The sequence below is a fragment of the Anastrepha ludens genome, chromosome 5 (assembly GCF_028408465.1).
Source record: "Anastrepha ludens isolate Willacy chromosome 5, idAnaLude1.1, whole genome shotgun sequence".
In the NCBI taxonomy this organism is placed as follows: domain Eukaryota; kingdom Metazoa; phylum Arthropoda; class Insecta; order Diptera; family Tephritidae; genus Anastrepha; species Anastrepha ludens.
The window spans coordinates 95,467,774-95,528,721 of NC_071501.1; the positions used below are offsets into that span (position 1 = coordinate 95,467,774).

The following is a 60,948-nucleotide window of genomic DNA, read 5'->3' on the forward strand; positions in this document are numbered from 1 at the left end:
ATTGGCTGGCTGAATGGCATTCAATATTACAATCTTCAAATCTATCCTCTGGATACTGGCTGCTTCCGTCTCGGCACAATCGTACACGAATTCCTGCATACACTCGGCTTCTTCCACATGCAAAGCGCCGCAAATCGTGACGACTACGTACGCATTGAATTTGATAATATTCAGGAGGGCATGGAATTTAATTTCGAGAAATATGATGAGGACTATATCGATGATTACGATGAGGAATACGATTATGGTAGTGTATTGCATTATGGCGAGTATGCATTTTCGGTGAATGGCGAAAAGACTATTATACCACTGAAGGAGGAGGGCGCTGTAATAGGGCAGCGGCGTGGTATGAGCAAAAGTGATATCAATAAGTTGAATTTAATGTACCACTGCCCAATAAAGGTGTAGTTGCAATATTTTTTTTTTTCTTATCTAATTAATAAAACTACTGTGCGGGTATTTAAAAAGCGGAGCGTAGGTAAATGACTGAATGTTGAGTGATTTCGATTACGTGGAGTTAAAGCAGTTAAACAGGGGTTTACTGTTCGGTTGATAATGCGAGACCTTTTCACTGAAACATAACATTAATGGAGAGGCTTAAAAAGTTAACTTATAATATTTAAGTGGAATAAAATACAAAGTAAGCATAAAAGTCAAGACAAGCGCAGATACACAGGTACAAGAAAATTAAAAGAAATGTCAGCAAGATACACAAAAATACATGTAAAGAACGGAACTATTTCTGCACGGAGAAAATGAGAGACATTGTCAGCGGAAAGAATAAAAATAACGAGCCTGACACATTTCTGACCGATGCAACGACGATTAGACTAAATAATTTTTTACGGATTATATATTGAAAAAAGAGCTACAGTTTTTGAGCATTTTTATTATATTTAAATAATAAAGGGCATGAAAAAATTTTTGGAATTTTAGGGTTATTGGTTTTTTGTTTTAGTTTGAAGCTGAAAGATGCAAAAATCAAAAAACCTATTTGGGTATCTTGAAATTATAATTCATCGCAAATATATATTTTTTGCAGGACAAAAACAAATTCCTTACTGAGCACTCCTGAAAAATATATTCCTTCAATTAGATATCATATTAATAAGCCATTTTAGACTAAACATATGTAAAATTAACCCGTGAAAAAGAAAAATTTAAATTGATGATCCTTGAACATTCTAAACCCAATCTGGGCTATTCAAAAGTAATTTCTGAGCTAAATATGGGTGGAAAGTTAGGTTAAAAAATAATCCTCATGAAATTCTCCTATGAAAACTTTTGTTGGAAAGGCCTATCTGTCTCTGGGTCTCGGCCCTGCTTGGCTGTAGGAAAGTTAATGCGGTCGCAAGAGGAGCTAAATTCACTAGATTCGTTCACAGGAGGATGCCGCAGGGTTTCGTCCCTACTTTGCCTAGTTGTTATTGATAATGCTAAATAAGGGTGGCGTTGAAGTAGTAGCATACGCCGATGACTTGGCCCTGACGGTATCGGGACCATTTCCCTCAGTCATAGCTGAGATTTTGGAAAGGTCACTGTGGCTGTACTCAGTCGCTGGGCTGTCACTTGCGGCCTCCGAGTAAACTCTGACAAAACGGAGCTGGTGCTATTTACCAGAAAATATAAACCTCCACCCTTTCGACTTCCCAAATTAAACAACCATGTTCTCCCACTCTCATCGGAGTGATACTTGACTTCAAACACCTTACTGCTAGTGTTTTTCAAGCAGAAGTCTTTGCGATCCTGCAGGCATGCAATATGCTTAGGGAATGCGAGAGCGAGAAAGATATTAATATTTTCTCCGATAGTCAAGATACGATTAAAGCTTTGACGGCGCCATGGTGCGGAACGAAATTAGTAACCTCCTGTAAGGAGGAGATCAAATATCTTGGGTGTGCTGGTAACATTTCTCTAATCTGGATTCCAGGACATAGGAACATAGAGGAAAATGAAATTGCTGATGAGCTTGCCAGAAAGGGGACTGAATTGGCCTCAGAGACTTCCTACCCGGTCATTGGCATCCCCCTGGGAGTTGTTAAAGGGGAACAGCACAAATTCTTCATGTGATATTTCGAAAACCATTTGGCCCCAATACGGTATACGAAGGGCTCAGAAAGTCATTTGCACTCTTCGCCATTCAATTTCCAAACTCGTGGTTGTGTTTACCGATCACTCGACGGTCGGCACACGCGCGGAAAAGCTAAGGTTGCCATTGCAGAAGCTGTGAGGACCTTTCAGAAAAGGAGACTGTGGAGCATTTTCTCTGTAAATGTCCAGGTTTGGCAGTTAGACGACTAAGGTCACTGGGCGCTCCGTTTTTCGACAGCCTGGGGCACCCTCTCTACCTACCTACTTTTGTTTGTGAATGTTTAAGCCACCTCTTAAATTTGTTGTACGGCCAAAAAAATTAGTTAACTATGTATTTATATTTAAAAATATTGAAAAGATATATATTTATTTTAAGTTTGAATTAAAATACTGATTAATAATTTTTTTGGTTTTTGTGTTTCAGATAAATGCAAGAGCCAAAATGGACAACGCCGTCCATGTCCAATTTTTCGGGAGCGTCAACTTCAGCGTCATTATTAAAATTATTAAAATTAAAAAAATATATATATATATTTTTCATTTTTGTATGTAAAAGAAAAATTAAAAGCTTAAAAAATTTAAATTACGTTTTTCATTATTTTATTGTAAAAAAAATCCTGAAAATACCCTAGTTTTTGAGATCTAGACCACCGGCATCCCTTAAGCATAACCAATAGGACAATCCTTCAAGCTACTTACATAAATGCTGCTCTAGAAAAAATAACAAAAGTTAAGTTATAACGGTAATGTAAAATATCGAAGGTAGTGAAGTGAGCGACATAGGCTAATCAGAGGTATATTCCCAATATATTCGAGAAACCAATTAAAACAAATTGAGCTAAGATCATGTCTGCTATAAGAATAGTTTGGTTGCCAATTATTTTTACTTTAATTAGTTTTCGACAAATTTAAATTTTTTCATTGAAAATATACCCTATAATCAAAAGGTACCGGGAATGTTTAATTGACTGTTTTCTTCGATTGTCAAGGCTTAGTGCACCATGAGTAGAGTAGAATGGGGTAAGATAGGTCTTTTTTTTTTTGGAGAGCTCTTGCTACGGTGTTTTTGCATGGATTTTGAAAGATAAGCAAGATTTTGAAAGGTTATTTATCTGCTAACATTTTGGTTATACTGACTTATGTTTGGCTAAATATTTTGGAAGCTGCATTCAATAAGGCAAAGGTACTTTTTTCGATATTTTCAAAATATGTGAGGGGAAAAGAACAATGTACATGGCTTGGAAATTAACGTTTTAACTTTTATTTATAGAGTATGAACACTGAACATGTTATAAAAGTTAGGAATTTTTCTTTAATTCATCACGCAAGCACGTAATGTTTCGAACGGCCATCTCTTCGTCGGCCTACCAGGATGCATAGAGGACTGGGTTAAACGTTGGCACATGTGTGTTGCTTCAGACAGGTCATATTTTGAAGGAGATAAAATAAATTTGCCTGAAATTTGACTCTGTTCCCGGTATAGAATTATGGACCAAAGTAAAATTGTGTACAGGATTTTAATACCCAGAATACTACTTCTGTAACGATTTGTCCACAAAAATTTGAAAATACAGCATTATGGTCCAATGGAATTTAGACTGGTCAGAATTTGTTGCACATTTTTTCCAGAATTTGTTGTATATTTTTGTGGATCTATACTATAAAGGTGAATGTCTGTACGTTTTCCGCGTATCACTAGGAAACGACAACACCAAATGACGTAAAAATTTTGATACATTCATATTTTCACCCAATGAAGGTTATAGGCATGTTTTTATGATGTAACTCCCTTCCCACAGCCCCCAGGCCGCACCACCACTCTCATTCGTCACTAATAATCGAATATTTGCTTAAATTTAATCAAAAAAAATCTTAGTTTTTCCTATTTCCCACTATTTATAGCACTCTCTAGACTTCATAATCCGCATAAGCTGTTCAACTATGACCCAAATGCAAAGTTCAAAAACGGTTTGAGATAGAAAATTAATAAAAATAATTTTGCTTGATATTTTACTGATTGGTTGTTTTGATTTTATTCAACGAGGCATAGCAACGGTTGCCGGGTATTGTAATATTATGGTTATTAATAAAAAAATATTTTCTATGAAATTATTGTTTGAAATTTTTTTATATACATGTCCTAAATCCCTCAAAACTACTCCTACGACGGGGCCGTGGGTAAAGCTAGTTGTATATATTATTGTACTGCAGAATTCAAGGCATTTCCCACTAATAATAACAGCTACGATCTAGATTTGCTCAAAAGGGTCTTAAATTCTAACCATTTATGATTATGCCGTCGAAACCTATGGAAGTGATCAGAAGTTTTAATACCTAAGAAAGCCACGCCAAGTTCCGCCAAATGCGAATTCTTTGCCCACTAATTTCTTCGACTAAAATATGATGATGTGATGCAGCATATAAAAGACACTCTTGCCAGAAGGTCGTATGGTCAATAAGGAATATCATCCGGAATATCTGTTATTTGTGCAAAGCAATACAATTCTGGGAATTGCGAAACGATCAGTCGCAAATATTGCAGGACGATTATTCGCCAGCTCACACATTGTTGCCTCTGAATTTTTATGCAAAGCGACGCCATAATCATGCCGTGACAGAGTATTTCCTAGACTTGACTCGCTTTAATTTTTTCCTGTGTCTAAAAGACTCATACAAGTACGGAAAAGGTACAAGCCACAATTGAAAAAGTAAAATCCTTATCGCTGGAAGAGCTCGAGACGCACATCAGAAGTGCGTCGAAGATTGGTAAAGCCGCTGGCACACGTTTTCACATTACATCTGGATGAAGGATAGTTTGAAGTGGGTAAAATAAGAATTGATAAAGAAATAAATATATTTGGAAAAAACTAAAGAAGTAAATAGCTACAAAAATTGTTGAAAAATATACGCAACTAACAGCAACAACATGCAACAGTACAGAAATTTCTCTCGTTTGGCGGTAAAAAATTATTTATAACAGCAATATTTCCAAAAATGAGTATCATAAAGAAAAGACAGCATTCAATGAAAATTTAAGGCATTTATCATCGTTAGTGAAAGGACATTCATTGTCCGTAAACAGCGTAGAGAAATAAACGTACATAAATAATATACACTCGCGTTCAGAATAATAGCAGCACTGCATATTGCAAAGTGTTGATTATTCTTTTATTTTTAATTAATCAATTAATTTTTTTTTTTTAATTTTAAAAATAAAAGTTTAGCTCATCCTGCTTCAGAAGACTTTGAAGTTGAACCACACGTTCTTGCCCTGATAGAAGCAATACTCGTCATAAGGAAGGAAACGGCAAATATAGGCAGCACTACTCTAAGCAGACAGGTCTGCAGAGGCACACCTCAAGATGGCATCCTCTCCCCTCTCCTCTGGATTTTGGAGGTAAACTCGCTATTGCTGGCCCTGGAGAGAGGGGATTACCACGTCACTGCATACGCAGATGACCTAGCGATTGCTGTTAATGGCAGATATCCAAACACCCTCATTGACATTCTGCTCTCTAATATGGCCAAGCTTAGGAGCTGGACTGAGAGTAGGGAGCTCGCTATAAATCCCGCAAAAATTTAAATAATTCTCTTCACAAGGAAGCATAGGCTTCCTATAATCTCCCCGCTGGTTTTTAATGGAGTGGAGATTCCTTTGAGAGAGAATGTCAAGTACTTGAGACTAGGACTTAGGAAACCTAATATTGAGGAAAGAGTAAAAAAGGCCAACGTTACATTATATACATACTTGCAAAAGAGCGATCAGTATTAAATGGGGGTTAACAACTCGCATTACTCATCGGCTATATAGTACTTCGGTAGTTAGACCAATCTTAATATATGGAATACTTGTATGGCGGCCATCTGCTCTAAAGGTGAGTTACGCTAAAATCATGAGTAAGGTCCAAAGGACAGCTCTTTTATGCATCTCTGATGCTTTAAGGACTACCTCAAACAAAGCGCTAGAGGTGCTAATCAAATTGCCTGCACCAAATCTCGTAAGGAAAAACCTGGCCGCCGCCTCGTCGCTTAGACTCAAAAGTATGACGCTATGGAAAGAACGGCGGCTTAGCCACACCTGTATTTTGCACACTTTGAGCAGTCACAAACAAGAAATCGACTATTCTACTCCTATACTTACCTTCGATAAGCTCTTCAAGACAAGTATACCGTCAAGACGGGAGTAGCAGACACCAAGGCCATGGAGAAGAGGGGAATGCAATTTTTATACAGATGGTTCCAAGCTAGACGATAAAGTTGGCTATGGAGTATTTTCGAAAGAACTAGGACTGGAACTATCCGTTCGACTACCAGACTACTGTAGCGTCTGTCAGGCAGAGGTTCTAGCCATAAAAGAAGTGGCTACATACTTAAATATGCATGCCGTAACAAAAACGACTATAAATATATTATCGGATAGTCAAACGGCCATTAATTCAATGAATGCGGCTATACTAAGATCAAAGGTTGCACAGCAATGCCGAGCAGCCCCAAATGATATTAGCGTCGAATTCAAGGTCAGCCCTATTTGGGTTCCGGGACACGGAGATATTGGGGAAAACTGTAGAGCTGATGAGCTAGCCAGAAAAGGTACTGTTTTTAAACTGTTTCGTGATAGAAAAACCAATGGAATACCTTTGGCCACGAGTAAATTAATCACAAAAAACAACATTACCCAAGAGGCCAATAGGGCATGGGAAGATGAAGATACATGCGTAACAGCCAGTCTACTATGGCCACAAATAAACAAGAAAAGGACAAAGGAATTGCTTAGCCTCGCAAGAGAAGATATATCGAAGGTCGTGACTTGTGTCACCGGCCACTGGCTATTTGGAAGGCATTCCTTGAGACTAGGAGTATTCTCTCATGAATATTGTAGAAGCTGTAGAGATGAGGAGGAGGAAAAAACAGTAGAGCACTTCCTTTGCAATTGTCCATCCTTAGCTAAAACCAGAGCAGGTTGTCTAGGTAAGCACTTTTTCAATTCTCTTACAGAACTATCTGGCGCGGGGAGTAGACCAATCCTGCGCTTCATAAGAGCCTTAAAATGGTTTCATGAAACTAAATAAACAAGGTTCCCGTGTCGTACAGTGATATCACAATGGATCTGTAAGGTCTAAGTGAGTTGGTCATACGGACCGACTACCACCATAACCTAACCTAACCTTAGCTCATGCTACTACAAAAATTACACAAGCCAAAGTTTCAAATTGTTATCAAAATTTTAAGCTATTTAATCAAATTAAAAAAAAGAAACTGGATATGCACATCTGTAGCCCATTAATTTTCTGGTTGACGCATTTTCTTCCATATAATAAATGCTCAAAATTTCTTTGGGTCTCATTCATTAGCAAGTGGCGAATAGTTGATGCAACTGGTCAAAATAAATATATATTTGTAGCGCTGGAAAAGAGGTGCCAAAAATTACAATTGTTTAGAAGCACTTAAGAAGTATTAGTAAGACCGAGTTCATACAGGCAAGCATTTGTTGCTTCAACTCGTTTCTTGTGATTCACGCGCTCTACCAAAACCCTTTGTGTTCTCATTCTACTCATTGTTGTTGTTGACTGTAGACTAAACACTAACACATTCATAGTGATTGAACACGACGGGAACATCAAAAGGGAATTCGGAAAGTTAAAGCAACAAAAGCCTCCCTGTGTAAACGCGGTCTAATGAAAGGGTCTTAAGAGAGAATTGGCAGTATTGAAAATAGTGAGTTATACTCGTACCAGTTTTATGAGGTACAGCCATACTCGTTAGTGGCGATATAATGTGCCCAGTGGACCATTTTTGGAAAGCAGAACTGGCGCTGTAGGATGAACCAAACGTAATGTTACAGTTCCTAAATTTCACAAGCAAATTTTTCATCAAGTGAGCAGAGCCCAGAGATAGCGCCAGCAATAAAAAATTCTCAAAAATCAGCGCCATATTTAAGCCAACAAAACTCAATGGGCTACAAAACCTCAAACTCAAACTTTTTCGAAAAACACTTTGCTGAAACTTTGCCAAATGACGAACATTTTTGGAATTTTTGGAATTTTTTAAATTTTGTACAAAGTTTCAAACATTAAGGCCGGCGGGCCAATTAGATGTCCTAAATTCAGTAGTTTTCGCGAAGCGTTGTAGGATGAGAAAAAAAACAATTAGCCAAATGAAGTTTTGGGGATAGTTTAATATATATTTGAACTAAAAAAAAAAAATTTGTGCAATCCCCAACAACATATTGTAAGCCGAGTTATCAATAGATTCCCAGAGCGCCTGTATCCAACTTCTGTACAAAATACAACTTGCAATTTTCATCTGAAAACAAAAAAAAAAAAGATTATTAATTTTGATGTAATTATCTTCGATGTGAACTAAGAAAATTGGGAGAAACATGTAAAATTCGAATTTTTGGGGAAGGTAGAAAAAAACAGTGGTTTTTCAAGGAAAAAAAAACTCTTCAACTGGGTAAAAAAGTCGCTTAAAAAAGTTTTTGGATGTTTTTTTTTAGTTCACATAGAAGATAATTACATCAAAATTAATAATCTTTTTTTTTTGTTTTCAGATGAAAATTGCATGTTGTATCTTGTACAGAAGTTGGATACAGACGCTCTGGGAATCTATTGATAACTCGGCTTACAATATGTTGTTGGAGATTGTACAAATTTTTTTTTTTTTAGTTCAAATATATATTAAACTATCCCCAAAACTTCATTTGGCTAATTGTTTTTTTTCTCATCCTACAACGCTTCGCGAAAACTACTGAATTTAGGACATCTAATTGGCCCGCCGGCCTTAAGCTGTACAGTTTTCATTGTGGAATAAAGTATCATAAAGTTAATAAAAATTAAATAAAAAATGCATAAATAGTCTAAATAAATCAATTGCGCTGCTAATATTGTGAACACAATTGTACCTACAACTATAACGAATTGTCAGCACTCTACCAACTCTCACTCGCTCAGGCAGTTCATTTTGATGGTAAGTCCACGGCTGATGAAGGAAAACTCCAAAGCAGAGTATAAAAAGTATATTTATGTACATACATTTGATTTTGTGTACAAGTGTCATATTTTCCCACACACAAGTGAATGAGCGCCTATATGTAGACTTGCATTGCTTTATTTCGTCTTTGAACTTACCCTGCAGGGAAAAATACTAATTATCATCTAGAATATTTTCACTTTTTAGCGCAACCGGTTCGTATTTAATATTTCTTCGATTTTCGTAAGTGGTATTTTTGACACGGCTATGTCTTACGATACCAGTTAAAATATCATTTCATACTATATTAACTAAAAATATATTTAGGACCAGTTTTATACTATTTAAAACGTAAGCGTAAACGTAATTTTATTGAAGCGTTTTTAGATATTCTAATTCATATTGAAAGACTATACCGAATTATTTTTTTTAATTAAATGAAACTTTCAGGTAATAGGCAATAAATTCAAAAATTGGTCCAAGCTTACACTATATAAGGGCTTACACTGTGGGCAAAAAGTAAGATGAATTTGGTTGTAAAATGAAAAACCTTTATTTATTCTTGTAAATCAATATCATCCCCTTCAAAATAATCCCCTCTCGATGAAATACACTTATGCCAACGATTTTTCCAATCCCCGAAACATGCCAAATAGTCCATTTCCGATATAGCCATCAGCACCTTCTTCGATTCAGCTTTTATCTCCTCAATCGACTCGAAACGCGTTCCCCGGAGTAGTCTCTTGAGTTTTGGGAATAGCCAGAAGTCACACGGAGCCAAATCAGGCGAATACGGTGGTTGCGGCACGATATGCGTGGAATTTTTGGCGAAATGGTCACGAAGAACCTGTGCAGGGTGAGACGGTGCATTATCGTGATGCAAAAACCAAGAGTTGTTGGCCCATAATTCTGGTCTTTTTAGACGAATTGCTCCACGTAAACGACGCATAATGCTCAAATAATATTCCTTATTAACAGTTTGGCCAGGTGGAAGGAATTCATAGTGCACCACACCACGAAAATCGAAAAAAACTGTCATCATGACCTTTATTTTTGAATGACTTTGACGTGCTCTTTTCGGTCTGACCTCGCCTTTAGCACGATATTTGCTTGATTGATCGGTTGTTTCAGGGTCGTAAGAAGAAATCCAAGTGTCATCTCCCGTAATGATGCATTTGAACTTGTCCTGATAGTCTGAAAGCATTGTTTTACACACATCAACGCGACGACTTTTTTCCAAGAAATTGAGAGTTTTCGGTATCAAACGAGATTTAACTTTTCGAGATTTGACTTTGGATAGTCATCCGGAGCGCTCCAAGTCATCAACACGTTCTCGACCCTCTTTGAAGTCTTTGTACCACTTATAAACATTTTTCTGCGACATGGGCGAATCACCAAATGCCTTCTGCAACATGCTAAACGCTTCCGCAGCCGAAATTTCATTCCGCAAACAAAATTTGATGGCACTTCTCTGCTCAATCAAATCAGACATTGTAAAAATCGAAAAATTCACTCTTGGTCGCTTATATTAGTGATAATGACATTCAAGTGAAAGTTGGCCCAGATGTTATTAACAGTACTGCTAACTCATGAAAAAAATAACTAGAGCGAAATTTTAATCCCGCGAAGTTTGACAAATAAATTCACCTTACTTTTTGCCCACAGTAGTATATTCATGCTCGACGTATACACAAAAATATAAAATCGACAATACAGTTTGACTTCTTCAAATTCCTTTTGCCACATGGGTAGCAAGCGGAAGCTCAAAAGAAACTACAACAAGCCACATAAATAAAGCAAAACAAACTTTTAGCTCTCTTAAAGCTATCTGGAAATCCTCTGTGATCACTCGTACCGCCATAATTAAAATCTTCAACTCGAATGTCAAGCCCGCCCTACTGTTTGGTTGGAAACTTGCAGCGATAACAAGTTTTTCTTAACCGTTTCTTACACCACAATACTTTGCATTTTCCGGCACAACACCATATCCCAGAAGAAGAGAGCCGAACGGCATAACTCGTATTTCAATCGATTAGAGTCTGCTAATGAAGCCTGTGCTCTATGAACTTCGCAAACAGTTTTTTTTTTAAATTTGGATATAATTCATTCAAATCTGGTTTTCAAAACAGGTGGAAAATTTCTTCAATAATAGATTTAAACGAAACTAAACTAAAACTTCTTCCATTGTGATGCATATGTATTTCAATCAGTTGATGAATTAAGTTAAATTACACTTTAAATTACCTACAGATGGCAACCTTTTTTAACACCTAAAACATAAGCCATATGTAAGTCAGTTTTATAAGCGGTGCGTCTGCCGAATTTCATCTAAATACGACTAAACGTTACGGAGTGAAGACTCATTTCTCATGGTGCCGGTTTTTCATTTCAGAAAATTTCAACTCACCCTGTACCATTAAATAGAGTTCTAGCTTCCAGCAACTTTATTACACGCCTCTAGTCAAGCTTTTTAATTCGACACCTTTATATTATATTTGAACATCGAACAAACAAAGCAGGTCTGATGATATTCACAGATATTTTAGCGAGGCGGAAAGAGGCAAACAAAATATTACTTTGCCCTAGTAATAAAGAGTTCAAATTACCACAGTCATACATTGTGCATTACGCACGATTACTAATTTGCGGCTGTGTTAGCCGCTTTATGCTGCTGGCCTGCTATATCAGCAGGCGGAGGAAAGAAGTGAGAACCAAGATGTTTAAATCTTAGCTGCAGGTGCTGAGATGATTACACCTCACACTCCATATAGCTGACGCAAAAAGGATTCGAAGTAATCCCGAGTCTCAGGGCAGGTATTCCCCGCGGATAGAGCCCCATGATAACGCCCACAAATTTTGAGAGCTCTTTTGTCATCCTCAGAAAATCGCTCGAACGCCTGATCCACACGTCGCCAGAAGGATTTTGCGACCTTCCACGTTCGTGTACTTGCCCAGAGCTCGCTGAGTTGACGCATAGCTCATCTTTCCAGGAATAGAGTGCAGGTTGTCAAGGGGATCCCGATATTCTCCTTTCGCGGGCACATTGCCTCACAGGTCCCCTGTCTGGCCAGCTCGTCGGCTTCGCAGTTTCCTGCAATGTCACTGTGACCAGGTACTCAAATTATCTTTATGTCGAAGAATTCTGATGCAATCGAGAGTGAGACCAGGCATTCCCTGACCAGTTTCGAATACACCATAATAGAACCCATGGCTCTAATTTCCGCTTGGCTATCGGAGTAAATATTTAACTTCTTAACAATTATTACGCAAGTAAGAAGCCAGTCAGCTGCTTCTTTGTTTGCGGCCACCTTTGTTTGGATCACACTGCAGTGATCCGGTAATCTGAATTTGATGGGGAGCTCTTTGCAGAATACACCTCCTCCAAACCTACCGTTCAACTTCAAGCCATCCGTGAACAGGTTAATCAAGCCCTATCCCCAAAAGAAATTTCCGCTTGGACTTAGAGTGGGTACACACTGATCCGTTGTCGGGGGGATGAAACCAAAGTTTCTAAGGATATTTGAGTATCCCTAAGTAAGGTCGAGCGTGAAGCCCGAACCTCTAAGCCTGAATGCAGTATGTGCAGTTTTGTTCGCGATATCTAGAGGTACTACATTTACCATTGCATTAAGCACTAGAATGGGAGCAGTTCGAAATGCCACATTGAATCCAATTAGTGCGGACCTTTTACTTTTTACTTAATATTAAAATAAAACACAAATTTTTAAATTTTTTCATGAGTCATTTGTTTTTGTGTTCATCATGATTATCTTTATAAAAGTACAGTAGTACAACATTTTAAGAATAAAAATATGCCAGGCGTGGAGCTGAAATGGTGTGTACAAATTACTTGAAATTTGAACGGAAGTGTAAGGCTTAAGGCCTATTTTATCAGAAAATAGGTTTACCAGAACTGGAGTTTTAGCTTTCAAATGATACTAAAAAGTCCAATTCCCAAGACTTTTTTGTCCACATTTGAAGCACTATGCATCGCCAATATTACCGAGGTATTTCCCGCAGTCATAGTATCTACTTATACATAAATATGTACATTATTATGATATTATTAGGCTACTGCGCACTGCATTTATGCAAAACCTGCTGAGGTACCCTATATTTTAAAGCTTTTTAAAAAATTTTCCACATTCTGGATCTTATTGTTCCATAGTTTATAAGGAGGCACAGCATTACCACCAAGGGCTGTAGCTGTTTTCTGCCTAGTGCAGGACATTTACAAAGGATGTGTTCTGAATTTCCAGTATCCATTTCACAGAATCGGCAGACGATGGTCTCAGAGAGGCCAATTTTGATTAAGTTGTTTCTTCGTCTACAGTGGCCTGTGAAGGAGCCAGTTAAGAGTCTTAAGTTTATACTGCCGAGTGAAAGTAGCTTATCAGAAGTTTATCTGTCTGACGTTAGAATTGTTCCGAAACCGATAGAGTTTCGCCAGTATTCAACGAACTTCTTCACCACTCACCTCCTGAGAATTTCGTTGATGGGGCCCTTTGTGAGTACACAGAAAGGTTCAGGACCAATTAGGGGCATGTTTGTCTCTTTTTTCCATTTTCGAGGCCCTTGTAGTTGATAGAAGGGCTTTCAAAGCCGCCTGACTTTCTGAATGTATGTAAATCTCACAATCTCTAATTTTTCTATAGAGACATTCCCTCACAAATATCTCAATGGCATGCATTTCTGCCTGGAAGATAGTTGGGTAGATACCGATTGGAATAGACTTTTTGAATTCAGGCCTATTGATTCCCGCCCCAATTCTACCATCTTCTAATTTTGATCCATCAGTATACCATATCTGGGATCTGGGTTTGAAGGTGATAGAACTATTTTTCCAGGCCGCACGTTCATTAATGGGAACTCGGAAGTTCCTGAAGAGAATGAGTTTGGGAGATCATGCATCCGCCCTGTAAAGAATAGGAGTGTGTCGGAAGTCATCTAAGATCTTTAGATGCCCTCACTCCCCTTTTTTGGTCGAAGTTTCGTTTTAGTCTTAAGTAAACGCGCTTCTTTTGCAATTAAGATCAAGTTAAATATGTAAATACGTAACCGTCATTACAATGCATTGATGCAGCCAAATTTTCAAATATAAAAAAATCAACTATTTTGCATTTTACTTCCGGTATTATTCTCGTCAATGACGATCTTGTTTGATTTCCTTTCCATTAAATACCAGTATCTGAACTAAAATGTTTCCATTTTACTTTGGCTTTTCCCTGCAGGGTACATACGCGTCTATGTATGTTTATGTGTGCATATTTCCATATATTTTTATTAATGTCACACATTTATTGTAGCCACAGCCGTTTTTGTAGACATATTGTGGCTATGCAGATCCTTATGTTTTTACATACAAACACTTATACAACTACATTTTTGCTTGTCTGTTCTTATATGCTTGCATGCGCATGTGTGTCTCTTTTGATTGTTGCCTTCGCTTTTCGCATTTGTGTGAGATTAATTCAGTTGCATTAATTTTATTACGAATTGATTGCTTCTGTTCAAATTGCAATCAATCATTTCTGTGTCTACAATTATGTCTGCGCCACCTCACAGCTAACGTAGCGTTGCCACCGGCATTGAGTTTGTTCAAAGCATATTTTAAACGCATGAACTGCCTGTCACAATGACAAGGGCGCACACAAGCACAAACTAACTGCATGTAATATACTTAATAAGATTGTAAGCAAGTTTTCATACACACAGCGGTTCTCGACATGACCAGAAAAATATGACATCTGACAGGTATTTGATAATCATACATATAAACATATTCGAATTGCGTACAAAGTTACAGTAAGCGGTATGATTTTTCCTTCCTCTACAAGTTACATGTAATCACCTAAAAAAGGTGATTATAAAAGTTTGCATAGCAGTTTTCTGGGTCACTCGTTACCTATTTAAATATTTCCTACTACTCAAGGAATGTTTTTAGGCATAGTAACGCTGCGGTGGACAAGTTGATTGGATTCACCAAAATATGGTGATGGTTTAAAAATACCTACGACTAGGGTTGGATAAATATTTCTGATAACCACAATTAGCCTTTATTGCATTAATGGACACACTAGCATAGTCATATTTTTGTCATTAGTGGTGGTGGTGGCTTTAGGTAGTAAGATATTTCAACTTTTTTTTCATCTTATTTTTATTCTTTTAAATGTATGGATAACATCTCAAATTTCAAGTCGATCAAAGCAAAATTTAGTTATGAGTATTTCATTTTTCATATACTTTTTTTTGATCGAATGAACCATATTTTAAAAGATTTTATATTACTAAAATTATTATAGTACACGAAGTCCGGCTAGATGTGAATGGGTTGACAATATACCCGTACGGAAAAAGACACCGGATTTTTTACTGATGACTCAAAGCTTGACGATAAAGTTGCTTTGGCGTCTACTGTAAGAAGTAACAAGTAAGCGTTTTGGCTCATCTTCCTAATCAGTGTAGCGTATTTCAAGCTGAAAATCACGCCATTAACGGAGTAAAGGGTTTTCCAATAAGAGGTGTTATTTTAGTAAAAGAGGTTTCGTTGCTTGTGTGGCACGTAGCGCCGTCTTGTTGAAAATAAATGGTGTCCAGATCAATACCATCCAATTGCGGCCAAAAAAAATCGTTAATCATCTCTCGGTAGCGTAATCCATTCACCTTAACTGTTGTTCCAGCTTCATTTTCGAAAAAGAAAGATGCAATGACTCCGCCGGACAATAAATCACACCAAACAGTCACACGTTGAGGATAGATAGGCTTTTCAACAATAACTCTTGGATTTTATGAGCCCCAGATTCGACAATTTTGCTTGTTGATGAAGCTACCGAGGTGGAAATGGAGTTGGAGTTCCGGAACATTTTTATGCATTTCAATGATCCAATCAGCAAAGACACGACGTTCTTGATGTTCAGCCGGTTTGAGTTCTTGTGTTAACTAGACTTTATATACCTTAAGACCCAAATATTCATGCAAAATATGGTGTAATGACGTTTGTGGAATGCCTAAGGACGAATGCCAAAGAACGATGAGGAATGAACAAACCTGAGTTTTCCTCAACACTTTCGGCTAGAACAGTAATATTTTCTGCTGTTGTTAAGCGACGGACACGGGTTTTATTCTTCACATCACTAACTTGTCCCAACAGCTCGAAATTTTTCACCAATTTCTGTATTGCGGTCCGACAAGTTGCTTCACGATGACCCAAAAATGTTCCAGTTTTACGAAACGTCTTTGCAAAATTTTCGCCATTTTTATAGTGAATTTTAATAATTTCAATGCGTTGTTTAAGCGTTTGTCGTTCCATTTTTATTATCGGCGTAGTTTCTACTTGTCAAGTGTCAAAAAATCACAGCTTCAAAAGCGACATCTACCGAAATAGCGGGCTATTCAAAATACCACCTGTTATGGGAAAACCCTTTAGCTGTCTGAATATTCTGGTATGTCTCTGTATGTAATCAGATAGCCAAGCGGCGATTAAATCTCTAATTCCAACATTGCTCGCAAATGCCAAGAATCTGTTAATGAGATGGCGAAATATTTACGCATCCATTCGATATGGATGCCAGCGCATAGTGCCATGCAAGGAAATTGTAAGGCAGACAAACAAGTGAAAGAGAGGAGAAGGCACTACCATTCGCATACTTCTTGTTAAGAAGATTATAGGTATACCCCTCTCAGCCTACAAACTGTGTGGTATAAGAAGGATAAGCTACAAAAAGAATCTGGCCAAAATGGGACGACGGGTGCTCAAAAATGCCACTTAATTGGTCAATCCACCTAAGCAGCGGCGGCCCCTTCTCCTCTGTCTGTGACATATCGCACCAAACATTTTTCGCAGAACTCTCCTCTCGAAAATCAGCACCTTCTGTTTATCTGCATCTCTGAGTGCCCACGCTTCACTACCGTCTAGCAAGATGGAAATTATAATTGAGCGATACATTTAAATCTTTTTTTTCTGTCTAGGAGGCGACTTTTTAGGTGTTGACACAGCGAAAAATAGCAGCAGTTGGCCAAAGGATGCTGTGGCCGATTTCTGCAGAAATTTTGTTGTCATGATTAATTTCTTCACTACTTCGAATCCAATTTATACAAAATAGTTCCCTTTGAGTTTACCTTAGAGTTCCTGAAAACCTTTTCAAGGGCAATACTAAAGAGGAGATATGAGATCCCATCCCATTGCCGAAGTCCGTTCAAGGTGGCGAACTCTCGCGACGGACCGTTCTAAACTCTTACTACGTTTCTTACATTCTGCATGGTCGAGCGAGTTAAAAAATTTAGTTAAAGATAAAGAAACTTAAAAAAGAAGGCCACTGGATATGACATCATAACAGGAGAAGTACTGAAACAACTCCCAGAAAAATGATTCATTTTCTTTACGTACATAGAGGGTGTTTTTTTAGAGGTTAGGTTTTCAAGTTGGCACTACTTTTTTCGTAGATGGTCTTTTTGACAGCTGTCACTTGATTTATGCTCAGTTTGGTTTGCCATTTCATAATGAATAGACTTACACCTGAACAACGTTTGCAAATCGTGCAAATTTATTACGAAAATAATGGTTCGGTTCGCGCGACGCATCGCGCGCTGCGTCCAATATTCGGTCGACATAATCGTCCATCAGAGTTACTAATTCGATTAACCATGGATCGGTTTCGCACCACGTTTGCTCTAGTGTATAATACGCATCCTCAAAGACGTCGTACAGTGCAACCCGAAGACGCTATTGCTGCTGTGGAGCAGAGTATCGAAGAAGACCCGATGGCGGATGGCATCGCGCGCAGCAATTGGAGATGTGCCCATCCACTTTATGGAAGATTTTGCGGAAGGATCTTGGTTTGCGGGCTTACAAAATCCAACTCACGCAAGAATTGAAGCCGAACGACCATCAAGCGCGTCGCACTTTCGGTGAATGGGCCCAAAACGAGATAGCCACCGATCCCGATTTTCACAAGAAAATTTTGTTCAGCGGTGAAGCTCACTTTTGGTTGAATGGGTATGTCAATAAGCAAAATTGTCGCATTTGCAGCGAACATAATCCACAAGCCATTGCTGAGACGCCGTTACATCCTCAAAAAGTCACTGTTTGGTGTGCTCTATGGGCAGAGGGAATCATTGGTCCATATTTCTTTAAAAATGAAGCCGGCCATAATGTGACAGTCAATGGAGAGCGCTATAGAGCCATGATTAATGACTTTTTCGTGCCTGAATTGGACGATGTTGATGTGGACGACCTTTGGTTCCAACAAGACGGCGCTACATGCCATACAGCCAACGCAACAATCGATTTATTGAAGGAAACTTTTGGTGAGCGCATTATCTCGCGCCGTGGACCTGTGGCGTGGCCTCCAAGATCGTGCGATATAACACCGCTGGACTATTTCTTGTGGGGCTATGTGAAGTCGCTTGTCTACGCAGATAAGTCCGAGACGATTGACGTCTTGGAAGAGAATGTTCGGCGCGTTATTGCTGACATACGGCTCCAATTGCTGCAAAAAGTGGTCGAAAATTGGGCCTCTCGCTGGAGTTTATTCGAGCCAGCCGCGGCGGCCACTTGCCCGAAATCATTTTTAAAACATAATGGCAAACCCTTATCTTTATAATAAAGCTAAATTCTTGGCCATAACATTAAATTATATACGTTTTATTTCATCTTGAAAACCCAACCTCTAAAAAAAACACCCTCTACATAATTATATTATATTAGCTGGTTTTGTTTCTCCTCAATGGAAAGTAACTCAAGTGAAAATGATCCACAAGCCAGGTAAAAGCGCGAATCATATCGTCTCATCAGCTGATTTCCTATTGCCTCTAAAGTGAGGTAATCCTTTTTCCTCAAAAGAATGATGTCCATAATTGAAGACCGCATTATAATCCCAAATCACTGATTTGGTTTCAGGAAAAAACACAGTACAATCGAACAAGTCCATAGACTCATAAACAGCATACACAAAACATTTGAACAAAACAAATGTTGCACAGCGGCTTTTTTCGATATATCTCAAGCCTTTGCCCATGTTTGGTATGATGGCTTACTCTATAAAATAAAAGACACTCTTCCAATAAATTATTACATATTTACCTACCTATCTCGGAAATCGATATTTCTCTGTCAAACAAGGCGAGGAACAATCTGGACTAAGTGAAAGTTCGTCTGGTGTACCCCAAAGCAGTATTATGGGTCACATTCTATACTTGCTAAACCCATAGGATCTACCAGCTTCAAAAGAACCAATAGATGGAACGTTCGCGGATAACACTGCCGTACTCACAATCGACTCCCTCCCCATGTGGCCTCCCATAAACTCCAAAAAGGACTTGATAAAATAACTCATTGATTGGAAGAGTGGTGCATCAAGTCAAACGAAACAAAATCATCCCAAGTCACTCTTACACTATACGTATATAAGATCTTGCCCAATCGTTGTGCTCAATAATATAATCATCCCCCAAATGAACGACACAAAATATCTCGGCATGTATCTTGATAGCAAACTTACATGAAAACCCATATTTTCACCAAACGGAAGGCTCTAGAAATAAAATTGAGACACCTATATTGGCTACTAGATCGAAATTCTCATATTTCTCCTAAAAATTAGCTCTCACTTTACTCAGCTATCCTGAAACCCAAGAATGATAGAGAGTGCGTGATGTCGCAGTATCTGCGTTGCGCAGTGTTGCCAACCATTTGCTTTTCACAATAAATTTAGTGCTTCTTTCTACCAAAAATGCGAACATTTTTAAGTTTGGTGTTTGTATCTTTTTTTTTAAATTTAAAGCTACCGAAACTGCAAGTTAAAAAAACTGTATTATTAAACATAAGAACGTTAAAGAAGGTCACTCTGAGAAGATTTTAGTGCTAATGAAAATTTGTTGGTTTTTATAAAAATTGATATTTTCAAAATGGAAATATAAATTTTTTCTCCTTTTTAGGTTATGCAAGATCATTGAAAACCTTTTTACACATTTTAAAATGCATCAAGAGGTGTATTCATAGTAAAAATAAGCAACAAAATAACAGAAAATACTGAAGAAACCATAAGAATATTTTTACAATAAGAGTACCTTATCTTGTTACATAACCTCAAATATAGCACAAAAGTCTTTCTGCTAACAAAAAAGTTTTTCTTCCCAAAAAACTAATAAATTGAATTCTACATAACCACAACACATTTATTTAAAAAACGCACATTTTAAAGACAATTTATCACGCATACAAAGTTCTTTAAGTAATTCAATAAAAATTTGGTACTTTATTTTATTTAAATGGGCATTTTAGTGCTTTTTATATCCAAAGCTAGGCAATACTGCAGTAGCGAGAGAGAGATTTGACTGCTGGAAGGAGAAGAACACTAACAACAACTGCAATCGCGGTCAATGTGACCAGATGTTAAAAAAAGTAAAACTAAATAAAACTGAGTGAATTATTGAATTAATTTAATAAAATGTATATTTTACAAAATTAGAAACACTACATTTTAAGGAAGCTAGAAAAAAGTAATAAAGAAAGAACTAAAACTCCGAGACTAAATAACCAAAAAAATGCTAAGTCAAGTTACAAAAATGGTAATCTGGTCATACTGGTCACCAATTGTACTAATTCTACGTCGCTCATTGTCTAATTTGCTGAAAGCAAAGTAACGGTACCACGATAGGCGCCATTATTCTTTCCATCATGCTTGAAACCGATGTGGGCATATGGCCTTCCACTTTGGGGCACTCCAACTAACTCCAATACTGAAATACTTCAAAGATTCCGGTCAAAAGCATTCCCTTTTTATATCACAAATGCACAAATTCATCGGCGTCTCAAGTAGCCACAACAATTGAAGAAAGAAGAAAATATGCCATATCACACAGCACACGACTACAATCGCACTCGTACCCTCTTGTCACAGAAATAATTGCAAATCCCATAATCTTCACCAGGCTCAGGAGAAAGTCTACAAAAGACTTCATATGGTAATAAATTAGTCTAAATTTTTATTTATCGTAAAATTAGTAAATGGTTACACCCTTGGGCGTATTCCATAAATGCTTTTTTTCTCTTAAATTCATTAAAAAGCTTTAAGTAAAAATATTCCATGACGTTTAAAAAACAGATCGCAATAAAGAAATGGATTAAAGAACATACATTTTGGAATTGTTTTCAGATATCGTTTTCTAAGTCTAGCCAGCCATTTGCTATTTCATATTTAATTCAGAAATTGCGCCTCACTACTATAACCAAATTTTGGATGTAAGTGTAATTTTCAAACTTAAAATATTTGCTTCTGAGTAATTTAAATTATATAATTTCAGCAGTTTTCTCCACCCGGCGCTCAGGTCTAGACTATACTGATACATCCACATATGATTTACGTTTAATTTTTTTTTCACTTTCTTTATTTATTGAATCTTTCTTGTATAAGAAACTAACAATAAGTTTATAAATATTATGTACTAGAGTAAGTTGGTACGTTCCTTATTTACATCGTGATGGCATCACCTTTGACGCATTGAAAGGATTGACCAAATTCAAAAGAATTCTCTTCTTTTCGCGCCAAGCCCTTCGTGTGGTGCAAGATGCGCCTTAATAAACTTGAATATTTACAAAGTGGAAGGAGGGTTATTTCACTCTGCTTTGTATTTAATATCATCGCACTAATTTTTGCATTCTGCAAAAAACCTGCGGAGTAATGACTTATTCCAGCGGCTATGTGGCTCTGATGCTGTGATACAGAACACATTGAAAGACTTTAATTAAACTTCAAATTCTCAGATTATTCGTCTTCTAAGCAAACTTTCAAATGGTCAATAAATGAGTTACAAAGAGAAGTAGTTGCTATTTCCTCAAGTATCTTTTTGATAGTCTGAAAGAAATCGAGTATTTATAGGTAGATTTATTAAGAATAAATGAATGAATAAATTATGAGAAAACATTTTTAAATTTCCGTATATTCCCTTGTTATTTGGTGCCCACATTACTACTACCCAGTCTTACTTCCAACACATATCGATTTTCTTACATGTGAACAGTACACGGCAATCTTCTCTGAAGCTGTGGTGGCAAATGATGATGTCCTACAAGTGCGAGAATCTTTCTTACATGCAATATTTTTTAACAAAAACTTTGAACAACTTTGTATTACGAAGACTTTTATTAAATTCACATTAAATATTAAACACTTTTCAAAAATCAACCAACCGAAATCAAGCGAGGCCATCGGAGTTGCAAGGACAAACGGAAGTTAAGTAAGAGCGCGGCTTTGCAGCCACACAATGCATTTGAAGTGACATAAAATATTAGAAGACGCACTTTATGTGCAAAACGCGAGATGCCAGAACCCCTAGGCAGGTCATTAATCAAATTATTGTACGCTCGCATAATGAGAATCAAGTGCAGAGCCCCACATCTCACTCACTCACACATCGCTGCCTTGCCTTGCCTTGCCTCGACTACTTTGCACAGCCAAGCAAGATGCTGCAGTGGTGTAGCGTAACCACAAATGCATTTGTATGCACTCACGTTTCCGTGCTTGGCACCGTTTCCGCTGGCGAATAGTTAGAAAAGCTTTTGTTGGTAGCTGTCAAAGGCGCGTTTACGCAGGCGCTGCAATAGCGAAAGTTGCCAACGCCTGTGAAGTGAAACCGAGCGACTGAGCGTCACGTGGCATACAAATAAGGCCATCCAGTCACATGCAAAAGCAGAAGTGGCAGCGTGTATGAGTGTGCGTTTATGGTCGTGTCAACATTAATGGAATTTAACGATTTTTTTTTCACAGTGCCACGATTAAATATAATTTAATATTTTATATGCATAAGTAATGGTGTTTAGAGTTTCTACGAAACATAACAAACAAATGCAAAATAAATACTTGAGTTGGGAAATTTAAGTTCATAAAGCATCCAATGGAATGTAGTGAAGAGGATGAGGAGTATTAACTGCATTAGTGAATACAGAAATTCTGTATCGCCGTGATATTAGTATCTGGCCGTTTTAAGTACTATACAAATATTTTAATTGTATCCTCCATGCGTACACTTCAATAGGTTTTTAACCTCTGCACGAAAATTCACTTCAATTACAAACTGGTGCGGTTCTACTTACTTTAAAGCTATGTCTAGTTCGCGTTCCTTCTTTTTCTTTCTAATTAATATAATACACAAATGCAGAATTTTATATGACTATTTCAGGGGAAGTGTCGAGTCCTAATAGTATACGAAACTGCTTAATATGATATTTACTAGTATACAGTTTGTCAAGAAAAGTGTTTGCTGGAATGTTGGTACAACTGTCTTCTACAGTGTCGCAGAGCTTGAGCGCGATCTGTCAATTAGCTTGTTTTTGGCATTTAATTACATCTATCAACCGCAGGTGCGCTCTGCGATTTTCACTACGGATAAAAATATCGAACAAAGAATTTGTCTTAGGGTGCGACCAGAGTGAGCGCTGAAAGCCGAGCCGAGATTGTCAGTGCGATAAAACTGATTACATACAAGTCAATACAAATAAGCTTGTGTATAACACAGTGAACGCCGACAAGAGCAGAGAGCAAAGCCGATGAGTGCGAGAAAACAGTTTCAAAGCGTTTTGCGCGTTTTTTTGCATTGTTGATGTTTACTTTTTAGAGTGCAGTTATGTTTTTTAATGGTTTAAAAATAAAAAAAATGGTTATCGATCAAATAATAAGTGAAATTTTTTCCCGGCCTGCTTTGTGGGACCAAAAAAACAAATTGTATCACAATCGTGTTTGTGTGGAAAAACTGTGAACATCGGTTGCAGCAGAAATAAGTTACTGACACCTTAATAAAATTTGTCCAGTTTTTGTTTAGTTTCACACCTATCTTGTCCAGAATGTAATCAAATGTTTCAATTTTCATTCGGGTATATTGTTGAAATTTAGCTGGATATTTTCTTAAATCATTATATAAATGATGAAATTCACCAAATTCATTCCTATAGCGAGTGTGCTTTATCAAAATCACGGGTCTACGAGTGGCTTTTGCAGAAGGCGGAGAGCTCGTGGAAGATTTGCCCTTATCTGGTCGCCAATCAACGTCCTCAACGGATGAAAACGTCGACAAAGTCAGGGAAATGATGCTGGAAAACCATCATTTAAGCTTGAGGGAAGTAGTTCGTATTCTTAGCATGTCTCACGAAACAATTTGCAACATTTTACACCATCAATGGAAGACATGCTGGAGCAAGTGAATTCGGACCCAACATTTATCCAGCGCACCAGCGCATCATAACAGGTGATGAGGTGTGGGTATTTGAGTTTAACATGTAAACCAGTCAACAGGTGCCTGAATGGCGCTACCCACATGAGCCAAAACCCTAAAAAGCACGTCAAAGTCGGTCAAAAGTGAAAGTCATGCTACTCGTTTTCCTTGATTATCATGGTGTTGTGCACTCGGAATTCGTTCCAAATGGTTCTACGGTAAATGAGGAATATTATTTAGAAGTTATTTATTGAACAATTCCCGGTACCTTTTTGACAGAATGTAAAGAGCGCAAAAATGCCTGGAAAACGGACATCGTTTGAGGTGACTCAAACCGAATGCAAAGGACCGAATGATCTATTATAAGTACGCAATAAGAAAAAGTAGTTCTGAGAAATGTTTTATTTAATCTGACAAATTACACTGTGCAACAGCAATTTTCGCGCCAAGCCAAACCAATTGCAAATGAAAGTACTCATGTAGAATAGTAAAAGACCAACTGGGTTTTGGTCTACCGGGTCACATTTTTTTTTTTTACAGTATATTAAAGTTTCGCAATAGTGATCAAATGCCATATTAAATAATATGGTAAATTCAGTACAAATAGTGATTTTTCTTAAATTTCGTCTTAGAAGGCTTTTAGTAAAATTCAATTATACTTATTTTTGTAGAACATTTTAACCCGTTGAATACCACCGTTATGTGACTATTTAACCCATTTTTTCCAAAAATTCTTCAAAAGCACTCTTAAGTTGAGTATTAAAGGGTTAATATGTTCTACAAAAAGATTCCTTGGAAAATTTCTCTAGGGGTGGTCAAAGACATTGAGCACGTATGGGTTAAACGTACTTGAACAAAATTTTACAAAAACGAGTATATGTAAAGGGTGGTTAAATTTCAAGGGCCGATGTTGAATGTGAACCACACCTAAACGTCAACGACACCGTTGGGCTTCTTTCTTTTGGGATATTTTAAAGAAAAGTGTACGTCGATAAGCCAGCAACAATTCAAGAGCTAAAGGATGAGATAATTTGGCACATTAATGGCATAGAACCTCAATTATGCCTCAGCGTCATCGAAAATTTGGGCCATCGGATGGAAGTATGCCGCCGAGGCCACGGTAGCCATTTGGCCGATATTTTGCTTCATACGTAATTAAATTATACTAATATTATCATAATAAGGAGAAATGATAATAGTTTCCTAAAAAAAATTGTATTTTATTTTATTTTTAAAACTTAACCACCCTATTGATAAGGAACTATTTGCATTTGGTGGTCTTTGGAGGTGTGCCGCCGAGGCCCCGGTGGCTATTTGGCCAATATTTTGTTTTATACGTAATTGAACTGTATCAGTATTATCATAATAAAAAGAAATTATAATAATTTCTTAAAAATATTGTATTTTATTCAAAATCAACACCGGCCCTTAAAACTTAACTACCCATTATTTCATGTATTCCATATGAAATAAAACTCTGAAATGTTTTTGGTGGAAAAAGAGCTGGGCTCTGAAAAAAACCACCCGTTTAATTCATTTAGCTAGTGATGCTGAATTTAAGCTTAGAGACATTTGTAATAACACTTTGGTCAAAGTATTTCTCATATGCATACTTTAACTCTTCACTAAAAAGCCATTTTTTTATTAGAGAATGTAAAATGGACACAAATATAACAAAACTTGTTAATGTTTCCTTTTCAAGCTTCCATTTTAATTAAAAAGCTGTCACTTTAGACGATCGCTCGCGAATAATTTCTGCTTTTATCAATCAAAATCGAATGATGACATTTTAGTCCACTTTATTAGTTGATCCTTTCCACAACAATATGCAACTGTATTTTATCACTTCAAACATTTTTTTGCATTTTGCTGTTTTTGTAGGAAAAATTATGAGCTGTTTTTGCAGTATTACCTTTTCTCACTATAGAGAAGTGCACACGGAAAACAGTTCTCAAAATCTAATAAAGTAAAGCAGTAAAAATAAAGTTGATTTTTACGAACCATTTTTTGGAGGGTTACAATAATGATCAATTTTTGATATTTTTCTATTGTTAGCTTTGAACATTTCGGCTTCTTAATCAAATTGGAGAAGAAAATAAGGCATTTACATTTTTCTAATATTTTTTTTGGAAGTACCCAAAGAAACGAATGGCGCGCTTTGTTATACTCGACCAAAATCGCTTAAGCGGTTATCGTGCCAGTCAAGTAATTAGAAGAATTCAATTGGTTGCGTTAAAATTTTGTTTACTTCTTCTCAAAACAAAAAATTATGAAAATTTTGAAATACTTCTGTATATTATTTCACGTGCGATATAAATATTTATATGTTCATAATATAAAATTGTCTGCCTCTTAAAGCAGACGTTTTAAGGCATTGCATGAAGATAAAGTGAGAACCAGTAACGTCCCCTCAGGGACTTAATATTTCAGCTTTAATTTATAAGCAAATATGTACATATGTAAGAAAACTCACTATTCATAAAACAGAAAGTATGTAATTGTATGTATGGGGTGACTCAAGCGTGATGCAGATATTTACCGCATATTATTTGGGATATGTTAATTTTTTCATATTGGGCAAACTTGGCATGGGGCGATACTCAATTCAGCAACGCGTAAAAGTTTTATGAAAATTGGCGTCCTGCAAAGAGTGAATTTCGCGCATTGAATCATAAGCGGCGAGGACCATTTTCACCTAGATGCGGATCCGATCCTGTGTTGGCAGAGAAGTTATTGTGGACATTCAGTTATTCAGTTTCAGTTATTGTGGATATTGTAGTTCATACATAAAAGCCATAAACTAAAAACATATTAAAATAAAAAAAAATCATTTCAACAAATTTTGTTGAGTTTTATTTATAAAACTACAATCCGCATTCTTATTGAGTCACCCAGTATTTGTAAAACACATTTTTGACCGCATTTCCATACAACAAACAAACTTTCACTCATATTCATATACATACATGAACTAACACAAACGCGTCTGTGTCTGTTCGAGTGCTGCTAAGATTGTCTGAAATGGCGCTTGTCTTTTTATGTTTTACTACCCTCAGGAGTGAAGTTTTTAGGATAATAACTTCCTGAGACTGAAAGTTTGAACAGCAGTAGTGGGCGGAAGCAGTTATAAACAAAGGATGTGAAGTGGAAAGGGCAGTGGGCGTACAAGACTCGCAATTTTATTTTGCATTTATGCACAATAAACACTTAGGTTGGAGACGAACTCGTGGCAGAGTTGAGAATAATATATTTTATTTTGCAATTTTTCAACATTGATATTTATCAGTGCAACCAGTTAAGAGTCAAAGTAATCTGAATAAAAGGAAATTTTCCTATTTTGTATTGGGAAACCCATTGCGCCCACTTTCATCTCAACTTTTAAAACAATGTTAGACTTAAATTAAACCGCGACTTTAGAATTAGCAGCTTGCGAGATATAGATTTTTTTATAAAAGAGTGGAAATTTGGGAAAGAACGATATTGAATATTAACTTGCAAAACAGTAGAAGATTATGTAAAATATCAACTTGAGTATAATAAACGTTTCGGAGGTTGCGGATCCAGTGAAGAATGATACTAGATATCAACTTTAGAAATTAAATAACTCAAAAGATAACTTGATATACTTCAAGATCCAGAATATTAAATTTAAAGAAGAATGATTTTGAACAGATACCGGCTTGTGAACTATAAATTCTTCAAAGGGTGAAAATTCAATGGAGAATGATGGTAAATATCAGCTTAAGGGATCTCGGCATTCTAGAGCTCGAAAATTTAGAGTATTTTCAGGATTTTTTTTTCAATAAATATGTGAAAAACGATATTAAAAATTTTTAAGCTTTTTATTGAACTTGTTTTACATACAAAAATGAAAAAAAAAATTAATTTTATTAATTTAAGGACGTAGTCTGGTCAAATACTCATTTTTTATAGATATTTTTGAAAATAAACTTCTTTCAAAAGTCCGCCATTTTGTTATTTTTCAAAAAAAATTCCCATTGTAGCACCTGTCAGAATGACAAGCCTACAAAATAATAATCAGTTTAACGTTTTCGTTTCAGATGTTCTGAAGAGCCAAAATCCTGTTGACAAGCCACCTATATTTTTTTAAGGCGCTAACTTTGGTGCCGCCCTACTATAAAAAAATTTATTAAAAAACCAAAAAAATTATTTTTGTTTAGTATTTGACGTAATTAATAATAACCTACTATAAAATCAAAACGATCGCATTTTATTTTCTTTAAAAAATAATTCCTATAAAATATCCATAAGAAATTAGTATTTGACCAGACCACGTCCTTAAAAAATGGTGTTGAAGTTGACCCGCCCAAAAAATTGTACCTGGACGGTGTTGTCCATTTTGGCACTTCTATTTATCTGAAACAAAAAACCCAAAAAAAATGATTAACCAGTAAGACTGTAGCTTTGATCCATACTAGAGTAAACAAAATTTTGGCAAAATCACGCGGTTTTGAATTTGACACTCTTAAAATTGGGTTTTTTTCAGTTTTGTAGTAAAAAAACATACGAAATAATTGCAAAAAATAATATAATTCTAGTACGGGCGGTAGCCATTGATGTTGAGAACAACATATTAAAATTTCAGACGATTCGGTTGAATACGAGAAGTGTTCTTTTTTTTTTTTTTGACAACGACAGGCTGAAAAAAGTCGTTTCGAGATACATAAATGAGTTTAAGGTTTGAGGTACAGGAAGGCGCGGACCGCTCTCTACTTAGTTAAAGGGCTGAAGAAGCTATAATATTGAGAATTTTCACATGAAAATTCCACAGAATATTCCTAAGATAGTATACTTTCGAAATATCGATAAAACAAAAAATCGGGGGACCAAAAAATTACAAAATTGTCAGTAGGGGAAATCGAGATATTCATAATAAAATAAATACCAACCCAGGATTAATAAACTTCTCAAAGAAATTCACTTTTCTCAATTGGAAATCCAGTGTAGAATCATATTAAATATGAACTTCAGGACTACTAGTTTCGAAAATGATATAAAATGTTAAATATATCAAAATTTGATTGAAAGTCCAGTAGAAAAAAATATTGGATCTCAAAGGTTGGAATTATAAATTATAGGTTAAATATAAGTTAAAGGAGGGATATTAGACACCAGATTGAGACAATACACATATTTAATAGTTCAAAATCCAGTAGAAAATGATGGTAAATATCAACACAAGGTTAGTACCTATATCCCGTGAGGAATGGTACTCGATATCAAGCTTGAGAATTACAAAACTATCAGTGGGGAAAAATCGAGACAAGAATGATAAAATAAATACGAACTTAGGATTAATAAAGTTCTAAAATAAAACCCAAATTTTTCAATTAAAAATCCAGTAAAATCATATTAAATATTAAACTTCAAGAATAATACTACTTTATAAATTTATGTACAATATCAAATATATCAAAAGTTGACCGAAAGTCCAGTGGAAATTAATATTAGATCTCCAAGGTTAGAAATCTAGTTAATAACGGTGTTAGATATCAACTTGGGAATTTAAATAGCTCAAAGGTTAAGGTTCCAGAATAATTTTAAATCTAAAAGATAAATGTTTGAGGAAGGATATTAACGGGTGATTTTTTAGCTATTATCTTTTTAAACAGTTGGTTTAAACAGCTGACGCACGTTTCGTGTTTTGTTTCACTGTTAAACATCTTCAGTTGGGTCTATAATTTAACCATGACGCTTGCAAATCATTGAATTTTATTATAAAAATGTGTGTTCTGTTAAGAAAATTTAAAGTCGAAAAATTGTATTCAGCGGCGAAGCTCATTTTTTGATCAATGGGTATGAAAATCAGCCAGAAGAATTGCAAAAGCTATCAATGTATCCAGAAAAGGTCACAGTTTGGTGCGGTTTATGGGCTGGAGGTATCATTGGACCGTACTTCTTCAAAGATGCTGCGAATCGTAACGTAACTGTGAATGGTGAGCGCTACCGTGAAATGATATCCAACTTTTTTTTGCCTAAGCTTGACTTGCATGAGATGTGGTTTCAGCAATACGGTGCCACATGCCACACAGCACGCGTAACAATGGACTTGTTGAGAGGCAAGTTCGGTGAACATTTTATTTCACATTCGGGACCTGTCAATTGGCCACCCAGATCGTGCGATATAACGCCTTTAGATTAGTTTTTGTGGGGCTATGTTAAAGCTCATGTCTATTCAGGCAAGCCTGCTTCAATTAACGCATTGGAAGACAACATTAAAGCATTTATGTGAGATACCGGCCGAAACATTGGAAAGAGTAAGCCAAAATTGGACTAAGCGGATGGACCATTTGAAGCGCAGTCGCGGTCAACATTTGCATGAAATAATCTTCAAACTTTAAATTATATGGACTGTACTATCGATTTAAATAAAAATTTCATGCATTTTTCTGAATTTTACGTGTTTTTTTGAAAAACTTTCCTATAGCTCTTAAAAAATCACCCATTAGATACCAGATTGAGAAAATATATTTCTCAAAGGTTGAAAATCCAGTATAAAAAGATGGTAAATATCAACTTGAGAATTATAAAATTCTAAGCATTGAAAGTTCGAGTCAAGAGTGATATTAAATCTCAACTTCAGAACTATTAATTTTTTCAAGCCCGGTGACAAAACTTTTTCGTGCTTGTTGGGTATATGAAAGTGAAAAAATCAAATGTTGGTTCGCAAATACAGCTTAGACCTTAGGGTGGTCGGTGTTTCTAAACTTGAGGATATTGTTCGAGTCACACTCTAAAAATATAAATTTACTGATTTTATTTATTTCATTAGTTTCTTATTTATTTTTTTATTTACTTATTTATTTGGCATGCAGCCTACAAAGTAACTAATAACTTTTTACAAGTTGGTTAAAAATACAAAATACTACCTTGATCAAAACATTCCCAGAACAACCGACCTGTGACGCTCTAAGTCAACCGATTGGAATTTTGTTTTTCTTCTTTTCTTTTTCTTATTCTTATTTTCTTAGGTTGCCACATCTATGATTAACATTCCAATCAGAATTTTATCACCATTGCTTGACATTTGTAAAAGTTACGCCATCTTGAGTAAGTCCACTAAGAATGAATTTGAATTTGCAGCAACCAGTTTGTATTAAAAATTATACATTAAAAATGGATTCAATGTTGGAAAATTCTTGAGAAACTGTTTCGGTAATGATAATCTAAAGAAAATAGCTGTTTACGAACGTAGCAGCAGGCCATCGACATCGAAACTTATGAAAAAATAACTGAATAAGAAAAAAATAACTGAACAAAAACGAAACGAATACCATCCAACAACCATCCAATTCATCTGTTATGGCTCCTTGCGATTTGTTCCGCTTGATCGAGGCAAAACCCGACATTGGGGGACGCGCTTTAACAGCCGCAAGGAATTAATGGAAATATTGAAGACGCCTCTAATGTCTTTACCAAAAATATATTAGAGTTCCAGAAATGTTTCGAGAGTCAGATAAAATGCTGTTCTAAGTGCGTTGCAGTTGATGGAAAGTACTTTGAAGTACTTTGATAATACACCTTTTGAGGAATAAACTTGTATTTTGAAAGTTCTGAATATATTCGGCGAACTTTTTGATCAAATCTAGTTTAAGTTAAGTTCTTCAATTAAAATTAAATTTGCTACTCGCACAGGCCTTGTTATAGGTTTATTAAATGCATAGCTCGCTATTTGAGTACCCTCGATAAATATTAAGCGCATCGAATAAGATTTGGGGATTCCGACTTAAGCCTGAATTTCGAAAAATTATTTGAAGGCTGGCAACTTTTTGAGCGAATCTCATATAGCCAAAAAAATGTTTATTTAACAATGGATTAATAAAATAAAATACTGAAAACAAAAATAGAAAATGTTTTTCGTTTCCGGTTTACACGCTTTTAAAGAAACGCCCAAAACCCGCCATTTCAAATCAGGTGAGGGCCTTAAATAAGGTCACATAATGTAAAAACAAAATAATTACAACTTAAAACTTGAAACTCTAGTTGGAACCTCTAAACATTCTTCAATCGGTTGAGAATTTCATATTGGGATTTGATAACCTTACGTTTGGAGGAGTTGTCTCGGAAAAAATTAATGTACATACTTTTCCCTCTGTAGAAATTGTGACCATCTTAACAAATAAGATAGAATATAAATAAACGGGTTTGTAAGGATAATATGTATGTTTGCATGCAGCACTTTAAATACCTTAAGCATACACATTAGGATGGTAAAAAAAAAAATTGTTAATGCTATCTGTTAAATTTGTGTATAGTCAAACCCATTTTTATTACAATACAATATTATTTGTTTTTTATTTAATCTAATTTTTCTTATGATAATTTCCAAATCATTGTCGGCGCGAATAAAAAATAAATTAGAAAAAAAAACAAAAAGGCGTTTGATATTTTGCGGCTATGGAGCAAATCTAGGTCGTAGCATCAAAAAAACAAAAATTTTTTTTATGTATCCCACTAAGTCGCGATAAACATTTGTAGTAACTCTTCATTTGTGGAACAACAACAAAATGCACGGCACCAATAGCAGGAGGAGCTCGCCTAAGCACTCAAAACGGAGTGTTAGCGCCAATTATAAACAAGTAAACACTTCTGGTTTGAGATTTTGAGATGGTTTCTTTCAAATAAGAAAATTATCGAGCATTTCTTATATGGAAAATATGCAATAGACCGCCAGTAAAAAAATAATTCAGAAATCAGCGCTTTTTTAGAGCCACTTGAAACTTATTCTTTATTGCATAAAAAATTTTATGGGGTATAACTCTGAAATTTTAAACATGCAAAAATTGAACGAAAAGTTTACCGAATTTTTTTTTTTTTTTTTGTTAATTTGCACAAAGTATGATTTCGTTGTGCTACCTAGTTACCTATTTATATAATCCCCGGTATAGAAGATTAATATACCATTGACAAATTTGTTTAAAGAACTATACTTACATACTTATAAATAAAATATCATCTTTGGCCAATAAACTCAATTATCTCACTTTTAGTAAAATATTTTCAAGTAAAATCAATTTTCGTTTCCATAAAACAAAATATTGGAATGAGTGGAGTGGTTATGAAAAGATGATTTTTGATGTTTCTACGACGTACCAAAAACGGAAGTTTTCGTGAAATCAAAACTGTGGCGAATCTACTTCTCAAACTTAGCCAGGAAAGGCTGAGTTGTCAGATAAAGTTATTATTTTAGTTTTGTAGCATTCCGACCCGGTCTAATGTGCATGCTATGGTGCACATAACTCTCTATGAAAAAAAAAAATATCAGTACTGTTTTCCCATTGCAATTATAAAATTTACATTTCAAGACAAAAACTGCTAACCATAAACAAAAAACTAAGGATTTTTAATTCCAACGTATAATCAGTACTCCCATATGGCTGTGAACATCGCCTGTGGCCATTGCAACAACAAAAAAGTGTTAGATCTTCATAAATCGCTGCCTTGGAGTCATCTTGCCCGAAAACTAGGTGTCAAATGAGGATCTTCTCACCCGAGGTAAGCAAAGTTCAGTTGAGATTGAGATTCACGAGCGCAAATGAAGATGGATTGGACATACTTGCAAAAAGAATGTCCCTATACCGAAATTTACAAAGCTCACCCCGTAGGGGATCGGGGAGACGAAGCCTGTAAAATGAATTCTCGACAGCTGACGACTCGCTGACATGGCCACAAATGAGGTTTAAAAGCAGGAATTTATCCCAATGGAATTTATTTGCTTCGGCACTTTGCGACCCCAGCCGGTACGCTAACAAATAATAATAATACATATTTCTTCTTATTCTTCTTCTTCTTCTTAGCGTCACTACAGCCACTTCCCTCCAACATTGCACGCGCATTTTCCTACGATCAGCTTCCACATCTTCTAGCAGTCTTTTTCTCGGGCGCCCCCTTTTTCTTTCTCCAATTGAGCGAAGATCTAGCGCCTTTCTCGTCGATCGCTCCTTTGGCATTCTATCCACATATCCCAGCCATCTAAGTCGTTGAGACTTAATAAATCTTATTATAGTTTTTTCTTAACTATGTCTTCCAGTTCGGTATTGTGCCTAATGCGCTAAGGACATTAGCTGTTTTGTCTCGTTAGCTTTCAGCGTCCATAGTTCACAGCCATATGAAACCACAGGTCGTATCAGTGCTTTATACATTTTTAATATTTTAGATCTGAGCAATTTTAGATAATATTTTTAATATATTTAATATTTCGGAAAAATATAAAGATTTGCGTTAACCCTACCATTATGATGGCACTCTCAAAAATCAAGTTTTTTTAAACAAGTACATAAATAAAATTAATTTGAAAAATATTTTTTCCTAAAAATCCCCTCAGATGTGAAAGAATATAAGCTTAAAAATCTCCAATGAGGCGTTATGATATGAACAGAGATATGCTATTTTTTCCTCCTCTAGTAGGTACGAGCCCAGGATTATGTGTCTCCTGTGGCCTAGTGCCTCACAGTTGATGATTATAGTAAGTGTTCCATAGACTCCTCTTCATCACAGCAGAACCTACATAATCTTGTACTAGGTAATCCTATTGAGTTAAATGAGTATTTATTACAGGCAAAGTGACCTGTAAGTGCTCCACAGAGTAATTTGAGGCCCTTTTTATCTAGGTTTAGAGAAGATTTCGCTCTGTTGACATTGAAGTTCAAAAACTTTTTGGAATGATTAAGGCCGCTTGTGGCATTCCAGTGTTCCCTGACTTTAGTTTGGATCCATTTTTTTGATTTCCTGTTTTATATTATTTTTGGCATACCAGTCTGCCTTCTCGTTTTCTCCTTGTCACTCATGTCCTGGTACCCAAATCAGTGAGATCTGATTATGAGAGACCAGTTTGTTGAGTGTATTGTTACTCTCTATTAGGACTTTTGACTTGAATGTGAAGCTATTCAAGGCTTTGAGAACCGTTTGGCTATCCGAAAGTATTTCAATTTTTACTTTCTTTAACCCTCTTTTGGATATGATTTCCACTGTCTCCATTATGGCGACGAGTTCCACAAGGAAAATTGTAGTATCTGTACTTAGCGTTAGGGATTTGTGTGACCGACCATTCCTACTCCTATTTCTTGGAGCGTTTTGGAACCATTTGTGTACCCTTTTTGTGAGTCATCACTTATCCATGCTGGGAACCTTGTTGAACCTTGTTCAAGATATTGAAGTGTCCAGTAAGATCTCCTGGCTTAAGTTTCTCTATCATATGAAAAAAGAGTGCTTGAATAGTAGCTTTCTGTTATATTGCTAAATGTAGCGGTGGTGATTTTAAAAGCGCTTCCATGCCAGTTGGGGTAGTTCTCATGGCCCCGGTTATGCTTAGACACACCAGCTTTTGTAGTTCACACAGTTTTGACATAGTAGTGGCTCGATTTGTTTTAACCCACCATACCAGAGCCCCATATAATAAAATGGGTCTTACCATTTGGGTGTAGATGCAAAAGGTCGTTTTAGGGTTCAGACCCCAGGATTTAGCCAAGAGTTGTTTTGATGTCCACAGGTTTGTCGTTGCCTTTTTCATTCTGAGTTGAGGTGGGCCTCCCAAGTGAGTTTTTTATCGCAGATAATTCCTAAATATTTAACCTCTTCCTTTGCAGCTGCGTCTTAAAAACAAAATAATAATAATAAGAGGTCCACATAAAAATGTGTACAAATTTTTGGAACAGACAGAAAATAGTGACATATGCGATAAAAATGGGACGCAAGTGGATTTTGCACGAAATGAAAAGGATGCGAAAATACCTTGCCAATGATTGAATAGAAGTCCAAATCTATTATAATTTGGCTAAGTTATTCAAGTTTCTTACAAAACGATCTTCCACAAAAAATCAAAAATATCTTCAGTAATAAGAAACAAGTAATTTTGGTGCCGTTGCTCTTTTAAGCTTAAATTCTTCTGTCACCTGAGAGGCTTTTTGGCAAAAATAATATTCAATAAAAGTATAATAATATTTTATTTATAAAAATTCGAGTTTTGGAGGTACTTTCAAACTGGTTGAGCTCACTATAACTCAATTTTTTCTGAAATATTTTGGTGAAGTTCTAAAATACAATACAATAATTTGTATAATCCATATGGAAAAGCAGTACCGAATGTTTGAAGAGACACCCTAATATGCTCGTTTGCAGAGTATAAAAAGCGAAATAATTATTATATGTTTAATAATTATTCAGAAGATAGTTGAACTAAAGCTTTCTTGTCAGCCTGATGTCTGAGTAACTTCATATGTTCACAACCAAAGCTAGCAATAGAAGTTTCAGTTCAAATCCAACCATGTGAAAGGTACAAAAGAAAAACATAAGCAACATACGCAGCGCAAAAAGTAAAGGTAAAGAGGAAGAAATTTAAGAAAAAATCAGTCAAGGGCTCAACAAAGAGGCAAGAATAGAACACCTTCGAATAAGTAGTAGCAAGCACTTTTGCCAGGGATGAACGTAATAAGAGCAGTGAAAGGTACAGGCCAGCCTACACATCTGTGCATGAGGTTGTTAGATGTGGTTGTTGCTTTTGCATTTACTTTGCCGCTATGCCAACAAGCGCAAAGCTCAAAAAGGTGTTGCAGTGGTGCGTGATTTAAGTGGCATGAAATCCGGTTTGAAGCAACCGCCAAAGCCGCGATTGCGGTAATGATATTCCACTCTTGACAACAAATAAACTACTAACCTCTCGCTCTCTAAACTCAAGTGAGAACGAACGTAACTAGGCGCGCCAATGTAACGGTGTACAAAGTTCAAACGCATAGCTACTACAACTACAAACCTCAACCATACCTACTCAAACAAAATTAGCACCCACACACACACACAAACATACCAGTTACATACTCGTGCATGCAAACTTAAGAAACACCCATGCGTTAATTCGTATTTGTACGCAGGTATTTTATGTATGCACTTCCAGCCACATTTTGCCATTGCCGTGTGCGCAAAGCTATTAAATACGCATTTAAAATTAATTAAGTACACAAAATCGGAAATGAATTTAAAGTTTTTGCAACAAATTAAAAACTTTTCGCTCGCTCAATAAAAGTAAAAAACTTCTAAGCGAACGCACTATTGCTACTTAAGTTGAACTTCACGTGCACACGTGTCTTTACGCCTTCTATACTTGCACAAGTATAATAAATAGAGTTTTCTGCACATCTGTGCATAGACCAAGGGCGGATGCAGTATTCGACGAAGTGGGATTAGCAAAGAGGTCGTCCTCTTTACTTTTAGATAAATTTTTATCCATAACTAAATATGAAAGTTAGTTTCCTACTTGGGCCAGTAAGTTAATTCATAAAAATTTTAATTAATGCTGTCGTTGATGCTGCAGCTGAGGAACCTTAAGCAACGCAGCTAATACTAAAGGGTGGTTAAGTTTTAAGAGCCGGTTTTGATTTTGAAGAAAAAAACGGTTCTATGCCGTTAATGTGCCGATTTATCTCATCCTTTAGCTTTTGAATTGTTGCTGGCTTATCGACGTACACGTTTTCTTTCAAATAACCCCAAAGAAAGAAGTCCAACGGTGTCAAATCACAAGATCTTGGCGGCCCATTGGCATCGCCGCGACGTGAGATTATTCGGCCATCAAATTTTTCACGGAAAAGAGCCATTGTTTCGTTAGCTGTGTGACAAGTGGCACCGTCCTGTTGAAACCACATATCGTTCACATCTATAACTTCCAATTCGGGCCATAAAAAGTTCGTTATCATCTCACGATAGCGAACACTATTCACAGTAACTGCCTGACCGGAAAAAATACGGCCCAATAATGCTCTTTGTGGGTGCATTGGTTTTTCGGCAAACACTCTTGGATTATCATTCGCCCAAATGCGGCAATTCTGCTCATTAACGAATCCACTAAGGTGAAAATGTGCCTCATCACTGAAAATGAATTTCTTCGAAAATTGGTCATTCACTGTTGCCATTTCCTGCCACCATTCTGACCATTGACGACGCTTGAATGGTCAAGAGGCTTTAGTCCTTGAGTCAATTGGACCCTGTAAGCGTGCAAATGCAAGTCTTTATGCATAATGTTCATCAACGACGAGCGTGAGAGGTGCAATTGTTGGGCACGACGATGAGTTGAGGTGGACGGCTCTTCAACCACTTTATCGCGAACAGCAGCAATATTTTCTGAAGTACGAGCTGTAAGAGCATACACTGGTATTTTCACATCTCCTGCAGACCCGGTTTGCTCAAACTTTTGCACACTTTTTACGATCATACGCACATTTAGACGATTAAATTGACCGAAAAAATCACGAAGTGCGCGATATGCATTTTGATTTGAACGCCCGTTTTCATAATAAGCCTGAATAACTTTAACGCGTTGTTCGATTATGCATTTTTCCATGGTTCAAATTGAGTTAGTCCCGAATTGAAAAATGTCAAATGAAATGCCGAAAACAGCTTGACGTTTCGGTGTGGTTCACATTGAACATCGGCCCTTAAAATTTAACCACCCTTTAGAAGAACCCATTAAACAGAAGAAACCGAAGAAGTCTGCTAAAGATATTCCAATAGATTAGAAGAAGCAAACTGGTGAAAGCTCAGAAGTGGCCGTAGAGGATGTGAAAAAGTAAGCAACTAAAAGGTCAGAAGCCAAAGTCGAGCAAATTGAATCAAATGAGGCCTGGGACACAATCGCAGAACCAAATAAATCAAAGACAAGGAGCAAGGCGCCGAAGAGCCTAAGGAAGAAAAGATTGGCTAATTATTGGAGAAGTCTGTCGAAAAGCCGGTAAAAGCAAGTGCAGCCAGTAAGCGTAAGGCAAATAACAAGGCGCCAGAATTAGAAAATTCAGTTGAAGCAAGTAAAGTGGTATTAAAAGTGGAGACTGAGGAGGAAGATGCAAAACCGAGCCCCCAAAAAAAATGTCCAAGAAGAAGCCTAATGAAAAACAAGCCAAAGGAAACCAAGCCAAGAGCAAGATCTACTAAATCACACGAACAGGAACAATTGGTGAATGGTATCATAAAAAAAGAGAAGCGTCAGCCCCGTAAACGAGGCGCTGCAAAAAATAATGCTCCCGAAAACACTGACAAGAGCGATGGTGCCAAACCGACTAAATCAAAGAAAACTGGTGCATTAGTCAATACCATCGTCACCAAACATAACAAAGAGGAGTTTAAACTGTAATCAAGTGAAGATGATGCAGAAAAGTTTAATTTAAAAATTTCCAGTTGGAATGTGGCTGGTTTGCGTTCGTGGTCAAACAAAGATGGTTAAGCCTTTTTGGATTACGAGTTACCAGACATTTTACAGGTATGCTTACAGGAAATAAAATGCACTATACCTCAGCTGCCGGAGCAGGTTGCACGCATACCTGGCTTTCATCCCTATTGGCTTTGTATGCCGGGTGGTTATGCTGGCGTTGCTATATATTGAAAAATTATGCCCACTATTGGCATTGGCAATAAAGAGTTCGATTCAGCTGAGCGTATGAGAAATTCTTTGTAATCAACTTGCATGTGACTAATTTGGGACGAAAACTGGTAAATTTGGAGGCACGTATCCGCCGGGAAAAACTCTTCCAAGAGTGCGTTGAACATTTGGATGCCATAAAGCCAGTTGTAATATGTGGCGATATGAACGTTTCACATCAGGCCATAGATCTCGCAAATCCCAAAACCAATACACGTAGTGCCGGCTTCACGCAGGAAGAACGTGACAAAATTACTGAATTGATGGCTCTCGAATTCGTCGATACATTTAGGCACTTATATTCGGATCGCACGGCTGCCTACACATAGTGGACTTACATGGCATCCACAAGTACACGTTGTCCAATCACATTGTTTTTGAAGATGTAAGAGAGGAGCTGTGCGTAAATTGGAACCCATTTTTGTACTCTTAACAATTGTTCATGTTTTGGCAACCTACTTTATATATATTTGATTGGTACTTTTATTTGTTGTAGTAATTTGTTTAAAGCATCACAAATGCATTTCTATGTCATAAATATCTATCATTCCATATTACAAGTTGCATGTATTTACCAGTTAATTGTGTGTTAGTAGCGTAATTTGTATCGTTGTAGTTGTAGACAATACTGCTGAAGCAATTTAAAAAAGGAAGAACTTTCTATTGGTAAAAGTTTTAGGTATTCTTAACATCTGTCATTTCATAAACCATAAATGCAAAATTTAATAAAAAAAAGATTTTTGTTTTTGTAGACTTGACTATAATAAGGATGGTTTCATATGTAGAAGTCCACGCAAGTGGGGAAAGTTACTGATCGCTATTCATTCGTATGCTGATGATATTGACGTCATCGGCCTTAACAACCGCGTTGTTAGTTCTCCCTTTTTCAAACTGGATAAAGAAGCAAAGCGAATAAGTCTGGTGGTGAACGAGTCCAAAACGAAGTACCTCGCGTATGGGCACCCACGTCACTGGTGACAGTTATGATTTCGAGGTTGTAAAAGACTTCGTCTATTTAGGAACCAGCATTAACACCGATAACAATGTCAGACTTGAAACCCAACGTAGAATCTCTCTTGCCAACAACTGGTACTTTGGACTAAGTTGGCAATTGGTTAGTTAAGTCCTCTCTCGACGAACAAAACTAACAGTCTAATTAGTACAATTTCTTCAAAGATGAGTAGCTTACATGTTTGTAAGGGTATCGCCATGTCATTACCTATGTACTCATCAGACAATTTAGTGCCGAGTCTCGCTAGTTCATCGGCTCTACAGTTACCCTCTATGTCGTGATGGCCAAGAGCCCATGTTACCTTTAGGTGAAATGACTCAGTCATCTCGTTAAGAGATGTGTGGCATTTCATGGCTACCTCGGAGGCTGTCGACTATTTTGTGAGGGATTTTATCGCCGCTTTGCTATCAGTGAAAATGTAGATATCATTTCCGGATATCGCATCACACTGTATCAGCGTCGTGGCTTTCATTATTGCCATCAGTTCAGACTGAAACACACTACAGTAGTCGGGGGGCCGAAAACTTAAGGAGATCGCCAGATGTTCGGAGTATACACCTCCGCCACCACTGCCCTCGAGCTTAGAGCCCTCTGTGTATACATGGATGGACCCGCCCTGTCTCACAGCGTCCCGTTTCCACTCTTCCCTTGAGGGTAGGAGGGTCGTAAACGCTGTAATGGCAAGTATAGGCGGAAGTGCATAATCAACCAGTCCCGGAAGTCCCAAAGTGCAAGGCAGGATTTTACTGTGACCATAATCCGTGTTAATAGAGTGTTCAGCTTTATTGCTGCAGTGCGTGCGTTATAACGGGTGGTTAAATTTCAAGGGCCGATGTTGCATATGAACCACACCTAAACGTCAAGCTTTTCCTGCATTTCATTTGGCATTTTTTAATTTCAGACTAATTCAACCTAAACCATGGAAAGACATATAATCGAGCAACGCGTTAGAGTTATTCAGGCTTATTATGAAAATGGGCGTTCGAATTTCGATGAAAATCATCTTCAGTGATGAGGCACATTTTCACCTCAGTGGATTCGTCAACAAGCAGAATTGCCGCATTTAGGCGAATGATAATCCAAGAGTGATTGCCGAAAAACCAATGCACCCTTACAAAGAGCTACTGTTTGGTGCGGTTTATGGGCCGGCGGCATCATTGGATCGTATTTTTTCCAAAATGGGGCCGGTCACTCAATTACTGTGAATAGTGTTCACTTTCGTGAGATGATAACGAACTTTTTATGGCCCGAATTGGAAGATATGGATGTGGACGATATGTGGTTTCAACAGGACGGTGCCACTTGTCACACAGCTAACGAAACAATGGCTCTTTTGCGCGAAAAATTTGATGGCCGAATAATCTCACGTCGCGGCGATGTCAATTGACCGCCAAGATCATGTGATTTGACACCGTTGCACTTTTTTCTTTGGGATTAGTTGAAAGAAAAGGTGTGCGTCGATAAGCCAGCAACAATTCAAGAGCTAATGGATGAGATAATTCGGCACATTAACGGCATGGAACCTCAATTAGGCCTCAGCGTCAATGAAAGTGTGGACCATCGGATGGAGGTGTGCCGCCAAGGCCACGGCGGTCATTTGGCCAATATTTTGTTTTATACGTAGTTGAGCTATACCAATATTATCTTAATAAATAGAAATGATAATAATTTTCTAAACAAATTGTATTTTATTCAAAATCAATACCGGCCCTTGAAACTTAACCTCCCTTTATGTTGCCTGCAAATGTACCAGAAGAAAGTTTAATGTCGCATAAAATGCTTTCAATGGTGTGGTTGACATCGCGCCGGTTATTAGAATAGATCCTCGTCTTTGAACCTTGTCAAGTTTTTTGATGTTCACACCCTTCTCAAGGGCTATTTAGACATAATAAGATAATAAACAAAAATAAGTTTTCCACAAGATGGGGCAAAATTAAACATTCAACTTTGTCTCTGAAGAACTTTTTTACTAAATAAAAACATTATTTTGAGTGATGGAAATGTTTATTTGTGCGCAGAAACCAAAATATAATAACAACCCTCGTGTTCCAACATCCCATAATAGCGAACTCAATTGACCGTATATGATATGGCGGTTATTTTCATCGAAAAGAAAAATATTGCAGTTGTTGTTGTTGTTGTTGATGTAGCACCATAAACATTCCCCGTACTTATTGTATATACGGATTTAAATTCAGGTCGTTTTGGTAACGTAGAACCGACTGCCGTGGAAACGAAAATATTGTATTATAACCACTTCCCCGCAATAAAGTTTACACCACAGAAATATTAACTGGGTACTTTACATTTTAACTTAACATTTTGCTGTTAAAATTTAACTTTTCATAAACCCTCCGTTGACGTGCCACTGCAGTAAACATATCCAAATATATTTATAAATATGTATAACCGTTTGTGTATATGTGTGAGTGTACATGTATGCGCAGCCATCTATAGTGTTCGTTTATCTTAAGTCAACGCTTTTAGTTGGCTAAACAGCGGAAGGTAAACTCAAACTTTTTACAACCACCATCAAATTGAAAATCCACACACCACATACACACATACACACACACTAAATAAATTAGCTAAACTCGCACGAACTTTTCCGCCAACAATCGACAAATGATTCAAGTTAGAGCAAGTGGGAACTTTTATGCGTATTTTATATTCAACTCCAGAGTTGCAGAGTTTGGATACTTTTAGCGAAGCGCGCAAAAAATGCAACAAATGGAAATTCAATTAAAACGGATATGCGTTGATTACTTAAATAAACTTTAATACTCTAAAAGGTATTAAAAACTAAAGCAAAAGGAAGCAAGCAGTAGTGGGTTAATAAAGTTAGGAATGAAGGGGCAAGTTTCGCTCATATTTATTTCAATGATATTTCAAAGATCACTGCACTGTTAAAATTGTTTCATACTTCACAAAATATTATAAAGGGTCTTTCAAAAGATAATATATGAAAAGAAATTAGATTGAACTCTTAACAATTATACAATATGTGGAAACGAAAGTATTTAAATGCCAACCCCGCGTCTACAGGTGAAATCCGCCAAACAGTCAATTCGTGAAAAAGGTACCATCTTGGAAATATTCACTACCGACATCTAGCAGTCACTTGTGAAAGACCCTTTATAATTTGACTAACCCTTTAAACCATTTTTCGCTTATGAACTACTAATTTCATCTGACTTTTTTGCATTCACAAAAGAGAGAAGTCAGTAACAGCGATGTGGGTATTCTCAAAACTAGTTAAAAAGAATTAGCGGTAATTTTAAGATTAGTACACTTCCAAATAGATTTAGCTGAAAACCGCGCAGACTATTTCCTGGCACTTGTGGGCCATTCGTTTTCATTTAGACCCATCGCCGGAAGCTCTAAACGATAAGTGAGTTTAACCATCATCGGTCCAATGGCGCCATATAAGCGGAATGACACTTCTATTTACGGGATTCAATGTCACCGAAAACCATTTTATTATTTTTATTGACGTAAAATGGTTACAAATTTAATATTCAAAATATTGTCCATCGCTTACTACTACTTTTTCCCATCTTTCTGGCAATTCACGGATTCCCTTTGTGAAAAATTCGGTCGGTTTTGCCGCAATCCACGAATCGATCAATTTTTTGACTTCATCGTAATTACGGAAGTGCTGGTCAGCCAGGCCATGTTGCATCGATCGGAAGAGATAGTAATCGGATGGCGCAAGGTCTGGACTATACGGCGCACACACGGCAAAATGAGGGCTTTAGGAGGTCAAAAAGCGATTTATCAACTTGAAGATAAAGTCTAAATTAGTTTATATTTTTCGAGTCTGATAGTCGTTCCATCACAAAGCGAATAATTTACCTTTAATATGTTTACAATAAAGGAGTGGGAGGGCCCGGCAGAGAAGCGAAATGATTGTACGTTTAATTTGCTTTCTACCGTCGAATGAACAATACGCATTGTTTCCTTCGCCTCGTGTTTAAATATCAACAGTAGTCAATAACATGGAATCTACAGGTATGTACATTTTATTAATACAATAAAATTAAAAATAATGTAATCGTAAGTATTTAAATATTATATTGCATGTCTAGTTAAATTTCCTTTTATAATTCATGTTTACTTAGACTTACAAAAAAAGTTCCGCTAAGTACCGTTTTCTGTCTTCGATATTTGCAGTTAACAGTTAGTTGGCCGTTATTATTGTGAATTTTGAGAACTCAAACGAACTCATTGTGACACTATCTTCTTTTATTTACAGGTAGTCGGAGTGATCAAAGTCACTCGAAAATACATGTTAGAAAAATGGATCTGATTTTAGTGCTACAAAATGAAAACTTTTATAAATTATCATCGTCTAAGTGTGTGGAACGATTAACTAGTTACATATTGGACAATCATAGCATTTTTGAACAATCAGAAGACAGTGCGTTACGAATAAAATGTGTTCTCAAAGTGTTTGTTTTGAAACTTTTGAAAAAATGAAAGAACTCGAATTGGAAGATTAAGAGATTCACCAAGTACAATTCAGCATGGTTAAAAAACGACTTGGAGTTACCAGCAGTGAAAACTGTGAGCAACGTTTCAAACATAAAAAGTGTTAAAGGCAGACCATCAAAATCTTTCGAAGAGGGCTCTGTACGAACAAAAAGAAGACGTGTTCAACCAATTGTTGCTAAAATAACTCCAGACGTATTGTGTGCTGCCGCTGAAGGTAGTCTAACAAAATCTGGGAAAAGAACAGCTGCACGAATGGTGAACCTGGCATTGACCACCAGCCCACGCAGATACAAACGCATAAAACAAATTCATGATACACCAAAGACTTCTGGTATCACACCCTATTCCCCTGAGGAGGCTTTAGCGTTCATCATTGACTCTGATATGGGTAAAGAAGATTACATTCACATGCAAAGAGGGGCGAAATCTCGGGGTGCCAATATATATCCTGCATACAATGTTATAGCGCATACAAAGAAACAGTGCTACCCTGACAATATAAAAATATCAGAAACAGAAGTCCAAATCCCCGTCCAAGATGTTCTTGACCACACGGTACGCAGACTTGCAGATGTACAGCAGGATGTACTTCTTACACACCACGATCACGAAGAGAACGCACCCATTGAAGTGGTGTACAAATGGGGTCTTGACGGGAGTGGCGGTCATTCCATATACAAACAATGTTTTGTAAACAACTCATTATATGGTGACACTAACATTATTTTGTGTACTAATGTGCCATTACAAATGTCAGAGAACACAACAAGGAATGGGAAACAGATTATATGGCAAAACCCTAGTCCTTCCTCCTCAAGATATAGCCACATTATTCGATTACAAATTGAGAAAGAGACAAAAGAATCTGTGAAGCTGCATTACGACGAAATTGAAGAGCAAATATAGAGGTTAAAGGTTACGAAATTAACTTTTGACGACAAAACATATACTTTCAAACATTATCCTGTATGTACAATGATGGATGGCAAGACTTGCAACGTTTTAACTGACACATCATCAACGCAAGCTTGCAACATATGTAAAGCATCACCCATTGAGCTAAACAACATAGATTTGCTTTTGAGAAAACAATATTCCAAGGCTCCGTTCAAGTTTGGTATATCTGTGATCCATTCGTACTTAAGGTGTTACGAGTATCTACTCCACATCTCGTATAAAATAGAGTTGCAGCAATGGCAAGCCAGGGGCACAGCAGCCAAAGAGAATATTAAAAAAAGAAAAAACGAGATAACTGAAAAGTTCTACAAAGAAATGGGATTGGTGGTGGATCAACCGAAACAAGGAGGGGGGAATTCCAATGACGGAAATACGGCCAGGAAATTTTTTGCTGAGCCTACCAAATCGTCTAATATAACAGGTATAGATACGGAAATCATCAAAAGATTCGCCAACACCCTAAGCGTATTATCATGCGGATTCAACGTAAATCCCGAAAAATTCAAAAATTACAGTATTGAAACTGCAAAACTTTGCATTGATAGGTATGGCTGGTACAAGATGAGTGCTTCTGTCCACAAACTCCTGATACATGGAGCAGATATTATTAAGGAGCTGCCACTACCTGTAGGTTTATTCTCCGAAGATGTATTGGAGACCAGCCAAAAGGAATTTAAAAGCGTACGGCTTTTCCATACTAGAAAGACCTCCAGGATCGACACCAATACCGACATTGCGCACTGGATGCTTATAGCTTCCGATCCTATAATTGCATCGAAGAGGAGGAGCCACTATAAAAGAAGGAAACCATTTGCTAAGGAGGTTTTAGAAATGTTGGAAAATCCTTCAATAGAAAACGTCATCAATAAAGATGATGATGACGAAAACGAAGATGATGGCCAAGAACATGAAGATGATGATGAAGCATCCTGATTATTAATCATTATAAACTATAGATATACCTAAATAAGGACCCAACTTATATAGTATTGTATCATGTATAGGTATTGAAATATACTTACTTTTTTTCCTTTCCTAAATAAATATTTTTTATTTCTGTTAACTGTTTTACTCCTATCACTTTTCCTTTTTAGTTATGTAGGTAAGTTTGTATAGGTTAGAAGTTAGGTACTTACAAGTATTTTTAAGTTCAAACACAATTAAGAAAATGTATATTAGTAGTTAATGTACATAAATAATACGACACACACACCAACAACGTGCAAAAACAACATAATAAAAGTGATTTGGGTAATAGGTACAGGCTTCCCGAGTACCCATTCATTCTTGTTTATCATTATTTTTCATAACGTATTGGTTAGGAACCCTAAAAAGTGCAAATTAATAATTTTTTTCAAATTTGTAGTTTTTGACCTCCTAAACTCCTCATTTTGCCGTGTGTGCGGCGGGTGGGGTAGGACATCCCATTTGAGCGTTTCTAAGTATGTTTTGACCACTTGTGCAACATGTGGCCGAGCATTGTCATGTTGCAAAATAACTTTGTCGTGTCTATCGGCGTATTGCGGCCGTTTTTCTCGCAGTGCTCGGCTCAAACGCATCAATTGTCGTCGGTAGACATCCCCCGTAATCGTTTCATTCGGTTTCAGTAGCTCATAATACACAACACCCAGCTGGTCCCACCAGATACACAGCATAACCTTCAGGCCATGAATATTCTGCGCCGACGTCGATGTTGAAGCATGGCCAGGGTATCCATACGTTGCCCGACGTTTTGGATTGTCGTAATGGACCCACTTTTCATCGCCAGTCACAATTCGATGCAAAAAACCCTTTCTTTTGTGCCGTTGAAGCAGTTGTTCGCATGCCATAAAACGGCGTTCAACGTCTCTTGGCTTCAATTCATACGGCACCCAATGGCCTACCTTTCGGATCATTCCCATGGCTTTTAAACGTTTGGAAATGGTTGATTGATCAACTCCCAAAGTTTTTGCAACCTCTTCTTGCGTTTGAGCCGGATCTTGATCGAGCAATTCCTCCAATTCGGTATCCATGAACTTTGGCGGCGCACCCTCGCGTTCTTCGTCTTCCAAGCCAAAATCACCACTTTTAAAGCGTGCAAACCACTTCTGGCACGTTCGCTCAGATAGAGCATGCTCACCATAAACTTCCACCAAGATACGATGACTTTCGGCTGCTTTTTTCTTCATATTAAAATAATGAAGAAGAATTCCCCGCAAAAACACATTATTTGGCACGAAATTCGACATTTTCAAGTGTGGTAAAAATATTGTTGTTTACGCTTCAAATAAAAAACTTATACTGACGTTTGTGCCTTACGACAGTAGCTCTCCAATGAATGTTTGGAAATGTGGATCGATGGAATAATAATCAAGTTACACCATCTGTTGTAAAACCGCACGAACTTATTCATAGTCCTATTATTATTACGAAAACTCTTTTTTTGGGGCCTTGAAGTATGTACTACTAATTCTTACATTCCATATAAATCCGTTCAAAAAGAAAAGGACGAAAAACCACTTTCACATTACGAATTTATAAGAGAACTAAATAGTTCATCAGTTAGTTTCATATTGTTAAAAAAAAAATCCCGAGGACGCGCTAATACTGCGCGAAGTTTACAGAGATTAGCTAGTGAGTTCCTCATCATTCGCAGTAGAGCTAAAAGAGACTGCGTATTTAGTATGCTCGAAGCGAAAGGTTTTAGGGGGAAGTCGGGAAACTAAATTTTATGACGATACTTGCACCAATTAACCAGGGATGCATATTGGAGAGTGATTCGAAAAGTACTATACTCTAAAAAATATAAAATTTAAAACATATTGCTAATATTATTACCCTCCATACATATTAATAAATTTTCACAGAAATTAAAAGAAAAAGAAAAATTCTACACTTAAAAAATTGTTAAAATTAATTGTTAAAAACCCTCGAGTACGCACAAATACTGAGCGAGCTTTGCAGTGATTAATTTAATTTTTAAAATTAATTTTAAAGATGTTTTACAGCTTCTCTTCGTATGAAAAATATCTGTTTCTGGTGCGAAGTAAACTTCCAGACCATTAAGGGTTAAATTTGGCTTTCTCTCGCTAACTATCGATGCTGTTGGGGATGGATTTCAGGCTATTCAAAGTCCCTTCGTTTGTTAATTATGATGGTTTTTGCGTTTTTATAGGCGCGTGAAAAATCACATTCAACACACTTATATTCAGGGTTGTTAAAAAAATGATGGCGTTTCAAATATTCCACTACACCAAAGTTCTTTGAATAGGTTATCAAACATAAGTTTTATTTTTTCCGTAAACCATTAATTATATTGTACAATAACCAGCTCGTTTCCATGCCTGGCAGGTCAACCATCACTAATCGAGCGATATTCACAGATGTTTGTGCATCTGCTTTCAATTACAAATTCCGAGTCAAGTCAAAAACGACAAAAAAATCCCAAAAACTTATAACAAAAAAATATAACTTTTTCCCAAAAAAAATTTTTTTTTTTCAAAAGTACAATATATTTTATTAAATGAAATATTTTTTTTAAGTATATTTTAATAAATAAAATATTTTTTTAAGTATATTTTTTTTTTTTGTTTTTGAAAATATTGTATTGAACAAAAAGCCGAAAAAATTTTTAACAAAAAATATATTTTTCCACCCAAAACCATTTTTTTAAAGCATATTTTATTAAATTATATTAAAAAAACAAATTATTTTAAGGCCCTCGCCTTATTTGAAATGGTGTTTCTTTAACCCTTTCGGTCCGAACGGGACTTATATGTCCCGGCACATGTTTGAAGATACCTAGCCTGGAAATTAAGCGAATTTAATGGACTTTATTTATCACATTTCGTAGTTAATGCCGGTATTTCCTTCCGTTATTTGAGGTTAAATGGTAAACACGTGTTCATTAGTCAAAAAACAAACGCAAAAGTGGACGCGAATTTTGCAAGTGGTAGGTTTTTTTGCGATTTTTCGTGGTTTCTTCAAAGTTTACTGAAAATATATTTATTTATTGTGCTAGTGCTCTATTATTATATTGAGGTAAGTGAGTAAAAGTTTTTGTGTTTTATAAAAAACGACTGGCATTTTTATCCTGGTGGGGCGTATGTGTCCCATCAGTATTCTTGTTTGCTCCTTACCATAAGTAAAAACCAATTTTTTTATACTGTATTACTTGCTCATTGTTTTCTTCTTTTCACTTTACTGAACTAAATATATGTTGAATTCATAATAAAACAAACTTTTATACAAAACGATAATGGATCATAAAATACTAAACGAGACAAATGCGTCCATAAAAATACTGAGGGGACATATATGTCCCAGCCCCTCCCACCGCCCCTTTTTAACCGGATACAATTTTGATGGAACAAAAGACTTTTATTTCACCCATTGCAACTGTTAAACATATAAAATAATTTGTATTTCCGTTAGCGGCTTTCCGTACCGAAAGGGTTAAAAGCGTGTAAAACAAAAACGAAAAAAGACTTTTTATTTTTGTTTCCAGTATTTTATTTCTTAATCCATTGTTAAAAAACAGTTTTTTTTAGCCCTTCGTTCGTTCTAAAAGTTGTCGGCCTTCAAAACATCAATGGAAATAAAGATCAGTTTATTCAAACAAGTATTATTTTGCAAAACATTTCATTGTTAAAAAAAATTCTGAAAAGTATTTAACAAAAAATATAATTTTTCCCCAAAACAACGTATAATTTATTAAAAAACACGTAGATTTTATTAGAACAGTTAAAAAAAAAATATCTTATACGATTATTTTATTAAAAAAAGTGCGAAATAAGAATTAAAAAAAAACATATTTTAATAAAAATTTTGTTTTCCTTTGGAAAAAATCATATTGTTAAAAAAATTCCCAAGAATTTCAAACAAAAAGATATAGTTTTTTTGCAATTTTTTTTCTTCATTAAAAAATTATAAAAATGTTGTTTTAGAAGGCATTATAGTGTTAAAAAAAATTCCGAAAAATATTTAACAAAAAATACGATATTTTCCCAAAAAAAAACGTATTATTTATTAAAAAAAAGTATATTTTAATAAAAAAACTTAAAAAAATTGTTTGTAGGATTATTTTAATAAAAAAAGTGACAACTTTCTTTTATTAAAAAAATATTGGAACAAATCATATTGAAAAAAAAATTTCTATCAAAAAAAGAAAATTTTTTCGCAATTTTTTATTAAAAAAATTATAAAAATGTTGTTTTGGAAAACATTATATTGTTAAAGAAAAAATCCGAAAAATATTAAACACAACATAAAAATATTTTCCGAAAAAAACGTGTAATTTATTAAAAAAAAAAGTATATTTTATTAGAAAAATTAAAAAAAACGTATTTCATAGGATTATTTTATTAAAAAAAATTAAAAAACGGAATTTTTGAAATTATAAAATTTTTGTTCTTTGGAAAAAATTATATTGTCAAAAAAAATTCCGAAAAATTTCTAACCAAAAAATATAATTTTTTCCCAAAAAAAATTTTTTTTGTATTAAAAACATTACAAAAATATTGAAACAAATTTTTTTTCCCCAAAAGTTATAAAAATGTTGAATGCAGCCAAAAATAATTCGCTTTAAAAACTCTATACCAAAATTTTTTAATATTGAATGATTCTGAAAATTATTAACTTTTTAAAAAAATTGTTTAGTTTACTTCTTACAACTATTATACTCAAGCCTACATATGAATGGAGAAAAATAAGAGTATACACAGTTTAGAAGAATATAGTCTATGATCAGAAAGTACCGGGACTGTTTAAATAAAACAAAACAGAGTTAAACTTCAGGCAAATTTATTTTATCTCTTTAAAATATGACTCGTCTGAAGCAACACGCTTGTGCCAAAGTTTAACCCAGTCCTCCATACACCCCCAGTAGGCCAGCGAAGGGATGGCCCTCAGCTCCTTCGTCGCATTCTCTTTGATCTCCTTCTATGAAGTGGTAACTTCAACTTGGGAAACAAAAAGAAGTCACACGGGGCCGTATCAGTTGAATACGGTTCTTGCACCATGGTATTTACTTGATGTTTGTTCAAATAATCCTTCACAATTTGCGCTCGCTGCGATGGCGCGTTATCATCATGCCAATTCCAAAAATTGTTTTCCCACATTTCCGGGCGCTTGCGACGTACAGCATCTCTCAAACGCTTCAAAACGGATAAATAATATTCTTTATTGACTGTCTGGCCCGATGGAAGGTACTCATGGTGCACTATGCCTTGAAAATCGAAGAAAACAGTCAACCCGGTTATTTTTGATTATAGGGTACGATAATCTTCTAAATTCTTGCACTACTTGACATGGAATCGCTTAAAAATAAAGACGAGGCCTTGTAGCTCTTCAAACGGATTTTTATTAATGTCAATTCCAAAACTCCTTACTTCTATCCAAAACTGTATCAGGCATTCAAGACTACAAATTTATGCATTAGACCAGTACAAACTACGAGTTTTTGTATAGACCGAAAAATCATCAGTCACAAAAAAATTCCATAATTTTGAGTAAAAATGGAAATATTAAAAAAATGTTTAACTAATTTTTTTTTGTTTTTTTTGCACTCCTCTCGGGAGCATAGGGCCTCGACAAGGCTCAGTCTTGCGTTGGTTTCGTTAATCTATTTTGATTTCTGACAGGGTAGGTGTTTAGCCTGTCGCTAACTGGCTAAATTAGTTAGCCCCATTTAAAAAAAGATGAGGAAGAGCTTATGGCTAAACGTCTAAAATAATAGTAATATTTAGCTATAAAATAGTTAGAATGGCATCTCTGGCTTACATAAGCAAGTGGCTATGCGACTTTATCCGCTCTTCAAGTGCCCTCAATTTCAGTTCATGCAGGCCATCAAACTGCTGCTTAATTACTCGTGGCATAAAAAATTTGTAAACAAAAAACTCATTAACAGGCCCAAGTTTTGTCTCTTTGGATGTTTGGCCGAGGCCAAACCTCCTATTTGTGGTGTATGTCTTGAAATTTTTCCGAAATTTAGATGCCTCCAGTTCTATGCCAACTCCGAACGGCAAAAACCGTTTTATGAACAGCTTTATTATGGCAGAGGCTTGCCATTGCCTGCCGAGCAGCGTAATACATATATACATACATGTAAAGTAGAGTCTATGCGAGATATTTTATTTTTAACAGTCTACGGATTATAAAGTAGTAATTGACAATTTATCACCTTTCCTACCAAGGAATCGTTTTCGGGATTTGTTGCTGCAAACCATGGAATCTGATTAATTCTCAATTGCAACGAAATAAATTATGGCTTCAAGAAACAACAAAAATACTTTAAGTACACTCCCAAACACTCACACGCACATACAGACACACTCACCCTCCCTCCTATAAAAGTGAGCGAAGTGTAATGCAGCAAAACAACAATTTTTCAATACAGATAAGATGGTAGAGAGTAGAGTAACAATAAAGCGTGCACGTCATTAAGGGTCCCTAAATTAAACAAAAACAACAATACAACAGCAAATGCATCCAACAGCAGAAGACGCTAACAATTTAAGCGAAAATTCCTTCCAAGTGCATTGGCGTCGCTGCGTTACGCATTAATTAAAATTCCAACCCGTGTTACCATATCGGTCGATTTTCCGAAGGTGTCAAAAATGGGCAAACAAATTTCCAGAAACATCGTATTTTTTACTTAAAAGCATTAGATACAAAATTTTAGTAAAATTTTCGATTTTTCTATAAAGCAGATGAGGTCAGCAGGCGCATTAAATTTGAAATGAATTCATATGGTTTGAAAAAAGTATAATTAAAAGCAGCTCTTTTCATGTGGGCAATATTTTTAAAAGAGATTTCACATCGATATCGTTCACAAATGTTTCAACGTCCAACAAACTGGATATCCTGAACTCCTTATCAACATTCTTGAGTGCATTAATCTATTCCGGACCAAAGACTAGTGTTTTCTTCCTACTTTGGTATCATTTAGAAACGATGAGCCAAAGTATCTAAACCTAGTGGCTTGCCACGTGGGACAGTAGCAGAGAAGATGTGTAAAGGACTCTTCCTTCTCCTCATTCTTTTGCAATAGTCGAAATGAGGTACATTCAATCTTTGAGCATATCGGCCTATGAGACAGTGATTAAAGCAACTAACATAGAAACGTGTTTCTTGATCTGGCCAAATATCTTTTGTAGCATTACACGTCACACCATCAATCCATGTTTATGTGACTACATATAAACTCGAAAATACACAAAAATACAAATAAATAAAAAATTAAAAATATTTTCACTGCAAATTTGAAAAAATTGTAATTTCATTAAAATCTTGTTAAAAAATATATTAAAATCTTTGGAAAAAAATTATAATTTTATTGAAAATATTTCGAAAAAAATGTACACAAAAATATTTATAAAAAAAATTTGACTGCAAATATTTGTTGGATAAAATAATTTTAAGAAAAAACTTTATATAAAAAATAAATAATTTCATTTAAATTATTATATTTAGAAAGCAAAATAATTCCACGAAATGTATGAAAAAAGCATAATTTCGCTAAAAAGTTTTCCAAAAAATTCATACACATGCAAATCAATCAGCTTATATCACCAGATTTAAACTTGAAAGTATACTAAAAATATAAATAAAAAAATGTTTCGTCAAAAATATTCAGAAAAAAAACTGATTTCACAAAACACTGTAATTTACAAAACAAAATAATTTCATATAAAATATTATGAAAAGAAAATATAATTTACTAAAACTATTATGAAAACAAAAAAATTACAAAAAATATTAAGAAAAAGTAATTTCACACCTCTTATATAAAAAAATTATAATTTCATAAAAAATATTTAAAATTTGTTTAAAATGTAGTAACCAAATAATAGGAACAGTATGTATATAGTAATGATAAAAATATTGGAAACAAGAAATAGTTCCACAAGATTTCGAAAATAGTTGTGCATTTGAAAGTCATTCCGTTCGTGACTATAATCTTGGAAACCAGAGAGTCGATGAACTCAAATTTATCGGATATGATTAGATTGGACCTCTTGGTTATTCCTGAACATCCAAGCTTTAATATTTAATTGTGAGGCAAATTTATTTTGTCCCAGAATTTGCTATTATTAGAATTCATTCGTATTAATCACTGCTTTCCACAAAAATAACTGAAAACTACAGTTTAAATTAAAAACTTAACTACTAAGATTTAGATTTTTAATTTTTGCTAAATACTATTGTATAAAATTTCCAAAACGATTCAAGACTTATATCTTCATTTTGTCTTCATATTGGGAAAATAAAAGTATAAAAAATATTTATAATGCATATATTTTTATCCTAATATTGATCGGGAAATGGTCTCACATCACCGTTTATAATAACAAAGCCATGCAATCGTCATTATAATGAAAAACCATCAAAATTACAATGATCTGGCAACGCCGAATCGAAGCAAACAAAAGCGGTAGACTGCCACCAAGCGTAGCTCAGAGCGGTGCGTTGCGAAAATTCCATTGGTGTAGTGCAAATATGAAAAATCGCAGCTACCGCTACTTTTACTGCTACAACGTGCATTGGTGCAAAATTTGATTTAACGCACCAACAGTTAAATAAGAGTTCCACTACTACATCGAATAAAAAAGTCAAAAAATCATTTGAAAGTTACAAAAGTTGCTCATACGCCAACGCACCGCCATGCATTCGCTCAAGTAAACACAGAGCCACATATACACATATACATGCATGTGTATGTCAGTAGCCATGCTTTTCACTTATAGAAATTTCACTTTGGTCTACATCACTTCAATTCGCTTCGCTTCAGTTCACCTCACTTGCAAGAGCGGAACAGAAATCGAATTCGAGGACGATGGCAGAGCAGTGTGAAGGGCCACAGCAACCGCATCTGCAACGCTACGCACAGCAATCACAATGTCGCTAATGATAATTACACTCAAAAGTTTTGCATTAATTTTCGTCTAGCATCGGTTTGCAAAGCCGCTATCGCTCTACCAAAAGCATTTCATTATAATTTTTGTTTTTTTCTTTCCTTTTCGTTTTAGTTTTCCTTTAGAACGCCAGTGCGCTCTCATTCCATTTTGGGTCTGCTGATTTTTGGCTGCTAACTCAGTCGTAAAACTGACACCAACACTCAGTTGCGATGCTAGGCTTTCGACTGAATTGCTTGAAGCAATATAGCAGAGGGACGCTGGGTTGACTGCTCGGCTGCTTGGCTGCTTTTGCGACGATAAATTTCCTAATGAAGTGCAAATGGTGAGTGCGACAGACGAAAGTTTAATTATCAGTGAATAGTATCAAAGTCCCCCCAGTGTCCCTTAACTTCTCACTTTTGGCTCACGCCTTGCCAATTGGAAGTCAACGGCTTCGCCTTTTCCACTCAATTGACAAAATTCGAGTGCTTCGACAGCAAAGCATTGATGAATTATTTCCAACAAACTCTATGTGGGGTCAATGCGACCCCTCAACGTGTAATCGCAGCATTGAAAGCGTGCTTTAATGGCAATGATGCCATGCATGCCTTAATATCTACATACATATGTATATACATACCTATACATGAGTGTGCACGTATGCGAATATGAATAAAACTTAGTTTGAGACATGTTTTGCCAGCGGTTGTAATGCTTTATGTGAAAAGTTTTGCACATTTCACTGCGTACGCACGGGAGAGAGAGAGATTAATTTTAGCTATGCGAGCTTAAGTCGAGGATGGGCGCACATGATGATTAAGCGGGCAGATTTATTGCATACTTTTTGTTGCAACTTCTTCCTCTTCCACACGTACAGCACACTTTTGCGCCTATGCATTTGCCTCAACCCGAAATCATGCGAAGCTACGTAATTTCATATACACATACATACTTTTATATATTATGCCAGCAAAGATTTATGTGAGTTGTTTCTGTCGTTGATGCTGCCGCTTCTGCTTGAATAAATCCAAACAAGTGTTAGCGCAAAATATTTGCTAATAAACAAATAAAGTGATAAAAAATCATGCGACTTGGCGCATAGACGCGTTGTATAGAACATATTGTGATTTATTCGTGAACGAACGCCATTCAGTATTGATTTATTTTCAAAACAATTTCTCGAAAAATATTAGAAAAAAATAATTCCGCTGAAAAAATTCACTCAAAATATACTGAATGTTTGGAAAAACTAGTTTCCTAAAATATATCTAGAAAAAATATAATTCAACTAAAAATAATATTCCTAGCAAAAATAATTCCACTGGAAATTTAATACTCAAAACAAAAAAAAAATCAATAAAAATCTAATATTACTAAAAAACTCCAATAACAGAATATAATATTAAAAAAAATTCCCAAAAAAATGTAAAAAAAAATTATAAATTCACTAAATATACTTAGGTATAATGTTTCAAACAAAAAATTCACTCAAAAATTTCTTATTTAGAAAACAAAAGATCTACTAAAAGAATATAATATTAAAAAACATTAATTTCAAAACATGAAAAAAGTTATAAATTCACTAAACATACTTACATACCTCTTATATAATACTCAAACCAAAACTTCACCATAAATCTAATATTCGGAAGAAAATAACGCCACTAAAACTAATATATCGCTCACTTATTGCAATAGGGCATAACTCAAAACATTAAAATGTCAAGAAACATGTTTTCAAAGTTTTTAATTAACTATGCCTCACAAAACAATAATAATAATAAAAAAAATATTTGAAAAATTAACTCAGTGAAAAATTTAATTTAAAAAATTTTATTAAACAAAATACTTATTTCATTAAATAAAGAATTTTCCAATAAGAGGTGTTATTTTGATATTCAAAGAAAAAAGCTATTTTTTAGTGTAAATGATCGGATGTTTATTTCATTATAAAGAGGAAGGAATGCCGTTAATAGTGGAAAATAACATCAGGCAAATTACCAGTACAACTACGCTTACAGGACAATATCCTTTTCATGAAATTTTCCACAACCGAATTGCAAAGCGGCTGGTCTATGTCCTCGATAGCCTCACGATTTCCATCTTTGAGGTCTTGAATCGACCCTGGACTATTGGCGTAGAACTTCTCTTTCACGTGGTCCCAAAGAAAAAAATCACAAGGTGTTAAATCACAATCAGAAGATCTCAGAGGCCAATTGTGATTACATCTTCGAGAGTAAAAGATCAATGGTTTCGTTGTTTGTGTGGCGCGTAGCGCCGTCTTGTTGAAAATAAACGTTGTCCAGATCAATACCATCCAATTTCAGCAATAAAAAATCGTTAATCATCTCTCGATAGCGACAGATAGCACTTGTTATTGGAAAACATTTTATATTTACAGAAAAATAATTTTATAAAAAACATAAAAATATAATAATAATAATTTTACAAAAAATATTTATAAAAAAAAGCAAATGCTAATTTAACTAACAATATTTATCGACAAAAATCATTTCATGAAAAATATTTAAAAAAAAATTTTTATTTCACCAAAAATATTTAGAAAATAATGTATAATTCAATAAAACTATTTAATTATTCATTTTCACAAACAATATTTAGAAACTAAAAATACACTAAACTAATTTTGAAAACAGTCGTGGATATAAAAATCAGTCTGTTTTTGTTACTGCATATAACGCACTAGTAAAAAAAACGCAACATATTAAAATAAATATTATTTGCAAACAAATAATTATTTCACTAAAAATATTTGTTGTTGTTGTTGAAGTCATTGAATATTTCCACTGAAGTAATCCTAATTAGGGACCAACACCGATTTACTACCAATGTCCTCGTGTGATGATGTCTTTTGTTTTTTTTTTTTGTTTCCACGTCAGATCCATTTAGTGAGGTCCAAGTATAACAGCAAAGCCTTTATCTAGATGTCTGAGATCTTATTAATTTGTTCTAACAAAGGCTTATCGAAGGAGCGGAGTCGTGCCATAGCTAGACCTGGACATTCACAGAAGTAGTGGAAAAGGCTTTCCTCCACCACTTCCGCTTGACAGCTTCTGCAGATGGGTTTGAAGGGGAGGTTGAGTCTGGCAGCATGATCCCCTACTTTCCAATGACCTGTAAGGGCCTGCCGTGATGCGTGAGATGTTTGGTCGAGAACATCCTAACAGGTGATTCGTTCTTTGGATTTTGTATGACGGCCATGTTTTTTTTTGTTGTAATACATGTAGTTAGTTGCCTCCACCTTCTTTCGGCTAAAGCATGATAGTTTGAAGCAATGGTTGGCTTTTAATGTATTCGGTAGGGTGGAGACTGCCACCGTCTCTGCTAAGTCTAGTATCAATCCTTTTGTTGCTAGCTTGCCCCGTATGTTCCTATGGCCGGGAACCCATATCAGAGTAATTTCAAGCCAACGACTAAGCAATTCCAGTTCCTCTCTACACTGTAAGACTAGTTTGGATGAAATGGAGTAAAATTCATTCAATTCATCTTGAAAATAAATAATAAATATTTAGAAAAAATACTACAAAATATTTAGAAAAAATAAAAGTTAAAAAAGTATTGAAAACAAAAATCATTTCACTAAAAATATAATCAATAAATATCTAGAAAAAAATACTAAGAAATGCTAAAATATTTGGAAAAAATATAGCTTAAAAAAACATTGAAAACAAAAATGATTCCCTAAAAATGTCACCAAAAAAAAAAAATATTTAGAAAAATTACTAAAATATTATTATACATATTTAAAAAAAAACATAGTTTCTCAAAAATATTAAAAATAAATAATAATTTCCCTAAGCAAATTTTGAAAACTGTCCTACCAATAACGATCCGTGTTATATCGAACGAAGATCTTCTGTCTCACGTTTTGGTCAAAGGTAAGTTTTTGAGCTGGCTACATTTTTTCGGGCTTAATACTGACCGAAAAGGTGTGAGCGCCAATTACATATATATTGTATAAGACTGCCACGCCTTAAAACTCGATGACGTTGTTTTTGTTGTTTGTAAAGTGAACTTGTTTCATTTAACAGTCTTCCAATTTTCCTTGTCTCCAAAACTCAATATGCAAGCGAAAAACCGGAATTTGAGACCGAGATTGAGGTGATAAAAATCACACCGCTGATAGAACCGAAGGTCATACCAAAAAGCGCATAAGAGTTGCTCTAAACTAAAATGATCGATTTTCAACTAATATCTTCATGAAATTTAAGTGGTATCTTCTGGGTGTTCTCTCTGGTTTATTGAAAAGGCAGAAGTCGCATGGTGCCATATCAGGAGAACAGGTAGCTCTGGATTTATATGGGTGGAGTTTCTGATCAAAATATCACGAAGAAGGAATGCAGTATAACACATTGCATTATTGTAGCGTAAAAAGAAAAAGTTGTTGTTTACCACAAATCTGGCTCTTGAGCGTTATGAAACTGATGAATAACGCCGAAAGAATATAAGAAATCTGTGGTACTGTTAAATAAAAACAAAAAATTTATTTTGCGAACTTAAAAATTGAGTTTCATATTCATTGTCATATTAATCTTTTTTTTTTTTTGTTTTTTGCAAATCAATTTATTTTTAATTGGGAGTATAATCAGAATTAAATTGAAAAAATTCTGTAAAATACTTAATAAATTTCAGAATTATTCAAAGTTGAAAATTTGGGTACAGAGGGTTTTGAAATGGAATATATTTGGTTTTTTTAACACATTTATACATGCTTTTGGGATAATAAAGGGTGGTTAAGTTTTAAGGGCCGGTGTTGATTTTGAATTAAATACAATTTTTTTAGGAAGTTATTGTCGTTTCTCTTTATTATGATAAAATTGGTATAGCTCAACTACGTATAGAACCAAACATCGGCCAAATAGCTGCCGCCGCCTCGGCGACACACCTCCATCCGATGGTCC

At 35.7% G+C, this 60,948-nt stretch overlaps 1 protein-coding gene and 1 pseudogene across 1 annotated transcript in view; both read left to right on the forward strand.

Moving 5' to 3' along the window:
* Window positions 1–447, forward strand: part of LOC128864034 (seminal metalloprotease 1-like) — a 971-nt gene extending 524 nt beyond the window's left edge. The window contains exon 2 of the mRNA XM_054103507.1: window positions 1–447. This exon is cut by the window's left edge and continues 137 nt beyond it. Within this exon, the coding sequence (XP_053959482.1) occupies window positions 1–408 (408 nt within the window). The 3' untranslated portion in view covers window positions 409–447.
* A 31,691-nt stretch (window positions 448–32,138) lies between these two features.
* LOC128864813 (recombination repair protein 1-like) lies at window positions 32,139–47,084 on the forward strand (annotated as a pseudogene).
* The last annotated feature ends 13,864 nt before the right edge of the window (window positions 47,085–60,948 follow it).